Raw genomic sequence first — 60850 nt, forward strand, 5'->3', positions numbered from 1 at the left:
TATTGCTCAACCTCGCATGTCATAGCCATTGTGACATCATCAGTGACATCACAATTGCTTGAGTGACCATCACTGATGATATCAAATGTGGGACAGAAATCGCAGAGAAACAGACAAACAGACAGAACCCACTTACTCACTGATGACATCACAATTGTGACCATCACTGATCACATCATCATCAGTGACAATTGCTGATGACATCATCCAATGTGGGACAAAAATGTAAACAGAGAAACAGACAGAACCCACTTAATCGGGTTTTACAGAATGTAGGGGGGAAAATGGATGGGAAAATCCAGCAGGAGGCGGTAATGCAACAAAAAGGATGCCACCTGCCATAAAACACGACAGAAGAAGAAGAACCCACTTCCTCCCATTATGATGATGATGATACACACACACACACACACACACACACGCACGCACGCACGCACGCACGCACGCACACACACACACACACACACACACACACACACACACACACACACACACACACGCACATTTGGTGTCCTGGCATGATGGGTGTGGACTGCTCAGAAGTGGTTTACACAGGAAGTGAGTGAAGTTGTTTGTGCTGTTGATGAATAAAGCACTTCACTAATGATGAAGACTGAGATTTTGTTTTGCCGATAACAAAACCAACAACAATTTTGGATGCGTAAAAGGTTTTATCTTCATATATGTAGAAGAAAATCACTCCATGAGTGGAAATAGCAGCACTCCAGAAATTAAAACGCAAGCCTTTGCTCAGATCATTTTTTTATTCCAGGCTAACGCGTTTCGGCCATGTGCCTTCATCATGTGCCTTCATCATGTGTCTTCATCACAGCATCATGATGCTCTAACGTGTTTCATCATGCGCCTTCATCACAGCATCATCAAAGTCTTGTATTTGAATTTTTGGAGTGCTGCTATTTCCACTCATCTTCTACAAGTATCTTCTGTAGCTGAGCAGTCACAGCCAAGGAGGCAATTGAGGAAGTGCACCTGCTCTGCATCTCAGTTTATTTTCATATACTGTATAATGCTACAGCCTATATGCTAAAGTGTTAGCATGCGCAATGGAACAAGCAATCCACCAGATACACAGAGATTATTTTGTTACCAGGCCTCTCTCATCAGATATTGATGAATGTACTAGTGAACTCGCAAAAAGTAGTCCTAAAATGTTGAGATGCATAACGGTTTTGTGTGAAGTCATTTGGTCTGGCAATATGCATGTCATTGTCAATAACTGCCAAAGTATTGCATCCAGGTTTTAACAGCATAATCATAATGTCTGAACTCCACAGCTAAGCCCAGTCCCTGTGCACTACCCAGAGATGGGAAAATAACACACTTTCTTTACTTACGTAGAAGTACAGTTAATTGCGTAAAAAAAGACTGGTAAAAGTAGAAGTACGGATTAAACTTAATTACTCAAGTAAAAGTAAAAAAGTACAGGTTCTGAAATGTTCTCAACTATCAAAGTAAAAAGGTATTTTCTGTGCAAGGCGAATAGAAAGTCACGTCATATTAATATAATTAAAATACTGTACTATTCAACTTAAAAGAGCCCTTCCAAACATCTTTTAAGATGCATAAAGACTATACTTTGATGAATAATTTGTGTATGAAAAACTGATCAGCTCTGAGAAACAACCTGTCTTAACCATTCTGACCCAGTAGCTCAGCGAGTTGGACTGCTCTTTAGCAGTTTGGAGCTCGTGGGTTTGAGCCTCAGTCAGTTTTGAACGGCAACAGCCAGAGGAAAGAGTGAAAAGCCCTGAGAGAAAACCCAGCTTAAGAAGTCTGACCTGGTGGCACAGAGAGTTGACTTGCTGCCCCGCAGTACCTGCACAGTGCCCTCCCTCCCTGTGCCTTGTACCTGCACAGTGCCCTCCCTCCGTGTGCCCTGTACCTGCATGTCCCTCCCTGTGCCTTGTACCTGCATGTCCCTCCCTGTGCCTTGTACCTGCATGTCCCTCCCTGTGCCTTGTACCTGCATGGTGCCCTCCCTCCCTGTGCCTTGTACCTGCATGGTGCCCTCCCTCCCTGTGCCTTGTACCTGCATGGTGCCCTCCCTCCCTGTGCCTTGTACCTGCATGGTGCCCTCCCTCCCTGTGCCTTGTACCTGCATGGTGCCCTCCCTCCCTGTGCCCTGTACCTGCATGTCCCTCCCTGTGCCTTGTACCTGCACTTTGCCCTCCCTCCCTGTGCCTTGTACCTGCATGGTGCCCTCCCTCCCTGTGCCTTGTACCTGCATGGTGCCCTCCCTCCCTGTGCCTTGTACCTGCACTTTGCCCTCCCTCCCTGTGCCTTGTACCTGCATGGTGCCCTCCCTCCCTGTGCCTTGTACCTGCATGGTGCCCTCCCTCCCTGTGCCCTGTACCTGCATGTCCCTCCCTGTGCCTTGTACCTGCACTTTGCCCTCCCTCCCTGTGCCTTGTACCTGCACGGTGCCCTCCCTCCCTGTGCCTTGTACCTGCATGGTGCCCTCCCTCCTGTGCCTTGTACCTGCACGGTGCCCTCCCTCCCTGTGCCTTGTACCTGCATGGTGCCCTCCCTCCCTGTGCCTTGTACCTGCACGGTGCCCTCCCTCCCTGTGCCTTGTACCTGCATGGTGCCCTCCCTCCCTGTGCCTTGTACCTGCATGGTGCCCTCCCTCCCTGTGCCGGTCCTGTACCTGCATGGTGCCCTCCCTCCCTGTGCCTTGTACCTGCATGGTGCCCTCCCTCCATGTGCCCTGTACCTGCATGTCCCTCCCTGTGCCTTGTACCTGCATGGTGCCCTCCCTCCCTGTGCCTTGTACCTGCACTTTGCCCTCCCTCCCTGTGCCTTGTACCTGCACGGTGCCCTCCCTCCCTGTGCCTTGTACCTGCATGGTGCCCTCCCTCCCTGTGCCTTGTACCTGCACTTTGCCCTCCCTCCCTGTGACTTGTACCTGCATGGTGCCCTCCCTCCCTGTGCCTTGTACCTGCATGGTGCCCTCCCTCCTGTGCCTTGTACCTGCATGGTGCCCTCCCTCCCTGTGCCTTGTACCTGCATGGTGCCCTCCCTCCCTGTGCCTTGTACCTGCACTTTGCCCTCCCTCCCTGTGCCTTGTACCTGCACGTTGCCCTCCATCCCTGTGCCTTGTACCTGCATGGTGCCCTCCCTCCCTGTGCCTTGTACCTGCACGGTGCCCTCCCTCCCTGTGCCTTGTACCTGCATGGTGCCCTCCCTCCCTGTGCCTTGTACCTGCATGGTGCCCTCCCTCCCTGTGCCTTGTACCTGCACGGTGCCCTCCCTCCCTGTGCCTTGTACCTGCACGGTGCCCTCCCTCCCTGTGCCTTGTACCTGCATGGTGCCCTCCCTCCCTGTGCCTTGTACCTGCATGGTGCCCTCCCTCCCTGTGCCTTGTACCTGCATGGTGCCCTCCCTCCCTGTGCCTTGTACCTGCACGGTGCCCTCCCTCCCTGTGACCCGTACCTGCACGGTGCCCTCCCTGTCATCCTTGTGGTAGGACAGAGTGCTTCCTCTCAGGACAAAGTAGCGCTGCTGCCAGTTCTTGACGATGGACCTCTGCTGCTTCTTCAGCCAGCCAGCCTTCAGAGGCTTCTCCATGGACCCGCTGGAGCCCGGCGAGCCCGAGCCTGGGCTTCCCTCAGCGGGCATCACACTCTTGGAGCGCGCTGCCAGACACAGCAAGTGTTAGTGCAGGGTCACGTCAGCAAGGTGCTCTGCAATAGACTGAACAGAACGTTAGAGCAAAACATCAGCACCGCGCCACTTCCTCTGAAAGGAAGCTGCTAGCCCCCGTCTGACCCGACCTGCTTCCTGTATAGTAACTTAGTAAGGTGCGTGCTCTAAGATTACAGCTTTGATTGGTCCACACAAACACAGTGACCTACAAATAGACATGGTCGTTAAATAATAAGCTGTATGGGAAAAGCTCGCTGTGATAAAGTGCAGTCTCAACTTAACTCCGCTTGACTGGTAGAACAATGAGAAAGGCTACTAGCTGGTTCAAAATGGACACACACACACACACACACACACACACACACACACACACACACACACACACACACACACACACACACACACACACACACACACACACACACACACACACACACACACACACACACACACACACACACACACACCTGCCAACATTAGGCTGTGAAAAAGAGGACCCATTTGAAAATGTTTTTCCCCCCCCAAAATTTTGCCTAAATTCGGAGTGTTATTTAGCTACCTTCCTGACAAACTAGCATGATATGGTTGGTACAAATCGATTTCTTAGGTCTTCTAGTTTCATATGATACCAGAAACTTCACTCTGCCTTTAAAACTGAGGCTGCTGCAGTCTCTGAAATAAAATGTTCAAAATTGTGATCTTTCCCAAATATCGCGATATTTCCGAAAATCGTCTCAATCCAGCGACTCCTCAGGGTTAATGTGTATAATGTAAAAACTGTTGTCTGCAACAACAAAAAAAAAAAAATCTATTCTCTGGCGGACCGCCAGGCGGAGCCCCGCGGACCACTCAGTTTGGGAACCGATGATATATAGAGAATGTCGGCAGCATCCATTGATAACGTGTAAACACTTTTTTTTCTGATTTTTTCTGATTTTTTTCCTTCCCAAATTACTTGGCTAATTCATAGCTTTCAAGGGGCGTTACGTGCTGCCGGGAACGCCCACCTGGCGGCAAAAAAACAACTTGCCAGCCGTGTCGACTAGTTTCTCACGCTGTGTAGTGTTTGTTCAGCCAAAGTGCCGATAGCCTCCCTGTTGTGCTATCGGTTGCACTAAACCGACGAGGAGACACGCCTGGCTTGTGCTTTCACAGAATCCTGTCGGAGAAAGAAAGGAGGAGGTTGTGGATTTGTGCGAGTGGTTCAGTCGCTGGGCAGGGGAAATGCAAATTGCTTTTTTTTCTACCATCAAAGAACACACGTCTTTGCTCTTTGCGGCCAACATTTCATCAAAGGTAAGCTCAAGTAACGTTAACGGGGTATTAATCATTATTGTAACGTTACTTGAGCTTACCTTTGATGAAATGTTGGCCGCAAAGAGCAAAGACGTGTGTACTTTGATGGTAGAAAAAAAAGCCAAACAGCGTGAGTCGACTGACTCACAGGCAACGGAATGAACAAGTTGTTTTTTTGACCGCCAGGTGGGCGTTCCCGGCAGCACGTAACGCCCCTTGAAAGCTATGAATAGGATGTCCCGGTCGTTGCTCCCCCCTCTGCCGATCTGAGGAGAGTTGTAGATGAGCACGTCTCCTCCGATACATGTGCAGTGTTGCCAACCGCTTCTTTTCACCTGACAGCGATAGGTTTCACTGACAGGACAGAGCGCGTGGGAGGATCACGCTATTCCCCCAGGTTCCCCTCCCCCCCCGAACAGGCGCCCGGAACGATCGGAGGAGGCACGAGTGCAGCGACCAGGACACATACCCTTAATCCGGCTTCCCATCCGCAGACATGCACGGCCAATCGTGCCTGTATGAACACCCAACCAAGCCTGACAACGTCACACGGGGGCTCGAACCCGCGACCCTCGTGTTGGTAGGCAGGGAATCTAGACGCTGCACTACCCGGAACGCCCATGGGTAAAGTTTGATTTCATGTCGTTCATAGTGTGACTGGGAGTGGATGGGGATGGTTTATCGAGAGGCAAAGTCAACGTCACTTCCTGCTTCAGCACTGTACCAGAGATTTTCTTCTGCTATTTATTTTCCCATAGACATTTTGTAAAATGCCTATAAAAATTGTTTTACTTGGTCAAACCAAACGGTTCAGCTATATTTAGAATCGGGAGAGACCATAGAACATTTCACTCGGACCAAAACATTAAAAAACGTTTTTTTTTTTCTTTAAACCCGCATTTTTTTATGTTTTGGTCAGAGTGAAATGTTATGCGGTCTCTCCTGTTTCTAAATATATCTGACCCGTTTGGTTTGAACAAGTACAACTATTTTTATAAGCATTTTACGAAATGTCTATGGGAAAATAAATGGCGGATGAAAATCTCTGGTACAACAGTGCTGAAGCAGGAAGTGACGTTTCACTTTGGCTCTCTATGGAGCGATGAAAGAGCAGAGCCAGAGGCGTACGTGTAGCCAGTGTCGGGGCGAGGCGGTCGGGGGGTCGTGCACGGCGGTGGGGTGGGCCTGGAGAGATGGTGGGATTGCGACTGAGCGCAGTCGCTCAGTTGTTGTTAAGTTCACCGTGGCCTGTTAGGCCAGATGAGAAGACGAAGGGGGCCAGGCTGCGTAAACAGGAAGCTGCCACATCGTCGCCGGGCAGGGCCACACTTTGAACTTAAGGTCTCCACCTATAGGAGAGCTGGAAAGGCCGTTTGCTCTCCTTTTAATAGCGTCACCCTCCCCTGATTAGTGGAGAGATACAGTGAAGCGTGGCTGAAGAACTTTGGGCCCACACACAGAGGTGTGACACCACATCACACACCCACGCCTTTCAACTGGCCTCAGTCTCCAGCAGCTCACACACGACTCGCACGTCCCCCAGGAAATGGAATCTACGTCAGGTTGAACACGTTGACGTCAAGTTGGAGAATGTCGCAACAAGGGCAGATTGACGTGAATCCCCCCCGGCCCCCAAATGTTCACTTTGTTCACTTTGATGTTGATGGCTGCCTTGTATTATGTTTGATGAACATGTTTGATTACATCTAAATCTGTCTTTTCAATCATGACTGAAAACCATTCGTCTCTAGCCTATATAATGTCATAGTTTTAAATTTGAATGGATTATTAATACTTAGCTAAGGAAAGAGAAAATAAAATAAACACAGGCCTATCTTATGATTATGGACAGGTAATTTCTATCTTATGATTATTATGGATAGGTGATTATGGTCTCGTATCACAACAACCTGTTTTGGGATTTGATAATGCTGTAATAATGCGTTAACTTGAAATCCAATCCTGGATTAAATAATGTTAGAAGGTTTTATTAACAAGTTAGTTGAACCTGCATGGAGAAGCAGATGACTGAATCAAGTTGTCATCAAAAGAAAAGCACACTAAATTGACTTCCACACGGTCACATTGACTTGTCTATGACACGTTTAACTTCTTACTGTCATTTTTGTCTCGCGTGGCAAGCTCCGCCCACGCCGACACAATTAGTGCACAATTAGTGCCACCAGTATTTGACTCAGGTGTGTGTGGACTATATTTATATTATTATTATTATTTATATATACTATTTATAGATACTATATTTCAAATGTACACAGAAAGGATCGACACAGACTGGGCACAATGCAAAATGTCACCATGGACCCATGACATCTAAAAATGGAAGTAGTCAAGGCTACTGTCTGGAAAGATGCTGTCTGCAAGTCTCTCTCTCTCTCTGTCACACACACGCACATGCGCATGTACATACATACACACACACACACCCACACACACACACACACAGAACACACACACATTACACACTCAGAGCTATACCACATCCTTAGCATTTCATCAGTTTCCTGCTAAAACCCTGCGTCACGCCAGTTCCAGGGTATAATGTTGCCTTATCGGTGCACAAAGCTCGTCTCTGAAGGACAGGACCTGTTGAAGAACCAGAAGCCGTTCGCACAAGCTTTCAGGAAGAGAGCAGAGAGGCAGCACATGGTGTGAATGCACTGTAGCTGCTTCCTGACTCAATGCTGAGCAAACACGCACTGATCGCAAAGACGAGTGTAAAAATGATCCCTGTCATAACTAGTAGACTCTCTCTCTATCGACTATGTGCTGAACACATACAGTGTGCAACCCTCGTTATGTGCTGAACACATCCAGTGTGCAACCCTCGTTATGTGCTGAACACACCCAGTGTGCAACCCTTGTTATGTACTGAACACATCCAGTGTGCAACCCTCGTTATGTGCTGAACACACCCAGTGTGCAACCCTCGTTATGTGCTGAACACAACCAGTGTGCAACCCTCGTTATGTGCTGAACACACCCAGTGTGCAACCCTCGTTATGTGCTGAACACAACCAGTGTGCAACCCTCGTTATGTGCTGAACACACCCAGTGTGCAACCCTCGTTATGTGCTGAACACACCCAGTGTGCAACCCTCGTTATGTGCTGAACACATCCAGTGTGCAACCCTCGTTATGTGCTGAACACACCCAGTGTGCAACCCTCGTTATGTGCTGAACACATCCAGTGTGCAACCCTCGCTATGTGCTGAACACACCCAGTGTGCAACCCTCGTTATGTGCTGAACACAACCAGTGTGCAACCCTCGTTATGTGCTGAACACAACCAGTGTGCAACCCTCGTTATGTGCTGAACACACCCAGTGTGTAACCCTCGTTATGTGCTGAACACAACCAGTGTGCAACCCTCGTTATGTGCTGAACACACCCAGTGTGTAACCCTCGTTATGTGCTGAACACAACCAGTGTGCAACCCTCGTTATGTGCTGAACACATCCAGTGTGCAACCCTCGTTATGTGCTGAACACACCCAGTGTGCAACCCTCGTTATGTGCTGAACACACCCAGTGTGCAACCCTCGTTATGTGCTGAACACACCCAGTGTGCAACCCTCGTTATGTGCTGAACACACCCAGTGTGCAACCCTCGTTATGTGCTGAACACATCCAGTGTGCACTGTGCAACCCTCGTTATGTGCTGAACACATCCAGTGTGCAACCCTCGTTATGTGCTGAACACATCCAGTGTGCAACCCTCGTTGAGCACAATGTTGCAACGGCTGTGAAGAGACACTTATTCAACCCTGTGCAAATACAAACACAGCTGAGCACGGTGTTAACAGTCCAAACCACTGGATTCTGAAATAGACACGATTGCACATATGTAGTCGTGCACTCACTCACATACATGCATATGCGCGTGCACGCACACTCACGCGCGCGCGCACACACACACACAAACTACATATCCCACCCACTTTTGAGTGACTTGAGAAATAAAGGACAAAACACTTGAAATTTGAAAGACTGACTCTACTTTGGATGTGGTGCTGAACACAACCCGCTGGCTTAACTGGTGCTGAACACAACCCGCTGGCTTAACTGCTCTGGTTGATCATCGCCCGACTGTGAGAAACCGTCTAGATATGAACACAAAACCCACTTGAACACACCATGAAGTCCTAACCACAAGATCAATATGAGCTTGAAAAGAATAAGAGAATAAGGGTACATTAATTAAGGGTTAGTTCATGCTTAATAAGCATGAACTAACCCTTAATTAACAGTTCACTAATGTGTCTAGTAATCATTTTCTAACGGTGTTCATGTTAACTCTGTATTGATGTATGCATTATTTGATAGTTTATGGTTAGTTAGGCTAATGGTTAGGGTTAGTTGATGGTTAGGGTTATAGTGAATGAACATTAACTAACGGTTACTTAATGCTTAGTTATTAACTATTAGTTAATAACTAATGCTTATTAATACTAATTAATGCTTAACTAACCATCAATTTAGTCACCCTTATTGTAAAGTGTTACCGCAGAAATGATCTAGTCATTGAAACTGAACGGCAGCTCAGCCAAACAGCCCAAAGCACAAATCAAAGTGAGAAAGGTGCTGAGAGTGAGTGAGTCTTACCCATCCTGGATGTCTCGGCCTTGAAGGTGCTGAAGTCCCAGTTGCGAGGTAGCTTGAGAGACATTGTCCTTGCTTCTTCATAGGACAGGTCAGTGTTTCATTTCATACATAGATATACACACACACAAACACACACACCCACAGGTACATGTATACATACACACACGTCGCACCTGCACACACTAGACTAGAGATCTGTGTCTGGAAGCCGTCTATCACACTTCCTACTTCCTGTGTGTTAATCTTTCTTCTTCTTTTGTTCAGCCCATCACAACAGGTCCCCTCATGTTGTGTCTATCCATGTGCGTACTTGTTCAGCCCTTCTGATGCGGCATTGCATTTAAAAAAAAAAAGAAAAGGAAAGAAAAGGCTCCCGGGGGCTGATTGTGAAGGTGTCGCCTCCACGGCTTTATGTAGTGAGGAGTTCTCACATGTCAAAAAGGTACAACTGGTACTTGAAACGGTCTCTCTCACCAGGAAGTGGTTTTCATCAGTTGGATCAGTGAATAAGCAGAAGCGCGTGTTGCTTCAGAGCACAGATAAGAGATAAGGCTGCAGAGTTCATCATACATGTGTATTCTCTCTGTAGTCAAAGTATTATGATCTAATGACCTTGGACTACATTGGTAATAATAATAATAATAATACTACTCAGAACCAAATTCAGAACCAAATTTGTTGCTGGTTCAATTCGATACTGATAGTGTTCAATACTGTCAAAGTGAAGCAATGGCACCTATAATAAGCCTCATATAAGCAGTATTAAAAACAGTACAACGTAAGAGACAGGTGCAGTGGATGCATTTGTCCTATAAATATGAACCATATAAGGTCAGCCAGAAAATTAACTACAATGTGCATTTCAGATGACCAAATGGGGAAGAAGAATGAGGGGAAGAGACCAGTCACTCACGCACGCGCACACACACACACACACACACACAGCAAAAGAACATCATCGTTTTTCCCCTTTTCGTTTATTTTCCATAGAACCAAGGCAAAGCACATTTTCAGCATCAAAGAGCACAATTTTCCTCTTCTAAGACAAATGTAGCTACAACTGAACACAAAACCAAAGCAAAAGAACAACAAAATCATGCGCGACTGTATCGGCTGTATAAGAAGAATCTGTAACCACAAAACAAAACGTCCACAAAAAAAAGGGGGGGGGGGGGTGGCTGCAGCCTAAATACAGTATATGCACGGGACGGTCCCGTTGCTCAACTCCCCTTATACATTCCATAGAAAGGCCTGGCTGAGCGGGGTTCACAGTAGCAACCAAAAAAAAAGTGGCATTGTATTGGCTTACTAATGGCACAGAGGTGTCTTTCTGGGTTGCCAGGTGAGTAAAAGATCAGCTTTACAGTTCACTGATGATGGCAATGAGTTTGTCTCACTGCCTCACACTCTGAGTGGATCTTGCCAACCTCAGGGGCGGGGAGGGGGGGGGGGGGGGGTGGAATGTATCAAACAGCAGTGGCATAAACGACCAAAGCCCAAGTGCAGCAGACCACAGGAGCTTCAGCGCTCTCTAGTGGCCATCTATTAACACAGACCAGGGTTCCCACACATTTTCATGGATACCATTTCAAAACTTTTCTGTGAATTTTCAAGGATCCGTGATAGAATTTCCATGTAATGTGAGGCGGTGCGCCGGTGACTCAGAATCAAAACTAGCTAATTATTATACTACAGGAGACACATAGGACACATCTCTTTATATTGGATTTTAGTGCTTATATTACGTTTCACAAAGTATCACTGCTTCATTACATGGAAGCTGAAATAAAACACACATTTTCCATAAATAAAAATATTACTATAATATACAAGAAACACTCAAATCCAATATAAAGAGGTGTGTCCTATTTGTCCAGTGTGTTTTCTTGTTTGTTTGTGTCAGTGGGTCACATTACATAGAAGCTATTGGGGGGGGAAAATCATACATTTTTCATCAAAAAATATTGATAAAAAAATAGAAAAAGCTATGTCAAATAAATTTGCCGTTATGTTACATCATGTGAAAGGTTATCCACAGAAGATTACTGTAACAATTACTGTAATTTCATCACACACCACAAAAATTCCATGACTTTCCCCAAAACTTTCAAGGATTAAGCTAATTCAATGACTTTTCCAGGCCTGGAAAACGAGATGTTGAAAGTCCGTGACTTTTCCCAGGTTTTCCATGACCGTGGGAACCCTGACAGACTGAGAAGTGGCAGTACTGTAGCTGCAGGGGGGGAATGACAAACACCGGGGAGAGATCAGAGTCCTCGTTGGGACTTTTTTAGTTTTAGTTAGTTTATTGTCCCGACGGTGGGAAATCTTTTGACGCAAAGGAGTGAGGGAGGACATTGGCTGGACTCGCACTGGGACAGAGAGCACACAGGTTGACCCAGAGAACAGCTTCTATTAGAGAATAAGAGTATCGACGATAGACATATACTAATATCACAGCAAGAAGGGAGAGGATTAGCCAGATTAACGCTTTTTCTGCCATCTCAACACTCTTTCCTATATGGCATGGAGGATACTACTTTAAATATTCTTGTAAATGAGTCTAACCAAAAATATTAAAGAACACTCAACATATTTCTGAACATCTTATTCAATGTACATTATAATAACTCTTGAAAATATTGGATTCATGTACAGTAAATAAAGTGTAAAGTAATCATTTAAGAAGAGCCACGATGCGGCACATTACAAAGTCAAACCAAAGACTCGGTGAATGGCAGAATAACTTGTGTTGTTGTGGGAATATTACAGACACATGTAGATGTTCAAATGAGTCAAATGAATCAGATTTTGTTCCAAAATGAGGTTTTCACTCTTACAGAATGATTGCCGTCATGACAAAAATGCAAGATATGAGTCACCTTCGCTCACAAATTAAGCCTTAGGATAGACTGACGTTTTTAAAATACTGATGAACGCATCACATATGTTTTAGGAATTTGATTGCCCGCTAACTAGGAAAACTTCTGACCACATCTTGTACATCTGTAAATCTCATAAGATGATCATATGGCGATCAACGTCAGACTGTTAAGTATCGACTCCCATATCTCTGCTACTACATTAACTAGTCTGTTTATATTGCTGATTAACCGTTAGATTCACTGAGCACAGAACATTTGTCTGATTTACACCCCTCTCACTATCTCACCTCCACCTAGGGTTTCACTGACAAGGAGAAGGACCATTCTACATTAGCAGAACGATAACCAATTCCCTTTCTCTGACTGGACACTGCCAGATGGTTTGTTTTCAACCAAAGGGCAGGTACTTAAAAAAAAAAAAAAAAAGCTGGCAGATGATTGGATGAACCAGCTGCCTATCGCAGGCTTGCTCTCGCTGGTGTCTCTGCATCTAAAGCCCGCCCATATAGTTCTCTCAGGACATTTGATTGGTGCAAACCACTGGTGGTTTAGATTCAAACCAATAGATTGGAGCATGGCAAGATGGGTTTGTCATGTGATCATGATCTCGTGATCTCGCGTGAACCCAGCTGCCTCGCAGGGTTAGGCTAAATGAGGGATGTTTGGCAGGGAGATGTGATTTCAGACTAATGTGATTGGTTAATGAGTAGAGTGGAGTGATCCGACTCTGATCTAGCCAGTATTGTACAGTATATTGTATTGTCTAGGCCCATAATGCCTCTATAGACAACTAGTAGTGGAGAATTAATTTGGCCGTATATACTGTACATTTGAGTAATCCAAGTATTTTGTCTACAAACATAAGCCTTTTACAAACCTGTTCACGGCCTCAAAATATCCTATCTAGCTATCACAAACGGTCAGCCCAGTATCAACAAATTAGTCAATTCGAGAAGTGAAATTAAAAAACATTATTCATTCCGATAAATCAAACGTAAACCAAGCAGGTAGTGCTCCAGCAGAGGGCTGCGACATAATTATAAATGAGATTGTAAGTGAAATCCATCCGAAATGAACACAACCGTGGAGAACTTTCAACATGTATCTTTTACCACCAAGCTTAACATCAAGCTTAATTTCACAAAGGCAACACAATATGAATTTACCAACGGCACATTTCACAAAGTCCCATTTGTCAGAAAAGCTGAGCTAGAGTTGTACTAGTGAGGTTCAACTCTAGCTTCAGATGCATGTGACCAGAACTCCTTATAACAAAAAGTCACATCAGGTTGAGTCTTGAGTTTCTGCTGCCAGGCTGTGATTATGGTGAGGGTTAACCAGATGTTGTGATTATGGTGAGGGTTAACCAGATGTTGTGATTATGGTGAGGGTTAACCAGATTGTGTGATTTTGTGATTTGGGGGCGAGGGTTAACCAGATTTTGGCATTATAGAAAGCATCATGAAAACGACTGTAACACGTACTGTTACAGATGGCCCCGCCCCATACTGTACCATCACATATAGGACATTCCGGTAACACAACGATCCCATCACCTTGACATTACCCGACACATCAGTACAACCCATCAACCCATATAAGGTAACACAACCCATATAAGGTAACAGACTACAAGGTAACAGACTGAGCCATTTAAAAGAAAAAACAAGTACAATTAGATTGTGTTCTATGCTGCTGCTTCTAAGCAGATCTCTGGAGCTGCCCAGAGCTGCCAACCTGACTCTGCCAGGCGGGGGGGGGGGGTAAACAATAGCGCCCCCATCTGGCTGTGTCAGGTTACAAAGCTGCCTCACTGAGTGTACACGATAACAGAAACTCCAGGTGTTTTCCAGTAAAGACCATGATCCCTTACTGGTGTCATGATCATCTGTTGAGGCGTGACGAGGAGATCATGAGACATGGATTGGATTGTGCAAAAGCTGTCGAGTCCTTTGGGCTAGCCTTGCTCAATGGAAAGAAAACGACTGATTCACGATAGAACAAAAAAAAAGAAATGTGTGGAGCATTCCAAACCAACCCTGCTCCTTACAGCACAGAACCATTAACTGGACTTTTCAGCAACTGGTTGGCCCCTGGACCTCGATTTTAGAGACGAGAGCAGCCTTGGAGTTTTAATTAAATACTTTCTTTCTTTTTTGCATTTTTTGTGTTTGTTTGAAGTTCCCTGCTAACATTGAGAGGTTGTGTGTGTTTACCTGATGAAGCTTGCGATGTAGACATTAACAAAGGTGGCCATGAGGTGGGGGGGGGGGGGGGGGGGGGGGTAAACAATAGCGCCCCCATCTGGCTGTGTCAGGTTACAAAGCTGCCTCACTGAGTGTACACGATAACAGAAACTCCAGGTGTTTTCCAGTAAAGACCATGATCCCTTACTGGTGTCATGATCATCTGTTGAGGCGTGACGAGGAGATCATGAGACATGGATTGGATTGTGCAAAAGCTGTCGAGTCCTTTGGGCTAGCCTTGCTCAATGGAAAGAAAACGACTGATTCACGATAGAACAAAAAAAAAGAAATGTGTGGAGCATTCCAAACCAACCCTGCTCCTTACAGCACAGAACCATTAACTGGACTTTTCAGCAACTGGTTGGCCCCTGGACCTCGATTCTGCAAGTCTCTCCGGGACAGATCCGTTATCCTTCAATGGCCCGGCAGCGTGTTCATAACACACGGGTGATTTGGGCTGGGTACGAAAGGCTTTGAAACGACGAGGAGCAGCAACAACACAACACAACACGTACGCAGGGTGCACATCAATGGCAATTGTGAATTTCTCCTGGATCAAATTCACAGACAAACACAACATTAGGACACAATAGAAGTCACCAAGTTACCGCCTATATGTATAAATAGAAACAATCACAACAAAGAACATTAAAACTGAAAATGGGGCTTTAAAAACAAACATTAAAAAATAGAATATGTAACGTTACCATGAAATATTCACACACATTAATAAGTATATAGAGGATCTCCTGCATACAGGTAGAAATGTACAGCGGACCGACATTATGTTCAAACAGTGTGAATAGATAGAAGCTGACTATTGTTTGAAATGTGTAACAATACAGTAATTCCCTAACCTGACACTGCCAGATGGGGGCGGTATTGTTTTCACAAGTCTTGTGGACACAATACCGCCCCCGTCTGGCAGAGTCAGGCTAGTAATTCCCTAACTCAACCTGAAAACACTGACGTAAGAAACGTAACTCCCGTACGTACGGAAAAAGCGTGCGCAACTCTCACGCGCGCACACACAAACGAAAATGGAATGAGCCAAGGCTTTTAGTTGTTTTCTCCCCCCCCCCGCTCTTGGGGGCGTTCTCGCTCACATGCACATTGCAAGGGGGGGCGGTCGGAGCCCTCGGGTGCTGCCCTCCTCTCTGTGTCCCCGGTGGGGCAAACGGGGCATCGTCTCTAGGCGGCGGCCTCCTCCAGCGCCGGCAGCAGGCCCCTCTCTGTCAGGTGAGCCTTCAGGGAGTTGAAGATGTGGAGCTGATGGTCCGGGCGAAGGGCCAGGAGCTGCGCGATCACCTTGCTGGGGTTCGGGCCCCTGGGAGACAAACGCGGACGTTAAAACACACACATTCGGTGGACGGAATTAACTGCCTGGCTCACCTGTCAACGGCGAGTCAACTTTAAAAAAAAAAATATTCACCTGCCAAAAACGATTGTTTACCAGCCAAAACAATTATACAATCTTTTAGAGACGAGAGCAGCCTTGGAGTTTTAATTAAATACTTTCTTTCTTTTTTGCATTTTTTGTGTTTGTTTGAAGTTCCCTGCTAACATTGAGAGGTTGTGTGTGTTTACCTGATGAAGCTTGCGATGTAGACATTAACAAAGGTGGCCATGAGGTACTGGCAGTCGAATCGATCCATAATGCCACCATGACCCGGGATGGTGTCGGCAAAGTCCTGAAAAGGCAAAGGACATTCACAGTGCACGTGCTCGGAATGTGCCTCAGTGAGTTGGTGCATCATATCCGATAATGTATAGAATCCAACACAAGACACATAATGTATATATATCATAATGTATAGAATCCAACACAAGACACGACATCTGTGCTATATACGTTGTGTTCTTCACCCTACCTTGATCTTGAAGGCCCTCTTGAAGCCACTGGCAAAGAAGCCTCCAAACGGTCCCATGATGGAGGCGAAGGCAGACAGAGCGATGCTGTGGATCTGGAACGGATAGAGGCGCACTGTGGTCTGGAGAGAGAGAGAGACGAGGAAGGGTTCAAACAAAATGTTCACACTCACCCTCCACACAGACGTCACAACACTCCACCAGCCCATCAACATGGTAGTCAACAGTTTGTATGATCCCTGATCCAAAGAGATAAAGCCAAACATCAGAGAGAGAGAGAAAGACACAGAGCAACAGGAGCTCCAGGCGAGCCTTACCCATCCCGTGAGTGTCTCCAGGGCGCTGGGCAGGGCGTAGTCCTGCAGCTGGAACAGCTCCGGGGGCTCGCAGTCCACCTGGAAACTGTTGGAGTCGTTGTTGAACTCCACCGGACACACAAAGTAGCGGCAGCCTGCCATCACATAGGACAGCTGGGAAGAAACAAGAGTTAAGAGTTAGTCTCTGCATTCACACCACTAACGGTAAGAACCTCACCGTGCTACTGGAGAAGCTCATTTAGGGGAGCCAATACCTTCCCAGGTCCCAAGACGGGAGGACACTAGCAAGGACAGAGTCCTGTCATAATGAAGGGGTAAACCAAAAGCCTAGGGGACAACATGACATCCCTGTGCTATTAGATGAACAGTATTGTCGCAATACTGTTACTCCCCCAAAGCCCAAGATGACATCATCACGTCTTCTTTTGTCCTGACCAACAGTCCACAACCCAAAGACAATCAGTTTCCGGTCATAGAAGACTAAAGAAGCCACACAATATTCACATTCACATGTTTTCTGTGTGTTAAAAATCAGTCTTAAACATTACATTATTAAATTACATTATGTCATTTAGCAGACGCTTTTATCCAAAGCAACTTACAATATCACATTTAGTCAGCAGTACAGAAAACAACTATGCAACACAATCAATGACGGCTAATACATTTTTGATGGACTAGAGTAGCACTTTGTAGAAAGTAGTTTGAGAAGGAATAAGTAACATTCGTTTTTTTTTTTTTACACATTTATGATGATAAAAATAGTTGACGATTAAGTTTATGCCGATCGAATAATCGATTCATCGATTAATCGTGGCAGCTCTACTTGATACCAGACATCTTGTCCTTGGTTTCAGAATCCTCTCTCGGACAGGTGTGCAGTGAAATTCACTTCATCTCTTACCATGATCCCAAACACAACGGTGGCGAAGAAGCCCCCGATGAAGCCCTCCCATGTCTTCTTAGGTGACAACTGCAGAGGACAGAGTGTGTGGATGCAAGGTTAAGATATCACCATGTATCATACCACATCTTCTCAGTGTCCAGAACTTCAGAAAAGGACACACTCAAAGCTCTTCAATGGGAGGTTCAGGATTTTAAGAACGTTTTTACATCAGAATTACAGCTATACACGGTTTTTTTTTAACGCAGGATGTGGTAATTGCCATTGACACTTTCACAATGCCTCCCAACCCCTTCAGCTGCTCTTCTCTCTCCCTCCTCCCTGAGCAGTTTGCTCACACGGCTGTGCTGCTCTTCTCTCTCCCTCCTCCCTGAGCAGTTTGCTCACACGGCTGTACTGCTCTTCTCTCTCCCTCCTCCCTGAGCAGTTTGCTCACACATCTGCCCAGCGCCAGGTTAGCCAGAATGAAACTGAAACTTCCGGTTAAAACTTTCAAAATAATGTCAGCAACGAAGCAGCAAACCTTGTATCAAAATACTTGTGATTACATACAGATTGCATTATGGAGTGAAACTGTGGCTGTAAAGCATTACTCAAAATTTATATTAATGTTAATGTTAGGGTTTTATTTTGAAAGCCCTACGGCGGATGACCTACTTTTACTTTCTGGCTGACTTGACGCCCATGCAGTTAATGTTGTTGCCTGTCTGAAACACACTCGTGTCATCCTAGGAGTGCTGTAATGCACGTTTTTCCCCCCCTTCTTATTTTCTTCTGTTGGCATATTCCGTCAGTCGCGTACCATTTTGACCAATCAGGGGGCGTTACTGACCAATAACCACAATTCCTCTTAGGACATTAAAACTTTGGATTGAAAACTGTGTAATGGAACATTGTTTACTACTCCAGCAAGTAGCCCAACACTTAGTAACATGCCAGCAACAACAGACAAGAACTAGTTCCTGTAGCCTGCCAACTTGAGCTAATGCTTTCTAAAGATTGTGATTTCCCAAGGCCAAATAGATACCACATATATAAACACAAACCTGCTTTGCTAGCTCAGTCTTGTTCTAACAAGTAAAGTAATGTTTTCATGGACAGATTTAGTCAGGGGTGTTGTCTACGTGCTACGCAGGTATACGCAGTATACACACTGCGAAATGACTCAGATTTGCGTATGCGCACTGGGAAATGCGCTATGATACGTATCTTTTTCAATTTCCATTCATAAAATTCACCCTGTGCGCTCTGTGTGTTACCCTACGTTCACACACAGCACCCAAGCCTTGCCTTTACCCACGCTTTTAAATAGGCGTCCTTTTTAGTCAATGAGGCTGTGTACACAGGGCGCCTCAACGTGAACCTTCCGTGTACCCACGCCTCGCCTGAGCTGCGCCGATTATGACGTGAGTTCTATTTTCAAGCCGAGTAGGCGCGTGAAGGCAGACTTTTTTCTGTCAAGCCATGAAAGAAAAACGCAACAATATCCGTGGGAAATGGCAAAATCTCCGCCCACTTCCGGCCAAAACCACGCCCCCCATTGTGTGCATTTTTAAGCTAGTAGTAGTAGCGCCGTATGTCGCCGACTCACCGCACAGCTGATGAGGATGGCTGAGCTTCTCGTAACATCAACGCTGAATTGTGGAGTCATATTTTACCTTGAGTGACGAGACATTGTTCATTTGAGCACTGCTATGAGTCATAGGAGTGCTGTGATTCTGATTTGAGCACGTTCTAAATGTCTAGTTGACCAATCCGATTTGCTTGGTCGGAACTACCTGACTTGTATAACAGTGATTCGTAGGATAGACTAATCCTTCCCTTTTTAGTTCCTGAGAGTGACAACAACACAACCAACCTTGATGAGTGGGGTGCGGCCAAAGAAGAAGCCAAACATGTAGGCCATGATGTCGTTGCAGATCACACAGGAAATTGGCACAATGAACCTATTGAGAAAAATCAGGCTTTCTATCAGAGGCATACCCTGACTCTGCCAGATGGGGGCGGTAACTTGCAGTCAGGTTATACGGGACCCGTTCGAACAAGAATCTATTCAATACCATAATGTGCATATCATCAGTCTCACATGCCTCGTGAGCCACATGGAAAATGTAATTTCATTAGCTAATGGTCTGTTACATGCTGTGTTTTTCTTCTGTAGACCTGAGTGAAGACTACCACACATAAACTTGGGAATGATAATCAGCATCAACCAAATTCAATTATATTTTTTAGAGAAGACATTAGCAGAGAGAAGATGCCCTATATGCAGTATAAAAGCGTATGAGGGACAGTCACAGGTTCCTTACCAGATCATCCCCTCAAACAGGTTGTGGATGATGAGATGAGACTGGGTCACCACGATCAGCAGGGTCACATGAGTCCAGCCAAACTGGGGAGAAAACACACAAAGATCTATGAGACCAAGATCGTATATAGTAGATAGATTCATATGCTGATGATAGCAGAGATGCAATCATGTTTGAGGCAAACGATTTCCTGGCGGTGAATTCGGAAGAAAATCCACTTTGTTGAATTGGTGGCAATCTGGGAAGAACCCAACGGTAAAAAGGGGCAGCGTTAAACGCTAAATTACCGCTTTTGCGAAGACAGGGCCCAATGTCTCTGTAGCGTTTCCTAAAGCCAGAGCTCAGGTTGACTCGGCAGCACGAGGTGAATTATAACCCGTTTACCCTTCAGTGTAAACCTTACAATGCATTACTGTGGGCCAGATCACTACATGCCACGTGTTGTTTATAATGCTGTTCCAGACACTAACCTTTCTGTTTAACCAAACCAAGTCAGGAGACTTTGAATCAGTGCGTTTGGCTCTGTAGCATTACTCCCCCTTATGGTATTGAGCTGAACAGTCACGTGACATGTGTTGCCCCGCAAGTGAGTTTCCCATTCATTTTCTCCATAGACATTTTCTTTTGGCGGGGGGAGTGAACCCTTAGATAATCGGGGGGGGGGGGGGGGGGGGGGGGGAGATGAATTTAAAAAATGTTCACCCTATCTTTTTTTTTATATATATACATTTCTTTAACCCATACAGTCTGTGGTGATGGAGTTGAATACTCTACTGATATTGTAATGTTTTAAACCATAGCGAGCCCTACTTGGAGGCCTGCATGTTAGTAAGTCTCATCAGTAAGCCAGCAGCCTCGAGGCAGGAGGAGAGCGGGTCGGGTCGGGTCGGGTCGGGAGCCACTCACCATGTAGAACTGAAGGCGGTAGTGCTTCTTCACCAAGCTCAGCACAAACATGCAGAAACCTGCAACACACAAGACACATACAAACAAAGAGATGTAGGCCAAGACATCCCAACTGTAACAAGAAGGAGATGAATCCAGTCATAATCCAGGTCATCTTTGGTCAAACTCGGGCTAAATTTAGAAAGACCCATATCAAAAATAGCCCAACATGCGAGTCTGACACGTGAGGCTGAGGTGAGGTGGTCTGACAAAGCAGGGAGTCTCTCAGCCAGCAGGACTTTGATCAGATCAATTCAATCATCAAGACAGTTGGAGCTCTACATCGCCTTGGTTTCTGCCACTTGAACGGATGAAAGCTGAGACCATTATAGCTTAAAGTCGAACTGAACCTGTTCGTCACGTGCATAATGAGTCCGTTTCAGACTGAAAACATAGTTTGTCTAAGATGACAGGTTGAGAGGCGGGTCATAGTATCATGTCGATGATTTTATTTGACAATTCTGGGGACTGGATTGGGCTTTGGCCAATCCTGGCGTGTTCCGCCTCCAAATCGAGTGCGATTCAGTGTGTTGTGGCGCTGCCCTCGGGAAGAGCCTTTTGACGGGAGGAGTGGAGCTCAGCGAGCCGCAGGCAGCCAGCTGCCTTCGTGTTGCCGAGCGGAGAGTGCAGCACGTCGGCCTGGAATCTCCTAAGTGCGACCCCTGACAACCAAGCTCTCGGATGCGCGCGCCATTATCGCTGCTATAACGATACGATATCCCTGGAATGCGCGTTTTAACGAGCCAGTTACATTTCTTTGCATTCTTAGAGATTATAGTTTTTGTTTTTTATCCATGTTTCTAACAATTGGCCAAGTTAGTAGTTAGTTTATGGGATAGGAATTCTGCCAGATGACAGGCACTAGGCGCCATTTTCGACTTCATTTGGAAGAGAAAATTATCCAGAAATGAAGATTTGATTGACAGCTGCATGTCGTGATATGATTGGTTGAAATGGGGTAGAAATTTGATAGTACTGGGTAGGGGTGTCACAATATATCGTCCCACGAAATTTCGCGATAGTAAAACGTCACGATATGTATCGTTGAGATGAAATCTCATATCGCAATTTTTTTTTTTTTTTTTTTTTTTAATAGACAAAGAAACGTCTTTGTTTGTTGAAGTTCAATGTGTGGAAAGTAGTTCAGTTGAACAAGTCTCTGAAGAGACACATGAGAAGTTATACAGGAGAGAAACCATTCAATTGAGTTTCTGGCAAAACTGTTTACTTGACAGGAAAAACTGAAGATGCATACAAAATAGACTAAGAAAAGTCTTGTTGTTTGAGTTTGAAGAAAAACTGAAGATGCATAATGAGAATTTATACTGCTGAGAAACCTTTTAGTTCAAAGTAAATCTAAGTGACGGTGTAACTCATTCTATTTCAAGATAAGCCTTATCTCCAATCTCATGTTTTTTCTAGTTGTTATTGTAATAACAATTTCCCACAACAGCATGTTTTGTATTTGTGCATTTCAAATAAAATACTACTTTTCCAGTCATATATTGTCATTATTCAAGTTTAAAAAAATATTGTTAAAATCGTATCGTATCGTTATCGTGAACCCAGTATCGTGATACGTATCGTATCGTGAACTGAGTGTATCGTGACACCCCTAGTACTGGGTGACGTCAGCAAACTGTAAATTACTGTTATCAATGAAATCTTGAAAAACAAACTTTTGATGTGAAAAAGTGTGAAAAACTAAAGAAAGTAGATTGTTGTGATTTTGTTTGCATACATTATTAAATAGGTGCACTGCATACCCGGGTATTTGAACTAAAAGAAAAGAAAAGTCATTCTTGGGTTCAGCTGGACTTTAAATAGCTTCCACTTGACAGAATGTGGCTCCTCCTGTCTGAGTTGAGGTGGCATCATGTGTGAGATAGACGGGCCGCTCAGTTTCACCTTGAAGCTCGGAGGCAAAGAGGCTTCCTTCCTCACCACGTCCTGTTTGGCATCAACTATCATGCTGCACCAGTGAATAACGAGCAATGTGCACTCGGCACAGATAACGGGGCTTCAAAAGTACGATGAGCGAAATAACTAACTTTGAAATAACTAACCTAATCCTAGAGCCATGTGATTTCTGCTATCGCGGAATCGCGGGCGGAATTGCGGAATTGATCAATAAAAAGGAAAAGAGATTGAATACTATCAAATGTGTCTGTCTGAAAACATCATCCTGCGATGAAATATGTTTGAAAGGTCTTTAGGTGACTGATCTAATTATCTATTAGAATTGAAAACATCCATTTTAGTCAACATAAACACACCTGACGTTATCTTTACAACGCGGACTGCAGAGCCGTAGCGACGTTTATTCATTCGCACTTATTAGCACTATTTCTGATGGTAAAATGAGCGTAAAAAGCAAAACACAGAATTCAGACGAATTTAAACGGGAAAAAAATGGGAAGAAATAAAATAGAATTTGGGGGGGGATCATATGGCTCTACTTAATCCCCTATACAAATCAGAAGCTAATCTTGCTCATTTTGACACTTCAACAACATACATGGCGGTTGATGGACACAACAATGTAGCGCTGTGGGAATTAATTGAAGAAAGTAGGCAGTTTTAAGGTAACAGCATGGTACCGTTGTAGCATAGAGATGGTAGTGTGGTAGTGGTACACCACATGTGTTGCTTGGCTGTCAAACTGCCTGTGTGCAGCTAAATGTGCTGATGTAGCGGAGCTTCAGAATGCTTCCAGTTTAACCAACAGAAGATAAATGAACGTTGAATGAAGTGAATGAATAAATGTGTCTTGCATGGACCATTTACACATGATGTTGTGACACATCTGCAAAATAATAACTGTGGGAACTCTAGGCACACATCACGGTAAATTACTCTATTCTAGAGGGCTCTTTCTTTGGCATCATTTATAGAACGTTTTGGGGCTTATTTGTCAAACTGGATCTCGGTGCTGCTCGTACCTGTGACGTAGAGAGCTCATACCTCATACCTAAAAACACGATTTCAGACGGAAGCCCGTCTTTATTGTCACACGAACACACTACAACACATGCATGCGGCCACAACACACACTCATGCTGACGGTGGCCGGTGAAATATGTCCTCTGCATTTGACCCATCCAGGCTTGTCCTTTCCTCCGGGGGGCAGGCCAGGAGCAGTGGTCGCTATTTCTTTCCAGCGCCCGGGGACCATCATTGGACCGTCATTGGACCAACTTCAGATGTTGTCGTCACTGGTCGGATGACGATCTTCTGCATGTTTTTAGTGGGGGGTTATGTACGGAGGAACCCCCTGGGGGGTACGGGGAGAACATGCAAACTCCACACAGAAAGGCCCTTTCGACGAGATAGCCCACCTGGGCAGTAGGCACTGCAGATATGGGGGGGGGTCACAACTCCAGCGCCCACAGCGTCCCAGGCGAGAATCGAACTCAGGACCTTCTACCTGCTCGTACCTGTGAGGTAGAGAGCTCGTACCTCATACCTGCTCGTACCTGTGAGGTAGAGAGTTCATACCTCATACCTGTTCGCACCTGTGAGGTAGAGAGCTCGCACCTCATACCTGCTCGTACCTGTGAGGTAGAGAGCTCACACCTCATACCTGCTCGCACCTGTGAGGTAGAGAGCTCACACCTCATACCTGCTCGCACCTGTGAGGTAGAGAGCTCACACCTCATACCTGCTCGTACCTGTGAGGTAGAGAGCTCACACCTCATACCTGCTCGTACCTGTGAGGTAGAGAGCTCACACCTCATACCTGCTCGCACCTGTGAGGTAGAGAGCTCGCACCTCATACCTGCTCGTACCTGTGAGGTAGAGAGCTCACACCTCATACCTGCTTGTACCTGTGAGGTAGAGAGCTCACACCTCATACCTGCTCGCACCTGTGAGGTAGAGAGCTCACACCTCATACCTGCTCGTACCTGTGAGGTAGAGAGCTCACACCTCATACCTGCTCGCACCTGTGAGGTAGAGAGCTCACACCTCATACCTGCTCGCACCTGTGAGGTAGAGAGCTCACACCTCATACCTGCTCGCACCTGTGAGGTAGAGAGCTCACACCTCATACCTGCTCGCACCTGTGAGGTAGAGAGCTCACACCTCATACCTGCTCGCACCTGTGAGGTAGAGAGCTCACACCTCATACCTGCTCGCACCTGTGAGGTAGAGAGCTCACACCTCATACCTGCTCGCACCTGTGAGGTAGAGAGCTCACACCTCATACCTGCTCGTACCTGTGAGGTAGAGAGCTCACACCTCATACCTGCTCGTACCTGTGAGGTAGAGAGCTCGTACCTGCTCGTACCTGTGAGGTAGAGAGCGAAGGAGATGAAGCGGTGGTATTTGCTGAGGATGCGAAGCGGCTCCTCCCTTTGCACCAAAGAGAAGAAGTAATCCGTCACCGTCTCCCCGTAGAAGAAGTAGTTCACACACAGCAGGAAGTACCTGTTGGAGGAGGAACATACATACGTACATATATCACAGTTCCAGGAGTAACGACTAAGTTAGGCCTAGTTTACGCGACAGTGCTCCCCTCCATGAAACGGCAAACTTTTGTTGCGTTTGGGGGCCCTCCGTTGAAATAACAACGACATTATCAGGGCCTGAGGGGACATTCACACCAAAAGCGTTTTTTTCAGTCAGAACGCTATGAAAATCATGTTGAGAGCGCTTCCATTGTGCACAAAACACAGCGCACGGAGCGTTTTTTTTGTGCTCCGTTTGTTTTCCCCTGTAGACGCGTGCAGTACGGATCAGAACACAACGACCACACGGACGGTAACCAGCTAGTTTTGTCTGTTTGATGTTGTTCACTGTCAACATGAAAGCCAGATTATTGCCAATTCTGGCAGCAGCGGAGGTTGAAAATCCCTCGGGAGGAGAAAAGGTAGGTGGAGTGATAAAGACGAGCAGGGCGCTTTTCCTCTGATGTTCAACTTTTTTCAGCTTTAAAACGCCCACAGCGCTCCTCCAAAAACAACAGCGCTGAAAGCGCTGAAACGCCAGGTGCGTTCATTAAAAGAGGAGCACGTCTAGCGCGTCCTTACATAGAGAATGAATTGCAGAAAGACGCTGGCAGCTCCACAAACGCTTTTGGTCTGAATGTCGCATTGTCGCCTGAAAAGACATAAAAAGTGAAAGCAGGTTCCAGAGTGGAATTCTTTGACGACGACGCCCTTAAGTTACCGCCCCGTGTAAAGTGGCAAAACACAATGCTTGTGAAAAGTGTGACGACACGGCCCCACCTCACGCATGGAAGACAATATGAAAGACAAATAGAACATTCAACGAGCCTAGTATCAATATACTGTGGCCTTAATGGCACAAGTCAATTGCACTGGTAAAAAAAGACATAATGGGTGGCGCTATTTAATTAATTAAACTACCCTCAAACTCGTGGCCAGATGCATTGATTTCCTTTGCCAAGTGCTGCAAAGAAAACTGGTATTTTTTTCCGAGTTTTTATTCTTTAATGCAACCAATCAGCAGCAGTGGATCATCATTACTGTACATTTGCGGCTCCGGTCCGCACGCGAATCGTTATCACAGCGCCGTCGTATAACCGCAGAACCAAAGGGCAGAACACCACGACGACGACAGACGACAGTTTGCTGTTTTATGCAGGGAGCGTTGTCGTGTAAAGCGTGACATTCAATATGCCTGCAGAAAAAGCAGGAGAGGTTAAGTTAAGTTAAGTTAAGTTAAGTTAAGTGTTGTGCCTGGTGACAGGACTCGGCCATGTTTAAATGTTAGGACGTTTTGCCATTACAAAATGACTAAGTGAACGTTGTTTTTCAGACTGACAGCATAGTGAATGTCAAGAGACTACTGAACTATCACACTAGACATCTGTACACACCACTAGTGGTCAAATCAAACTGATGATTCACATTCACAATAGGACTGCTATTATTATCTGATTGGCTTAATAACCTAGATCTAGAGGGGGAAAGTGAATTCAGGTCACCGAACAAACCTCGGGAAGTCTGCAATAAAATAAAACATAAGACAACACAATAAGAAACAAGTAAAGAAGGATATTCAAGTCCCTGGAAACCAAAAATCAATATGCTTTTTGAGTTCATCACACCACAGGAACATAGTTAATAAGCCACCAGCCAAATTTGAACGATGATGATCGTCACAAAGTTTATAAATTTAGGTTTGAAAGTCATGGAGAAACAAGCAGAATGTGTGTGTGTGTGTTGTGTGTTGTGTGTTGTGTGTTGTGTGTTGTGTGTTGTGTGTTGTGTGTGTGTGTGTGTGTGTGTGTGTGTGTGTGTGTGTGTGTGTGTGTGTGTGCGTGTGTGTGCATGTCCTCACCAGCTCAGCGTTCTGAACCAGGGCAGGTGGTAAGAGTGGTAGACGCTGTAGCCGATGGTGATGATCTCTTGGAAGCACTTGATCTGGACACAGAGTACCTGTAGAGGCAAACACACAGCAGAGAGGAGTTGATGCAGTCTGTGTGGTGAGTTTGAGTATGTGACGGAGTTGGCAATTCAGTGTGCCGACATGCCAGCAAAATGTTCAAATTCACTGATGGGTATCGAATAAAGTAAAAAAAGATCTAATGAGGTACTCTAGTATCGGTATCACATGAAGTACTGCTATTGTGCTGCTATCTGAAGTTTTTTTTAACGATACCCACAATCTCACAATACTCACGATCATCATGAGCACCATGGGGCCCAGGTAGATGATGAAGAAGAAGAAGGAGATCATAGCCAGGGTGAGGATCCCTCTTACCCACCAGTTCTTCCATCTGAGCACACACACACACACACACACACACACACACACACACACACACACACAAGACAGTTCTCATTTACAAAGTGACCAATATTATTGATTCATGTTCAAATATAGAAGTTTCTCAAGGTTATGAAGCTGCTCAAGGTTTTATGGAGCTATTACTTCTATAACAGTATTGCCACTGATCAAGTTGCACTGCACACACACACCTGTTCAATGTCTGTTGGAAGGTGAAAACAACACAGAAGTCAATAAACATTATTAACTGTTTGGATCACTAAATTGACATGTTCAAAACACCCTCGGAAAAGAAGAATCAATACGAAAGCTAAAAAGTGGAGCCGTGTTGTCCTGTGTGAGAGGATGGGCTGTTACAGAGACTCAAAGGTCCCAGGCTCCACCTCCATCACCCTGAGGCTCCACCCCCATCACCCTGAGGCTCCACCTCCATCACCCTGAGTGGATCAATAGACGATCACACACAAAAAACAGTAAATCTGCTTTCATGATTGATTATCTGCAGACTGACTGAAGCCCACACAGGCACAACATGTCAGGAGGAGACTGGAGTGCAATACACCTCATGTGCTTCATATAGACTGCTGCTGTACGACTACGAACTAGGGCTGTCACAGAATATTCTATATTCAAATATATATTCGGAAAAGAAAAAAATATTTGAATATGAAAATTTATATATATTTTTTTTTACATTTAACCAGGGGGGGGAAATGGCCAAGAGGGCAACATAAAAACATACATTGTTTGCCTGGTTATTTAAAAACATTACAAAAGTGTAGGCTACTACTGTATTAGTATTGACTGAATAAATATGAAAAAAAAACAATCTTTGTGTTGAAAAAAAAAAAGTTATAATAAATATACCAAGTAGTTCTATAAGCTCTCTGGTTGTATTGGTTTGCCTTGCCACGCACGCACGCACAAAAAAAGCATTTGAATATATTCGAACGAATATGTTTTGTTTTTTATAGGGAATATTCGAATATGATTTTGGGACCAATTTTGACAGCCCTAGTACAAACACAATGCAGCCCCTGTGCTTCATGTAGACAGCTGCTGTACAGAAACTATGCGTGCAAAGGAATTCTTTCTGTATGAATCATGTCTCACTGTGCAGCCTGAGGTGTACATGCAGGAAAAACAAGGGTTCCTCTGTCAGCTTAATGGTTCTAGAGGAAAACATAATAAGTCAGGAACCTTTGAACCTTACTTCTATCGACCCGAAATCGGGATATAATGTGAAACACAACTAGAGCTGCAACGATTAATCGACGAGTCGATCGACAGAAAATTAATCGACAACTATTTTGATAATCGATCGATTAATTGTTTTGAATACAATTTTAAGAGAAAAGGTCTAAATTCTCTAATTCCAGCTTCTTAAATGTGAATATTTTTCTGGTTTCTTGACTCCTGTATGACAGTAAACTGATATTATCTTTGAGTTGTGGACAAAACAAGACATTTGAGAGCATCATCTTGGGCTTTGGGAAACACTGATCATCATTTGCTACCATTTTATAGACCAAACAACTAATTGATTAATTGAGAAAATAATCGACAGATTAATGGATTATGAAAATAATCGTTAGTTGCAGCCCTAAACACAACGGGTGTTTTCAATGTTCTGTGTGTCTCTGGGGCGCGGCTTCAGGAACTGCTCTGCTTCCTCGAGGAAGTAGAGCAGATCTTGAAGCTGCGCCGGCTTGCATGACTGTTATTTGAGCTACAGATTGTATTTACTCATGTTTCTATGCACAGAGGGCTGGGCAATATATCTATATTATAACCATGGTGTAATATATATATATATATATATATATATATATATATATATATATATATATATATATATATATATATATATATATATATATATATATTTACTCATGTTTCTATGCACAGAGGGCTGGGCAATATATCCATATTATAACCATGGTGTAATATATATATATATATATATATATATACGGTATATATATATATATATATATATATATATATATATATATATATATATATATATATATATATTTACTCATGTTTCTATGCACAGAGGGCTGGGCAATATATCCATATTATAACCATGGTGTAATATATATATATATATATATATATATATATATATATATATATATATATATATATATATATATATATATATATATATATATATATATTTACTCGTGTTTCTATGCACAGAGGGCTGGGTAATATATCCATATTATAACCATGGTGTAATATATATATATATATATATATTTACTCATGTTTCTATGCACAGAGGGCTGGGCAATATATCCATATTATAACCATGGTGTAATATATATTAATATATATATATATATTTACTCATGTTTCTATGCACAGAGGGCTGGGCAATATATCCATATTATAACCATGGTGTAATATGAGACTAGATATCGTCTTCAGATATGGATATTGTAATATTGTGATATGGCTAGGGATGCACCGATCGATCGGCACGTGACCGGAAATGGCCGATTTCCACGTGATCGGCTTCGATCGGTGATCTGCGCCGGTCACTCTAAAATGCCGATTCGGTGAGCCGATTTTCAAGTAACGTCTGCGCACCCAAAAGCAGCGAGACCGAGACGGATGAGTTGCTGCCAAAACGAAAGCTGCCACTACACACTGCATGCCACAGCATGTCTTCGTCAGTGTGGAGCCGCGGACTGGAGGGGCCGGGTAGGTTGGAGTCCACTGCAGTCTGAGCGGCTCGCTTCACCTCACCCCTCTTCCGCGACCAGCTGCACTCCACATCACCGCTGCCTGCTGCTGCTGCTGCTATCTGCCAGTCACGTTGTAACGTGGATACAGGAGAGGACTTTTGTTTCGTATTGTGAATAGAACGACGAACATAATAATAAAACGCATCGGACCAGTGTGCAAGGTTTACTGTGCGAGATGATTTTTTTTCGAATGGCGGATTAAAAAAAACGGACTGTGTGTAAACTACGATATTCAAACTGAATCAACTCAAACTCATTTCCTCATCTAGGCTACTCAATAACAGCCAAATCCACAACTGTAGAGTGGGCATGGCTTCGAAGGTCTCTGGGCTCCACATAGGCTATAAACTCCTTGTCCATGGATAACATTTTGACGTTTATTTATTTTATTTTATTAGTTTATTTGGCAGGGACATATACAAAAAAAACATTAAACCCCATAGGGGAAGATATGCTTTGTAACAGATTTAGCCATAGGCTACTTTTCATCTGAAGCCCCTGTTCTGTTGCACGTTTTTTCTTTTGGAAAAGTAAATGCATGATAGCTGTGGGATATACTGGAATTAATTGTTTTATATTCATTGTATTTACACAAAAAAGAACAGCTCTGTCCAGTAACCTGGAACACTTTTATTTTGAGATGTTTTTGAGTGAGATCGTCCTACCTCATGCAAATGATAAGAAATGTGACATGAATGTTAATTTTCTATTAACACGTTCACTGCCATTGACGTATTAATACGTCAAAAATAATCCAACGGTTGACTGCCAATGACGTATTAATACGTCAAAAAAATGAATTTTTTTTTTTTGACCGTGGGATGTGCATCTAACCCTTTTACATCTCTTATATAATTATTGGAGCCACCGAACGTTTACAACCCATTCCACCGAGCCACTAAGTGGCGACAGTGCCCTCCTGACTAGAGGAAGGCAAGCAAAAAGCAGCCATTCTCATGAAAATGGATGGGGGAAAACGCTTTCGTTTTCGCGCTGATTGCTGGCGATGCGGGATTGCAAATTTGCATAATAGATTACAGGTGGAACACACTTTGAAACACGCAGCATAAATATGACCAGAATCGCAAAAGCTTCTCTCAACCAAAACTCCAAGAAGCGAGCGAGTCCATCCAGACTTCCTCAAACAGCGGCCGCGCAGACAGGCACAGGACAGCAGCAAAGCAGTGAGACTGGTGACAAGCTTGTGACGGCCGCTGCAGCCAAGAAGAACGCCCACGGAGGGAGGAGTTGGAAGCAACTCTCCCTCTCTCTCTCTCTCTCTCTCTCTCTCTCTCTCTCTCTCTCTCTCTCTCTCTCTCTCTCTCTCTCTCTCTCTCTCTCTGATTAAACCTAGTGCGTCTCCGGGAGAGAGAGAGAGAGGGAGGGAGAGAGAGAGAGAGGGAGGGAGAGCGAGAGGGAGGGAGGGAGAGAGAGAGAGAGAGAGAGCAAGAGGGGGAGGGAGAGAGAGAGAGAGAGAGCCAAAAATGAATGGTTAAAGTGACTGTTCTATCGAATTTCACAAAAAGCCGTTTATCTCTGAATAATTTTTCTGACGCTGAAACCATGCTGTATTCAACTGCTAATGCTTACATAACTACTAACTCTACAAACTAACTCTTTTAGACAGAGAAAGCACACATTCTATTAGTTCTTTTGAGATATTGTGTGTTCACAAAATCTTAGCAGAAAAGAATCCTCGGGTCTTGAAAGATGAGCCAGAATCCTCAAAAAACCCCTCTGGCAGAAGCTAACTACAGTAAAAAAAAAAACGTCTGGCAGTGAATGTGTTAAAGCAAAGTAAAAAAAAAAAAAAAAACGTCAAAAAATAACCCGTCAATTATTGTTCTTAGAAAGAAAATCGGAATCGGCAAAAATCGGTATCGGCAAGTCAGACTATTCAAAAATCGGAAATCGGAATCGGCCAACAAAATCGCAATCGGTGCATCCCTAGATATGGCATTTGGTGTTGTCTTTTCCTGGTTTTAAGCGCTGCATTACAGTAAAGTGATGTCATTTTCTGAACTTTCCAGACTGTCCTACTGTAGCTGTTCTGTTACAATTACAAGTATTTGCCTTTACCCACCCTTAGTTATTATAAAATCTCATTGTGTGAATATTTTGTCATGAGCCTTAATGAGCCATAACAGCTAGCAGATATATATACAGTATATATATATCTATATCTATATATATATATCTATATCTATATCTATATATACATATATACATATACATATACTGTACATATACATATATACATATATATATATATATATATATATATATATATATATATATATATATATATATATATATATATTTATTCACGTTACAGAATGATGCTTTCCCCTGAAAGTGTGTGGAGCGTACCGTGAGGACAGTCCTGACAGGGCCTTGTTCAGCACCTCGGGGGTGTCATCAGTGGAGGCGGGCACCTCGGGGACCCCTGACTCCGCCTTGCTCTCACTGTCTGACGCCCCGTCCTTCAGGTCGCTCTCTGAACCCTGACAGAACCACAGACACAGACAGACAGAACCACAGACAGACAGACAGACAGGAAGTAAGACACTGGCATTTAGTACAGACATCGATTCCTAGGCTCCAGGGCAATATATGCAGCATTATGCAATATATGCGTGGCCTCACCCGCACTATTTGCACGCGTGCACGCGGGAGTGTGGGAGAGTGTGTGTGTGTGTTGCTGCAATTCACATTTGCAAATGCAAATGCAGTGCAGCGTGAACTGGTCTGGCACTGCCAGGCTAAGCCTCTAAAACTAAAGATTATGAATAAACAATCCAACATCAGCAAAGCCATATATCATCAGTCTATCTTGAGTCACTCTGCATGTGGATTTCCTCTCCCACAGGATTTCCACTGCAGCTTGTGTGTGGGAGGGGCCAGGCAGCGCAGCGCCAAATCATCTCCATCAATGTTGTTGCTTTCCCGGTTCCATCTGTTCCCTGAAGGAGGCGTGTCTAAATCTCTGCCTCAGTGCCTCTGCATGGTCACAGTCACAGACGGTGGTCACAGTCACAGACAGTGGTCACAGTCACAGACGGTTTGCCTCAGTGCCTCTGCATGGTCACACTCACAGACTGTGGTAAGAGCACATTACAGCCCAGCTGATGGTGACAGCCAGCCCGCTGCTGCGTGTCTCTCCACCCCACCCCCCTCCTGACCTGACCTCTCTGCTGGCCCCGCCCCCCTCCTGACCTGACTTCTCTGCTGGCCCCACCCCCCTCCTGACCTGACTTCTCTGCTGGCCCCACCCCCCTCCTGACCTGACTTCTCTGCTGGCCCCACCCCCCTCCTGACCTGACTTCTCTGCTGGCCCCACCCCCCTCCTGACCTGACCTCTCCAGGGTTTCCCACAGGATTTTGAGAATTTGTGGTGGGGGACCGCAGACCCCTAGGGGGGTGCGGGGGCCTGCCCCCCCGTGAGATTTTTTTAAACATTTTAAAGTAAAATGCATGAATTTGGTGTACTTTGAGAAAGCTTAAGAGCAAAATTAAAAGGCTAGATCTATGAAGAACATGTCATCATTACTGTGCTGTGGGTTTACAATGACAAACTAAATTTCTCCCTATTCACCTTATGTAGCCACGCCCATTTGACCTGGTTGTGTGGCCGTCCCAAAACTTCCGGCTAAAAATAATAATAAAATAAAATAAAAAATGGCTGCGCTGCTCCAATATCATCTAACTCTGAATTAACTAATAATTTAGCCAATTGTATGTAACATACCAAATAAAAGCAAATGGCAATGTCTAAGAATGCAACGCCATGTAACTGGCTCGTTAAGTCTCGCATTCCAGGGAATTACGTTAACGTCTGCGCGTCTTTATTGACGTTAATGGCTCGCGCTGCTATCGCGCTGCCTCGGAGGAGAGACAACTATCTGAAGCTTTCTTTGTTGGAGTCCAGGTATGTTTTACAAGAAACTGCTCGTCATTGTCGACGATAACGTTATCTGACCTGGCTAACAGTGGATACTCGCTTGCTTGCTGTGTACCCGCTCAAAGTAGTAGGCTACGTTATTTATTTTACCCCTTCACTGCCCGCTCCAAAAACAACTCTCTTATTTTGCGCCGTGACCGCCGGAAGTGTTAGACGGACCCGGAAGAATTTGGTCCACTGTAAGGTCTGAACATAAGGTGAATAGGTCAGGGATACTCAACTTGCTTTGCCACTTTCGTGAAATGATAGAAGGCGAGGGGCCAGTTAATAAACAAACAATATACATTTTTCTGTAGCGGATTGTAGGTTTTTGGGGTGTCAGCCGGAGTTTAGGCTGACAGTGTTGTGCACACCGGATAGTTAGTTAGGTTAAGTTAGTTGGGTTAAGTACATACATAAGTGCCTGGGTAGCGAGCAGATGGCGGTATTTGACAATTTAGCAGCTAAATCATAGATTATTGAAAGATATTCCATATTCCAGACTATAAATACTAAACAGAAGTATTGGCCAGAATGACATGAACATTTATTGGACACTTATTCAGCGGATATCTTGCATGTTGCGTTCAGGTGCACTGTAAAAAAAAAAAAAAAAAAAAAAAAATTTTTTTTTTTTTGGGTCAACATCTTATTGTGGCGGTCAAAATATTATTGTGGCGGCCCGCCACAAATTCCTTTATGTATGGGAAACACTGCTCTCTGCTGGCTCTGCCCCCCTCCTGACCTGACCTCTCTGCTGGCCCCACCCCCCTCCTGACCTGACTTCTCTGCTGGCCCCGCCCCCCTCCTGACCTGACTTCTCTGCTGGCCCCGCCCCCCTCCTGACCTGACTTCTCTGCTGGCCCCGCCCCCCTCCTGACCTGACCTCTCTGCTGGCCCCGCCCCCCTCCTGACCTGACCTCTCTGCTGGCCCCGCCCCCCTCCTGACCTGACCTCTCTGCTGGCCCCGCCCCCCTCCTGACCTGATTTCTCTGCTGGCCCCGCCCCCCTCCTGACCTGACCTCTCTGCTGGCCCTGCCCCCCTCCTGACCTGACCTCTCTGCTGGGCCCCGCCCCCCTCCTGACCTGACCTCTCTGCTGGCCCCGCCCCCCTCCTGACCTGACCTCTCTGCTGGCCCCGCCCCCCTCCTGACCTGACCTCTCTGCTGGCCCCACCCCCCTCCTGACCTGACTATTCTGCTGGCCCCGCCCCCCTCCTGACCTGACTTCTCTGCTGGCCCCGCCCCCCTCCTGACCTGACTTCTCTGCTGGCCCCGCCCCCCTCCTGACCTGACCTCTCTGCTGGCCCCGCCCCCCTCCTGACCTGACCTCTCTGCTGGCCCCGCCCCCCTCCTGACCTGACCTCTCTGCTGGCCCCGCCCCCCTCCTGACCTGATTTCTCTGCTGGCCCCGCCCCCCTCCTGACCTGATTTATCTGCTGGCCCCGCCCCCCTCCTGACCTGACCTCTCTGCTGGCCCCGCCCCCCTCCTTACCTGACCTCTCTGCTGGGCCCTGCCCCCCTCCTGACCTGACCTCTCTGCTGGGCCCCGCCCCCCTCCTGACCTGACCTCTCTGCTGGCCCTGCCCCCCTCCTGACCTGACTTCTCTGCTGGCCCTGCCCCCCTCCTGACCTGACTTCTCTGCTGGCCCTGCCCCCCTCCTGACCTGACCTCTCTGCTGGCCCTGCCCCCCTCCTGACCTGACTTCTCTGCTGGCCCCGCCCCCCTCCTGACCTGACTTCTCTGCTGGCCCCGCCCCCCTCCTGACCTGACTTCTCTGCTGGCCCCGCCCCCCTCCTGACCTGACCTCTCTGCTGGGCCTCGCCCCCCTCCTGACCTGACTTCTCTGCTGGCCCCGCCCCCCTCCTGACCTGACTTATGTTGGCCCCGCCCCCTCCTGACCTCTCTGCTGGGGTTGACCAAATCAGGCTGGGTGCTCTCACGTCACTTGCACACAGCAGACGTTTGGCTCGGTGTCTCATGAAGGCTACACACAATTATGGGCCGGCATTACTGCAGCTGGATAGTTTCATTTAATGATTTTTTTTTTAATCCGATTTTTGTTTGTTTGTTTTTTCCTCTACAGCTTGTCTGCTGTTTTTTTTTGTCTTATTACTGTCTTTACTATGCTTTTCAATGTTGTTTTGCTACTAAACTATGCAACTTACTTACCATTATGTATCTTTACAATGGTGACAGGTGACATGCGACACGTTGGAATTTAATGTAATTTTTTTAAGCAGGTTAACTTTAAAAGTGTGTAAAGTGGGCGTGGCTACTGCTCACCCAGCTGAGAGTTTTAAAGGTGTGTAAAGTGGGCGTGGCTACTGCTCACCCAGCTGAGAGTTTTAAAAGTGTGTAAAGTGGGCGTGGCTACTGCTCATCCAGCTGAGAGCCTTTGCTCAGGTGCTGGAGATAAACTCCCAAATACGTTTACTACTTATTTTGGATCAAGCCCAGCCCACCTATCAAGGTTTGAGCATGGTTGACGAGTGTCAGGATGGAAGCACATTAGCACAATATGCAATATCGTTAAATACTCTTCTAATCATCTCTCTACTAATTCCAGGAATCCCTGTAACATTTAATATCAGACATCAAATATGAAGCCACCAACAGAGCGCACACGCGCAGACACGCGTGTGCGCACACACACACACACACACACACACACACACACACACACACACACACACACAACTGTTCTCCCAAAGGCAGCAGCGAGCGAGCGACCATCACTCACACTGATGAAACCTCTAGGCCTGTTGGTTTCCGTGGCGACCATATATGTCGTCATTCGGGATGCTGGAGTTAAAAATAGGCGCTGCTTTCAGATAAACACTCCCCCACTCGCTTCCTGTCAGACCGTCCGGGAGGCGGAGCTACACTGACACTGAGAGTGTCTTGTTTTGTTTACTCTCTCTCTCTAAATGAATTCAGAAAAACTAGACCAGCAGCCGCCCATGAAAGCAGCTTGATCACAATGATGTCCTTATGCCATCTTTCACAGGATGTTCCAGCTTTAAGACCAAAACATCTGAACCAATGAGCTGTGTTGATGCGGAGTCTGAACTCACTAGTTCACAGCCAAGAGACAGGCAGATGCAGGTGAAGGGGTTTCCTGCATAGAGTGCCCCCCTAAAGAGGTTTCAGCTCCCCCAAATGCCCCAAAGGCCTGATGTATTTGAGTTCAGGTCAGGACAACCTTGACAGCATAACTAGGGGTGTCAAAATTAATCGTTTAATCGATGCATCGCGATGCGGACGTGTGAATCGAAACGAATCGTTGACAGATGAATCGTTGGATTGTTTACGTTAAAATTTATTTATGTTGACATTCAGATTTTAAAGCACTTTCTAAGTAAAAAAGGGAGTTGATATTGATCTGACTGCTTGTATTAATTGATGAAAAAGTAGCCATGTGCAGTAATAATACAGGGAATTGAGGATGTGATACATGGAGCTACGATACTTTGAGCTGTATAGAGATGCATCGTGATGCATCGTGGAATTGAATCGAATCGAATCGTTGACAGATGAATCGTAAATGAATCAACTCATTGTGAAGCCAGTGAAGATTCACAGCCCTAATACTACTAACTCAAAATCAAGCATCTCTTCACTGTATCATTTTAGAGAATTTCAAAGTTTATGTCCCACAATTGTGATCTTCAAATGGGTTCCTTTCTAAACCTTGGAGTGATGTAACGCATTGCTCCATAAGCTCGGACTGACAATGACTGATATATTTGAGATCAGCACAACTCTGACTGCACACACAACTCAAAATCAAGCTTTTTTTTTTTTTTTTTGTTTACTGTATCAATTTAGAGAATTTCAACGTAAAGTCTCACAGTTGTACGTTGAAATGACTAGAGTGTAAAACTTGGGGTGCTGTGAAAACACATAAGACTGATATGTGTGTGTTCAGGATGACCCTGACCACCAACACACTGACCAAGAAGTCACATGTCCCCACGACAGTAACCATGATCACTCTGTCACCCCCAAAAAAGGCCCGTTCTGAGACAGGAAAACCCCATCATGCACAAACTTACTTGTTGACTTAAAGTTGATGCAACCCAATAGGGATGGGCATTTCTAGCAAAAACACTATTCGAAATTCGCTGGCCAAAGTCGACTTTTAATCGAAATTCGAAAATAAAAATAAAAATGTAAAAAAAATTAAAAATGTATTTTTTTTTTTTTTTTTGTGAAATGTTGCATTGTCTCCCCTGATTCTAAGGCTTTATTAATTAATAGAAAAAGCTTCTGCTGTGGATTTTTTTTAGCTCAAACAAGCATTGCACCACTGAAGTAAAGAACATGTTACATGACATTGACATTTTCGAAAATAAAAAACAGTTTTGACAATCATGAGTGGTTCATTAAATATTTAGTAGGCTCAGGTCTGAGTGCCAAAGGGGTGCCAAAGTCACCCCCTCTCCCTCTTCATGGGATTTCATCCGCCATTCATTTTTCCATGAACCTTGCTTAAAATGCTTATAAAAATTGTTTTACTTGCTCAAACCAAGCGATTCGACTATACTTAGAATCAGGGGAGACAATGCAACATTTCACTCACAATTTCCCCCCCCCCCCCCCTTTTTTCCCCCTTTTTTCGAATTTCGACTTTCAATAATAAAAGTCGACCTTGATAATAACAACGATTATTCGAAAATTCGAAATTCGATGCCCATCCCTACAACCCAAGTATTTTGCATTTAAAAACAACGCTCGGGGGTTTGGGTCCGTATTAAATGTGAAATTGAAGTGTTGGTGTTCAAGGTCTGTTCAGTTCTCAGCTGTGTTTTCCAGTGATTTCCTCAACCACAAACATTTAGTGCAACTGTTTTGAAAGGTCGTCACGACCACATCATCAGATTGTCATTTGGAACGCAACTGCTGCACATTCTGCCTGAAAATACAACACCATCAGCATCGGCTGTCTTCAACTAGGGAAGCAGCACACGGCCACTTAAAGACTGTATCAGTTTATAAGATGTTGAGTAGTTTATAAGATGTTGAGATTTGAAATGGTACTCGTTTGAAAACTTCAGGCGGCCTTAGTTTGGCTCTCGGCCTGAGAGTCATAATAGTGAGTTAAAAGTAAACTCAACTTACAGCCAGACAACAGAGCTGGTGTGAGTGGGGCCAGCAGAGCAAGGCAGCTGCAGGCAGCTTTGTCTCCAGAAGAGGTGCTGAGGCTATGTTCTTATCGTAGATATGGAGGTAGTCTGTACATAAAGTCCTCACGCAACCCTGACACAGAAGTCAAGGAATCAGCTTTAAACTGATGTGTGGGCCTGGGGGTAACATCAGACCGGAAGTAACTCCAGAGTGTCCCTATGTATGGAAAATAACTGAATCAATCAATCAAATCAAGTGCGTTTACATGCAAACAATAAACGGATAACTGAGAATAATCAGTTTATGGCAATAATCTGATTTCTGCGTTTACATGCACTTTAATTATCCGACAATAGGAAAAACCCGGGTTTACATGATTCAGTCAATTAGTCGGATTTCTCTCCAGAAGGCAGCGGTAATTCCGCAATAAAACAACAAAAGAAGTTGCAAAATGCAAAATCACATTTTCATTACTTCTTTGTCCGGCTCGGAGGATGGTTTAGGTGAAAATTAGTTTGTATCTCGTTGTCTAACTAGGGAGGCGTCGCTTTGGAAGTGTGAATCTGTCATATATTTCCAACTTTACCAAGCATAGAGCCCAGAGACAGGCAGGCGACTGAAGCACGTCAAATAACATGAACGATACAGATCTTGACCCAACTGAATTTAAATAGCTGTCCGAAAACGGAGAGAATTAAGGTATTTAGTGGCGGATAACTTGTGTTTTGAACAGCTGAGTAGGCTACGTTTTGTTCGTATAAATCTTTTTAATCCGTCATCTGAAAAGAATCGTCACACACAGATCATGGCTTGCACACTGAGTCCAATGCGTTTTATTAATGCGTCGTTCTATTTGCAATTCGAGACAAATATTCGTCATCTCCTGTATCCACATTACAACATAGCAGTGCAGCAACGGGGAGGCAGCAGGTCGGGAAACGCCTGTTGCAGGAGCTCCGCGCTGCTCACCTTCATCTCATCAAGCCGGCTGTGGTGCGCCATGGCCGGGGAGAAGAAGCAGAAAGGGGCCAGTGAGTGAGTGAGTGAGCAGCGTGCGTCTCCAGCTGCCTCTTTCTCCCGCAACGTGTACATGCGCAGATGTATAAACAAGAAAGCTGGTTATGCTGTATACATGCAGAGAGAAGACCAATTATTGGCCAGAAACCTAGTTGTGTTTATAGGTTTTCTCTTAACCCGTTTATGACTATAAACGGATAAAGCTTATCGGTGTATGCTGTTTACATGACCACTTGAATAATCAGGTAACTCCAGAAATCCGCTAATAAACAGTTTATTGTGTGCATGTAAACGCACTCAATGAACGAATTAATGAACGAACACTTCAGTGTCCTCAGTGTTACTCCTGCCAAGTGGACGACCTTCTGATCATGAGTTACACAAAGTCATTTCTGTCATAGATTGTGTTGCAAAGTTGATTTATCTACTGTTGACAAAATGTGATATTGTAAGTCACTTTGGATAAAAGCGTCCGCCAAATGACATAATGTAATTTCAACAATAAACAGCTCTTTCAAAGTTTATGAAGTATGACGTTAATGATAGTCTCTATATTCAGTAATTAACTGATTGCATGAGTCTTCTCAGCACTCAGAAATGCATCACCCCCGAAAGGGACGCATTTAAGAAAGCGCATAGTTGATTACATTTTCCCTGGCATGGGCTGGTTTTGGCTTGTTATGTTGTAGGTAGGTGGACAGCAGCCAGTTCCTTGACTTCTCCCCTATCGACTTTTTTCTATTCTGTAATGATGTCCTCTAGTCCTGATCCCCACATCAACCATACTGTACAGTCACCACTCACCACGCCCCTTTCTGGGCTCTGACTATTCACTGGGATGGAACGTTGACTTTAATGTTGACAAACAGACAATCTAAGGTTCTAATTGGCAATTCCATACGATGGGAATTAAACACGAGTGAGCAGCATCATCATCTCGCGAGACAGCAGTAACGTTATGCTCGTGTTGTTGATCATCTTGGCATTGTTGTTGTTGTTGTTACAGAGTAACAGACAGACGAACTACTAGACAGGCTATGCACGTTACATCTACTTCGTTCTCTCGTGTGTGGACATAACGCCATGCCAAAACTGCATTCAAAACTGCGAAGCGGCAAATTAACATAGCCTACGAGCTAGCTAGACCTTTTACAAGCCATTCGAAAACACAGCTCGGATAGCAGCAGCATTCAATCAAATTGGAACTTTTAGAATTGCCTCGCGTGTTATTCCTCCAGCAAAATACAGTGAGAATGACTTTTCCAGCGGCTTCCAAAGGTCTCGTCGTGTTCTACGAGGTGTGACCATCAACATAACCATACTGTATCAGTGGGTGTGACAAGCAAGGCTGTCACATTTGTGAATGGAGTTCGGCTTGATGTTTTATCTTCACAAGCGAGAACGGAACCTGTCAGAGCTAACATAATAGCTTTAGCTAGCTAACTGGTAGCTCCATGGTATGTTGTTAGCTGGCTAGCTAGCGTTAGCTTTCCTACCAAATTCAAGGAATGAATCCGGGCTGTTGTTAACGTACCTTGTCATCTGACTGCTGGAGCTGTATTTCGCTGTCTGTGGCTCCACGGTGCCTCAGCTCTGTCATCTTTAGCAACTCTTAGCCCAGCGACAACAGCGAAGCTCCTGTGGTTTCCGACACAGCGTTAGCTTTTGATTTGGATACTCGCAGATCTCCCTCTCTTATCTTCTTAGCTACACGCTCCACACAGCAGCAACAATTTTCACTCAACACAGGAGCCCGACCACTGTCATGCTAACCGGAATAAAACGTAAGACGTCCGGTCACAACTTTCAGAATAAAGCACTTATTTACGAATGTGTTGCAACGGTTGCAACCATACTGCATGACATGTTGTAGTAGTCAGTGTTGGGCAAGTTACTTTCAAAATGTAATATACTACATATTACTAGTTACTTTCATTTGAAAGTAATAAGCTACTTTACAATATTACTGTCTGTGTAGAGTAACGTGTTGCCTATTATTACATTAACTTTTGCATTACTTTCGCCAAAATAACAGCAGCAGAATGACATCGCTGCCCCGGAACCATCCAAAAAATAATTTCAACCGCCTTGAAGTCAGTGTAAACAATCCAAAATTCTAAATGTTATCATTTTCCTTAGTTATTGTCATCTATAGTGGTTATTTGCATAAAAGCACACACTTTGATTAGGAAATGATTGCATCTTTATTCAAATATGTGCTTTGATTCTTTTTTTAAGTAACTAAATGTGTAACTTGTGTTAGGCTACTTGACAAACTAACTGGTATAATATTACTGAAATCCTATAAGTAATCAGTTATATTACTGAGTTACTGCTAAAATATATTACATGTAATATGTTACTTTTGTAATGAGTTACTCCCAACACTGGTGGTAGTATACTTAGGTATTATTATAAAGTGAATATAAAGACTAAGGAGAAGTCTGTAGTTGAATAAACAATTCCCACAATTAACTTCTATTTTCTACAGCCCCCGCAACTTAGTGAAAGTAAAGACCCAGTGAAATTAAGTTAGTTGACTGTCTTGGCATGTCTCTGCACTTTCTGCACTTTGACCAAACTGATCTGCTTATTGGTTTTGGTCCAAGCCAAATTCAGCAGTCTCTGTAGCCATAGTGCTCGTCATGTTTTCTCCAAAGGAACGTTGACCAAATTAGATTGGATCCATCCTGCCCAAATGTGATGCTGCCTCAGTCAGCAGTGACACAATGAGAATCATGCATGATTACTGCAATTTGCCCTGCTTTAGTCATAAGAAGCTACAAGGTTCGACTTCGACAGCACATTGTGCATAATGCTGTAGCAATGCAGAATTTAGATAAACTTATAGGCTATGAATCCCAGTTTGGTATTCAATTGGTTGGCTGTTGGGTTTAGAAATTATTTGAATCTTCAATTTAATCAAGGCCTTGCTTCAAGCTACATCTCTGACCTTTATGAGCCCCAGTACATCCTTTGCAGTTCCCTGCCTGATTAGCTTAGCTACAACCATTAGGCCTATAATACAAGGCCTATTCATCATACATGTTTCAGCCTTCATTTTCTTCTCTCTCACACAGTTGCTGTCTTTTCTGTTGGATTTCTTTGTATTTTTTTATGAAGTTTATTACTAGTCATCATAGCAGTATATGAGTTTGTCAAACGTGCCACAATGTATGTTTTTATTTTTAAGGCAACATCAACAAACTTCCAGCATTATGCTGGATAACTATAGACCAAATCACCGTGACGTCACCATGTAAACAAATTTACTTCCGGGTACCACTTGGGGAAGGCGGCAGGTTTAAATGTGCGTGTTGTCAAATAAATGCTGTCAAACCCTCTCGTTGTTTTCGGCCGACTACTTTCAATTTAAATGGTTAAACGGTTGGTAAACATGCTTGTCCGACGTATCTAGCCTTTCTTCTGTGTTTGTTTTATGTAGTGTTAGCTAGCTAATAATGTTTGTTTGTCTGTCAAACTCGCTGTTTTTTTGCAGACTCGTAACCTCGCGTCACCAGGCTCTTCTCGGCGAGAGCAGACTCGGTAACGTTACAGACAGAGCTACCGACGCCACGTTAATTTAATTTAGCGTCAAGTCTACTCTGGTCTGGTCCAACAGGTAAATAAGCTAGTCTGGTCTCCACTAACGTTAGTGAAAGTGTTGTTATGAATGATATTAAACAATAACACAACACGGACGAACCATTTTTGTCTTCTTTGTCTGTTTTTGTCTTCAACACGTCAGTTTGTGCCGTTCACCGCCATTATAATGTGTGGACCCAGGGGTACCCGGAAGTAAATGTAAACATCCTGCTGATTTGGTCTATAGCGAACTTGACACAGCAGGCAGGATTCTCTGACGTCACAGTGGTGGTAGCCCCCCTAGAGAGCTGTGGGATGCGTTCAAGATCATGTATGTGTTAGTGATGTGTTAAAAAAAATTCTAGATCATCATAGTGTCTTCATAGAACAATGCATCTTTAACAGTTTAGGCTATTAAACATATTTCTGTTCTGGACTGGCGGGGAGTTAATAATTACACTTGCTAGTTAATAGCCTACAGTGGTTCACCAAAGTGGGGTCCATGGCCCCCAATGAAAGAGTCAAGACATCCTGAGCAAAATGATGGATTTTGAAAGTTTCATTTCACTATACACCAATGTCTCAAATGTAAGGGATAACATATTTAGCAATAATGACCGGCTGCCTGTACATTATCCCGCTTGTCACACAGCTATTTACTAAAGACATTCATCATTTGACACAAAATATTGATTTTCAAACTAAAGCATTGGACAATCCTGCATCACACTGAATAAGCCCTGTACGGCCTGAGTGTGAATGCCACTGGAAACTGTGATGCCACTGAAATGCTCTAGATGTCTCTAAAAAGAAAGAGTGTTACTGGTAAGGACCATATGGACCTAACCTATTGGAGAATGTGCTCACGTTCATGAAAAGACATAACGTGGTTAAAGCAACACACCCTCAATGTGTAAAGTTGTTGGAGTAGATTCAGTTGGAAAGTTCGGTCATGAGTTTTAAGAATCATTATCGATGTTATTGTCTTGTACTTGCAAGTTGGATGTGTGTGTGTCATCTTTTCCAAACCACACCTGGCACATAATATAAACCTGTCTGTAATCAATTCCAAAATGGCCTTGAATATTTTTGCTCCGCTGCATTCGGAGGAATATCTGTCTGTGCGCCAAGGTGTTTATTTTTCATTTTTTATAAGGTGTTTTGTATAAGGGTGCCAACGTTTATTACAGATGTGTATATCTTTGATATTCTAATGTTTATCCTATTTTGCAAATAGAGTACATTTATGAAAATCTGAAACCTAGTCATGTTTGTGTATCTTTGTACCCCCTCCCCCCATCCTTCATGGCTAAAAGTATGTTAGATACTTTCTAGCTTTGTAAGAACGTTGTATGCATATGCTATTCAGTTTAAATAAATGGTCAGTTCAAACCTGTGCTCTTGATTTCTTTGCCCACATTTATCATTCTACTGCAGTCTGCTGAATTAATTGAAACTAAATGTATTTTAATGCTGATGAACCCTCTGTTTAGATCGCGGCCCATGAAGAATCAGAAAAAGAAAGAAAAAACTTAACTGAAAACAAGCAAGTTTTCCAGTGGTGTGACCCCCCTTCTGGGACAACCAAGCCTTTTTGAACTTTGTGAAGTGAAAATGTTGAATGTTTGTATGTTCTAAACGCAAAACAACATGGATTGTTTTATATGTTAATACTGCCACAATAAAGCCCCTTAATGAATATATATTGAAACATGATGAGTAGTTTGGATTCATTTTTACATGATACGGTAGGGCACAATGCTTTTTATGTGATTTTATTTATATTTTCTTTAAGTTAAAGCCAGAATGTTTAGATTTTGGAAGAACGTTTTGATCTCTGGGACATCAAAAAATATGATTATTCTATTTCAGTGTCAATATGCCCTTTTTTTTTTTTTTTTTTTTACCTCTCAGAGATCTCAAGGCAAACATGTATAGCTTTCTCAATGCTTTGTCTCCCTCCTTTGGCGTGAAAGTAAAATTCAGTTTGCATTGCGTCTCTATGGTGATGTTTGTGTGAGCAACATGGTGACAAGCACTTCATATGTGGAGCTTTAAAGCCTTTATTATGAGGAGTGAACTAAAGTAGAAAGGGAAATTTGTAGTCTATTCTCTACTGGATGAGATGAATCATGTCTAGTTTTTTTTTGTTGGATATTTATTTATCCAAAGATGTCAAATAGACTCTTCAGAGCAGTCAGAGTGACTAGTGACTGAGGCTAGGGGTGATGGACGGCCCGCCCGGCTGGTTTCCCATGGACCCCATGCAAAGGATCCCATGCACAATAACTTGTACAAGCACATAAGCACCTTATGTGGCTGGTATCATCACGTTACAATGCTAAATGTCAAAGATATATGTATTTCTCTCTCTCTTCTTTTCCTGTGTCTGAGGCTGTTTGTTTGTCTTGTTTGTATATTCTTCTATTTAAAAAAAATGAAAATAAAATATTGGGGGAGGGGGGATGAATAGAATATAGGCTATAGGCCTAAATTAATTTAAAATTGTAATTCTGCTAGTAATACTTTTTTTTTACCAACTGGTAACTGTAATCTTGATTACATATTTTTTCTAGTTACTTTTTTGTATCCTGATTACAGTAGCCTAACTGCATTACGTGGAATCGGTTAGTTCTCAAGCAAAAAGGTATTTATTCACATAGGCTATATTTTTAATTGATGTTTAAAACTGCCTACTGCAGCGAATTGGGCACAGAGGTTAAATGCTAATATTTAAAAATCCCCATCTAATCAGTGGTGTATAAAGTACTCGAAAGCCATAGTAAAAGTACAGATATCTTCCCAGAAAAATACTTTGGTAAAAGTCAAAGTCACTCATTAGAATATTAGGCTACTTGAGTAAAAAAAGTCTTAAAGTAGCTGATATTTTCTGTACTTAAGTATCAAAAGAAATGTTCTGATATGAAATGTAGCCTACTTATTGAAAGTAAAAGTACAAGTACCTGATTGCTTGCAGACTACCAAATTCATTCTACTTTGTAACTAAGATGCTTGGGGGAAATGTAGTGGAGTAAAAGTATCCATTTTATTTAGGAAAAGTAGTGGAGTAAAAGTGAAAGTTTTCAGAAATAATAAATACTCAAGTAAAGTAGAGATACTCTGAAAAAAATACTTAAGTATTTGTACTTACGTATGAATACGTCGTTACATTCAGTGTTGGGCAAGTTACTTTCACAATGTAATATACTACATATTACTAGTTACTTTCATTTGAAAGTAATAAGTTACTTTACAATATTACTGTCTGTGTAGAGTAACTCGTTACGTATTACACTACTTTTGCATTACTTTCACCAAAACAACGTCAACGTCAACGTCAGAATGACATCGCTGCCCCGGAACCATCCCGAAAGATAATGTCAACCGCCTTGAAGTCAGTGTAAACAATCCAACATTTTAAATTGTATTATTTTCCTTTGTTATTGTCATCTATAGGCCTAGTGGTTATTTGCATAAAAACAGACAGTTTGATTAGGAAATCATTGTATCTTTATTTAAATATGTGCTTTGATTTAATTTTGTGAGTTACTTGACAAAGTAACTGGTATAATTTTACTGAAATCATATAAGTAATATTACTGAGTTACTGCTAAAAGTAATATATTACATGTAATATGTTACTTTTGTAATGAGTTACCCCCCAACACTGGTTACATTCAGAGATGGGCAGTATTTTAAATACATGTATTTCAAATACGTATTTCAAATACATTTGTGTATTTTGTAATTTGTATTTGGCTGGACCGAGAAAAATAAGATGTAATTTGTATCAAGATACTTTCAGACCTTGTATTTTGTGTATTTTAAATACATAAAATACTTTTTTCTTTAATTTTATGTCATTTTATTCTCAAATTGACACATTCTTACCATTGACACAGGTTTGAACTGTGGAGAAAAATGTTTTGACATGTCACTTCTACTCTACCTCTGATTGGCTTACCCTCAGAACAAACTCAACCACAAATCAGAGGCAGAGTACGGTGGGTCTTGAGTCAGACTTCACATCACTTCTACGTCTAGTATGAAGCCTTGTATTGGTGGAAATTCCCCCAGAGATAAATTACTAATATAAATTGATGATTAGATATTGCATGCACTGGCCTATTTGCAAATGAAACGGTTTACTGCATATTCAAACCAGTGTATCATATTAGAAAGACACAACTAATTATCTTCTTAATTAAAATTGGAAAAGTGGGTGGCAGTGTGTGTGGCGGCAGTGTGGGTCATGATTGTGATGTCATCAGTGATGTCACTCGACCAATTGTGATCTCATCAGTGATGTCACTCGAGCAACTGTTTGCCCAACTGTGATGTCACTCAGGCAGTTGTGATGTCATCAGTGATGTCACTCGAGCAACTCTGATGTAGTATGAGTCGATGGCGCACATTTGCACGATGGCACCAAGGTGGGTGGGCGGTGTCTGTCTGTCTGTCAGTCATGATTTTGGGAGCCCGTGAAGCCGGCCATAACTGCAGCCATGGCACATCATCTCCAGGGATACTGTTATGATGTCAGATATCTAGGGAATTGATGAATTGACTAATTGTTGCAGCTCTTTATCGGTTTTTATAAAATGTATTTTTATGTATTTTCAAAATACAAAATCCGTATTTGTATCTCAAATACTTTTTCAGACCAGTATTTTGTATTTGTATTGTGATACATTTTTTGAGCAAGTATTTGTAATTTGTATCAAAATACTTTATGATGTATTTTCGCCCATCTCTGGTTACATTACACCACTGCTTCTTAAATCACAACGTGGGGGGAAAAGATATCAGCGGATATCATGCAGCAACAATTCTTTGGATGCCAACCGCCATTAAACACCACAGAAGAAGAAGCAGCGCTCATTTGATGTCCGATGTGTTTTGAATATGTGAGCAGTTGCAGTCAGTCATTGCGCAGGTGCAGTCGCAACGGTCGTAGCTAGTGTTACTTTAATTATTGTTGATTTAACCACTACTGCTTTGCTTGTCTGGGAACACGGAATTTCACCATGATGAACAAAGAAGAGGTAAGACAGATTTATTTATGCCCAGATACTGATATTTATGGCGAATGATTTTGGGTTGAGTGTTTGTGCGGTTGTGTGTTTCGCCCGGCTGACGGCGGCCTTCTCTCTGTAAATTAACGTTAGCTAACGTTAGCTAGCTTAGTTATTTTTCATTATAAAAGTTGTCGGTGTTGTAGCAGTAATTTACCGTCATCCGTGTCTCAAACTACGTCGTGTTATGTCGTTAAATTTGGGGGAATTGAGCAGGCTTGGAGTTATTACCGTGACTTTTGGATGTAAGCTGGCAGCCTGGGGGCAGGACGGAGCGGCCGTGCTGGGTGTGTATGACACCTGTCCAGGGGCTCTAGCCTGTTAGGTTAAAAAATAAAAGGCCGTGGGGAGAGGAGGGGGGTGAACACAGGTCGTGCTGCACACAAACTAACGCTAGTGACAATGTGACAGTGTTAAGATATCATTAATGTCCTTTCACGGGTTTTAATAGTTCCAACGGGCCGCAGCAACGAACGTTTCAGCCAAAGAAGGCCTTCTTCCTTACAGCGTTCAGCTGCGCAGCCTGGCTGAAACGTTCGTTGCTGCTGCCCTGTTTGAGGAACTGTTAAAAGCTGTGAAAGGACATTTGGAGTGCTGGCTTTTCTCTATTTACTGAACTCTTTGCTTGCCCTGCACCCAGTGAGTTTTTAATCCATTTTGAGTGTGCTCGCTACCGGCGAGTTTCTAGTGTTAAGATGTGACATAGTCAAACATGCGTTCTCAGTTGTTCCCGTTTGCTTGGCCCCATTAAATTGTAGACGCAGGCCAGGCGTTGTAGGCATACGGGACGTAAACACACATTTTGATTCGGTAGATTGATAGTGTTCTATTACTACATCACCACACGGCCACCTTGGAAGAGTCGATTGTACTCAGCCATTGTACTCGATTAACAGGTGATTACAATCATGATACAAACAGCTAATGAGCTGTGTGTAGGCTATTGGTATGGAAAATGCTTGTGACATCGTGTAATAGTAGCCTACAGGCTGTTTATTTTTACATTGCTCCTTGAAATGTCACAAAACATATTTCACTAATGGCTGGACTGTGTTAATGAGAGATGCCTACACTCTGTGTGTGTGTGTGTGTGTGTGTGTGTGTGTGTGTGTGTGTGTGTGTGTGTGTGTGTGTGTGTGTGTGTGTGTGTGTGTGTGTGTGTGTGTGTACCCTTCTTGAAAACTCCCAGTTGGTGAATCAAATGTTGTCCTGTTAGCTCAGAGCAAGGCGTGTGTGTGTGTGTGTGAGAGAGATTCCTATAATAATTGTGTAATGATGACTCCATATCTTCTCCCTAAACCCACCTCTCCCCATTTCAGAGAATGTACAACTGGTGGGACCTCGCCTACGAGGGGGGTCCGCTCGAGAAACAACGAGAATTGGGTAAGCCAATGGTTTCTAAAGTTCTCCCTTGTGTTTTTGGAGACTAGGTGGGACAGTAGTGATCAGATTTGAGGCAGCGGGCTGGTCAAAAGGTGAATGGGGCGGGGCTTGTTGTGACAGACTGGCGAAACCGGAGCAGGAAAAGGCGAAAAAGTAACTGCTATCTTTGGTGAAGTGGGAATATTTGTTGGAATGTCTTCATGAGTGATGCTCTATTTTTATGGTTTTTAACTTTTGAATAAAAATGACCCCCCCCCCCTTCCTATTGACATTCACTTGAACTAAAGAGTTCCTTTTTGGGTAGAATTCTTTTTTAAAAAAAGTAGAAATTAGCCTTAAAACACTGATTTCAGGTTTTGTTTGCTTTTTTTTCAACTCCTGAATGATGTTTTTGAATGTAAAGCAGGATTGTGCTAAAAACAAATAACATCCACAGTGATGAACTGTTAAAAAAGATGGCTTCTCAAACTGCCATAAATATTGGTGACATTTTTAATTAAGGCATGGATAGCTAGACTGGGATGATGTGTTTAATGCATAATGCTGTGCGTGCGTGTGTGTGTGTGTGTGTGTGTGTTTTATGAATTTAGTCAGATATTTTTAATTTTGACATCTCTCTGTTTCTGTCATTAACCAGAAGCCCAGCAGAAGATGCTGGAGGAAGAAATTGCTGATCTCAAATCGAAGCTGGAGGACGAGGACCGAAAAATTGCGCTCCTCAAATCGAAGCGGGATTTAGAGAGGAGAAGCCAGCAGGTGAGACGACACACTCGACAACTCAAATGATACGCCAAAATAAAAGCATGTATCAGGTTACATTTACAGAAGACTTGGAAATAATAGCGGGACTATGAATTGGTTCTCTCTTGGGTCTGTCTCTGTGTTTCTCACGGCTCTCTCTCTCTCATCTCATCTCTCTCTTTGTCGCCTCCTGTCTCTTCTCTCACAGCCGAGCCTCATCAGACGGCTGACAGACACAGTGAAGAGCATGGTTCCTTCCTGGCTGCAGGAGCACTTCAAGAATGAAGATGCTGCTGAAGGGGGAGGGGCTGTGCAGGGGACAGAGCAGAACGTCCAGCCCACTCCCAACGACAGCGAGGAGGGACCTCCTCCCCTTGACGGACGGGACTGCCCAGATCCCAGCACCAGTAACGCTCCACCAGTAACCCCACCGGGTTTCAACATCTCCCCTGATAGCGGATTCTCCTCTGACAAAGGTACAGCGAGAACGCAGCATTTGTACAAATGGTTTTGTCTCTTCATGTGTAGGCTTGTGTGTCTTTAAAGGCGACTGCGGTGTGTCAGAATATACAGTTTTTTTTTAAGAGATCAGGCCACCACTTTTTGAACGATCCACATCTCAAACGGTCTCAACGTGACACAAATGGCAAGTTTATAAATGATGAGAACATGTTATCAACTGGCTGTTAGGCTAATTGTACGGTAGCGTAGGTGACTATATTTCTGTTAAGTGAGAGCGGGTGGGGAAGGGGGTTGGTTCTGGGACGCCAGAACTTGGTGTTGAGCGTGTTATTGAGAGTGTTGTTTCACTAAAGTACATGTTTCTCTGCAGATGTCCCCACCTCCAAAACAGCATCGATGCCCCGGCTGTGGTCTGGAGAGACATACAGGAGCACTTCTGGGCCCCAGCTATGGTCTGGAGAGACGGACAGAAGCCCTTCTGCGCCCAGGCTATGGTCTGGAGAGATGGACAGGAGCCCTTCTGCGCCCCAGCTATGGTCTGGAGAGACAGACAGGAGCCCTTCCGGGCCCCAGCCTGCCCACTCCGGTCTGAAAAGGCCTGCTTTCAACCGGCCTGTCATGGGACCCTCCATCAATGTGAGTGTTTAATTTCCCTGCCAGCCGAATAGTGAGTTTCCTCAGCGATGAAAGATTGTTTACAGACAACACATTTGAGCCACAAACACAGTTTTGCATTTATATTGAGATACATTTTTAATTGATGACTACAGCGGCTTAGATTTTCCCGTTATATTTTGGATCCAAAAGTAGCACATCTTTCAATTCATTTGCCATTTTTTGTGGGCTGATCCGATACATGACACGCACACGCACACACACACACACACACACATGCACGCACGCACACACACACGCACACACACACACACACACACTGTATTATACTTGCATATTGGGGGGGAACGACACACGTGGTCCTGGGCCGGATTTGTCCTTATTCTTCTACCAGCCGTTGGGGGAGAGCAAAGAAGTGAATGTGAGACAGTGCTGCTGTAGGATCAAAGTCAATGAGACGTATGCATATTGATTTGGTTATTTGAGAGTGATTCCATGACTTGTCTGATTGATCTGTAGGCCCCAGTGAGGAGGCAGATGGAGGTCAAACCTGCTGATTCCCAGCCCTGTGGCATGAGCACCAGAGCCAGACGCATCCTGCAGTCCCTGGAGCGCACGTCAAGCCCTGGAGAGCGGACCAATAGTGCACGCAAGGCAACTAATAACACAAAGGTAAAGTTACAACATGGCAAAAGCAGAATTAGTTTGTGTTTGAGAACCATTCAAGATGTATTACTCTGAAGTCATTTTGACGTGGTGCACAACAGTTTCCCTGTTTACTGCTCTCTCCTCCAGTTGACATTGACCAGCAGAGTGGTGAACTACGGCCAGCCGGGGGATTCTCCCTTCTACCCTGGGAAGACCACGTATGGAGGAGCAGCTTCAGTCAGAAGCTCTCACAGTCGCCTACAGGAGCTCTTGGCCCAGCAGAAGGCAGAGGAGGAGGAGGAGGAGCAGCAAGTCCGCAGAGCGAAGGAGCTCGAGAGAGAGAGACAAGCTGCTGCTGAAAGGTTGGTCCTTGACTTTTTAACGCAGAATCGATATAATATCGTATCGTGATGACACTTGAGATTTACACGACTATCGCCGATGTGACGCAAGTGGCATTGAGGTCTTGAAATATATTGAAAATGTCTTAAAAGGTCTTGAATTTAACTTCAGGATTCCTGCATATACCCTGCATAAATAACTAGCATTGTTATCTTTTGAGCATGATGACAGTTCATTCAATTTAAATTTAAATTGGTGAAGCTGGCAGTTAAGTGTGGACTGATAGGAATTGTATTTTGGTTCTTTTTGTTTTGCTGACTTGAATCCTGTTCTTCAGGGAGCAAGCAGAAAGAGTAAGGGCTCTCCTTCTGCAGTGGGAACTGGAGACAGCTGCAAGGGAGAAAGAGAGGAGAGACTTGGAGGAGAAAAGACAGGCGCTTGAGGAAACCAGAAAACAGGTAAGCATCTGAAATTGGTGACCAATATGTCTTCGACATTCATGCACAAATGTATTACTGGGCCTTGCCCAGCAGGGGGCAGTGTTACTCTTGGCCACAGAGCAGCTTCATTGGAGCAACTGATGCCAAATAGATGAGAAAGAGCCTTCAGACGAAAGTGCATAAAAATCCAATAGCATTTATCAATCACAGATAGTGTTAATGATTCAATAGCATTTATCAATCACAGATAGTGTTAATGATTCATAGCTCATTGGCTCCTCCAGGTAACAACTGCTTGAATGAAAAGAACTCCTCCAAATAGTAAATGTGAAGACATTCTTCTCCTGTTCAACTAGGAGGAGCAGCAGAGATTGGCTGCAGAAGAGCGGGCTGCTGACGCCAGAAAAGCCGCCAAACAAAGAGAGGTGGCTTCTCCATCCACAGGAGTGCTTACGAGTGATTACGGAATGGACCTAAACAGCGATGACTCGACCGATGACGAGTCCGCTCCAAGGAAACCGATACCGTCATGGGCACAAGGTATGCATGAACTATTGTACTGATGATACATGTCGGTTCAGTCCTCACAATGTATCTGAGCTGCTGTCATCTTATAGATTATGAATCCATTTTACTGTGACACTTTCTTTGGATTCACAATTTAATTATCCACATATTCATGATCTTTGAAAGTTGCTTTGCTTGTGGTATCTTGTTATTTTTAAAGGGCCTTTTTAGGGTTAAATATCTAAAAGAAAGTACATAGGTTTTGCCAGATTTGCTCGGTATATCTCAGAGCTGCCTCAATAGCCTATAATCTTATCATTGTCAAACTCTGTAGATGTTCTGTACATAATGCTTAATTTAAGGTGTTTTTCCTCCTCCAAGGTGACCAGCTGGAGCAGGCCAATAACAGGCAGTACTATGATCCTCCTGATCTCCACTCGTTCTTCGGAGTCATAGAACCTGTCAAGCTGGAGGTAATCTTCGCTAAGAACAAGCCAAGATATTTCAGGCGGACCAGCTCTGGCATTTGGGACTCGCCACCCTACCACCAAGCGGGCGTGGCAGATAACACTAAGGTAAGGTTATGATTCAAGCAACATGCGTTGTGTTGAACTAGCCAACAGTATGTCTGACTCTGAGTGACATTCCCTCTGGAATGTGGTCAGTGTGCCCAATTGACCATCTGTAAAGCCACAGGCAACAGAACCTTCAATACAGCTCGCACTGAGCATTGCTTTTTAGGTGTAGACAAAATGTTGGGACATTGAGCACCAACTTAAAATATCAGTTAAATGCAGCTAGACAAATCTGTTCTGCAAAAACATGCAAAACCATAATTAGTTTGTGTTTGAGAATCATTGAAGATTTTACTCTTAAATGAAGTCATTTTGATGTGCTCTACATTTATTTATTTGTTTGTTTGTGTGTTTATTTTTAAGCCAAAGGAGGGAGAGAAGCGCCAACAGGATCTCTTGGCCAAGCAGAAGGCAGAGGAGGAGCAGCGAGTCCGCAGAGGGAAGGAAAAACAGCTGATCCTGCGTGTTCCCAAAACGTATAAGTGGAAACCCATGCGCGTTCCAATTGAGAAGCCCAACCTGCAACCCATGTGTGTTCCCAAAAATTATAAGTGGAAACCCATGCGCGTTCCAATTGAGAAGCCCAACCTGCAACCCATGTGTGTTCCCAAAAATTATAAGTGGAAACCCATGCGTGTTCCGAAGAAGCCTGTGCTTTAAAGACATGTCCAATGTGACTTGATCACAAGTTTTGGTTTGTTTGTTTTTCCATTTTTGTTTTGATCGCAGTTTATTTTTATTTATTATTATTTATTTATTTTAAGAGGTCACTTTTTTATTTGCTGTGTATTTGTTATTTTTGACTGGAATTCGTTTGCGAAGAAGAAAAAGAAAACACGCCATTAATTGCTCTCTGCTCCTCTTTATTTGACTGTTGGGCTGCTTATGTCAGAGCTTTAATGTTTTGGTGGCCAGGTATTTCTGGTCATTTAATTCTCGGGGCCCCCCTGTGGCTAAAAATGGAGGCCAGCTCTATTGCAAACTCCTCCCTGTCAGCTATGCTGTTTTCTAAACTGGGGAAAGCCTGGGGCTTTGAGGAATTAGAGTTTTGTTGTGAAAAACTCGATCAGAATTCTGAATCAGGTCAGGAAAGTTTTGAATATACCGGACATTTCAGTCCACACACCGATTTTCTTTAATCATTCTTTTCTGGCCCCATGGTCAGACAGAAGCTACCATGCCTGGAGTGAGAAGGGGCTTGTTTCCGTCAGAGACTTATACATAGATGGTAACTGTGCATCCTTTGAACTTCTGAGGGGGAAATTTGAGTTGCCTAACACACACTGGCTCAGATACCTTCAAGTTAGACATTATGTTTGATCCAATATTTGTGATTTTGAAGTTCTCCCAAATGAACATGCTTTTTTTTATGTTCTGTTGAGCCCCCCCCCTCCCCACTTCAGACATATTATTTCTAGATTTGTGTACATGTTTGATGGCTGTCGGGGCCTCCACTGAGAGGATCAGAGAGGCATGGCAGGAGGAACTTGTGTGTTGTATTGTCCTAATTTTATATATATATATATATATATATATATATATATATATATATATATATATATATAATATATATATCAATGATTAGATATCGGTCATCTGAGCAGTACAATGACCGGCAGGAAAGTCACATTTGAACACCAAAGCACATAAAACCATCATTCTGTGCTTTTGGCTTAATGTTGATTGTGTCCAGCTTGATTTGACAAGACTGTAGGCCTATAGGCTACAGCACATGTGGTTGACCCATTGCTAATTCTGCAGGGGTCTTCTCGGTACAGCTGATCACAAAACAAAAATGATGTCTCAATAAAGGGAATATTTATCGGTAGCTACTTACTGTATAAAAATGTATTTTACAGCTGCCAAGAGAGTACTTTTAACTTAAGTGCACAATGCTTTTTATGTGATTTTATTTATATTTTCTTTAAGTTAAAGCCAGAATGTTTATATTTTTGAAGAACGTTTTGATCTCTGGGACATTAAAAAAAATATGATTATTCTATTCCAGTGTCAGTATGCCTTCTTTTTTTACCTCAGAGATCTCAAGGCAAACATTTAGAGCTTTCTCAATGCTTTGTCTCCCTCCTTTGGCGTGAAAGTAAAATCCATCAATCATATCTCCAAGTTTTTCGTTTTTTGTCTCTCTCTCCACAGGACAGTGTTGTCGAAGTAAGACAATAGTGTACAGCTTTAAGGCAACTCTTTTATGAACTTCTCAGAACATGTGAATTGAAAAAGACTCAGTGGAGTTGTGAGGAGAAATAAAACATGCACATTAAATATAATATTGTGGGGGGCGGCAATGCATAAAACGCACAGCTGTTTGTGAGACTGAAGATGTATTAGTTCATATATTTGAGGATCAGTGAAGTCTAACTGTTGTTTGTAAATGAAACATGAACAAGCCAGACAGTATGGACATAGCCTATGTACAATCAACGAGCCAGAAAAAGCTGAGCCACAGATGACTTTTGAACCAGCCGATCCAAGCAGAGAACCAGGAAGTACTGCGTGCAAATGCCTGGAGGACCCTGGGAATTGTAGGCAGATCCAAGCAGAGAAGCAGGAAGTACTGCGTGCAAATGCCTGGAGGACCCTGGGAATTGTAGGCAGGACATCAACCAGGACCTGGACCCTCATCTCGCTTATGACAGCTCTCTTCTTCACCGAGCAGCAGAAGCTGAGGCATGCGTTGGACTGGGCTCGCAGTTTCCTTGATAGCGAGTCTTTACCAAAGTTATTTAGCGTAATAAATGCGGCTTACCTTTACTTTGACAAGGAACATCTTTTTTTGCACCCCCCTCCATAAAGCCAGGAGAGATCCCCCAGGTCTCGAGGTCATCTGTACCCGGATTTTAAGCACCAAAGTCGGCTTCCATGAGCCAGAAGAGAGCCCCAAGTATGGGGAAGTCACCTCCACGCGGATCTAATGCATCAAAGTCGGTCTCCATGAGCCAGGACAGACCGCCTGGCTTGGAGATCACGTCTACCAGACAATTATATCATTTTTAAACAGTTACGTTTCCGTATAAATCATGAATATGCTCCCGGAAGGTGGGGATGCAATTCTCGGCGGGGGTGCAAAACTGACACCGGTGTCATGCAGGAGCATATTGTAATGGTTTAAGGCCAGATTCACAACAAACCCAACGAATAACCAAGGTAAGCTGTCTATCACACTGTTGAGGAAACTATTAAACTATTTTGCCAAACTGCTAGATGTGACTACTTCCCATTGAAATAGTAGCATCCGTGACCCATGAGCTGTGGCACTGTGTGTGTCTGATATTTATCCGGACAAAAATGTAATTATAAATCGATGCACCAGTGAAAAAGCTTCTGTTATTTGAATGAAGTTAAACTACCCCCTAGGTCCTAGGCTAAATACTGCAAAATGTAGTTAAACTACTAACATGGTGCACATAGGTCTGCGAAGGGGCTTCAATTGATATATTTTGTGTAAGCAAAGAAATTAGTGTGTTTCGATGGGTGTTATTTTTTACACTTTATTTGCCACGATATGCAAGATTACATACAAACAAGAAAGTTGTCTTGGTGTTCCTTATGCAGCACAGCGGTCAAGGCAATATTGACATTCTGAGAGCAGTTCTAAATAGACATTTGATACACTCTTCAAGGTGCACAGCGTAGTTAGTAGGAACATTTCCATGTTACAAGTTCTTATAGCTGTTCTGGTAGATTTCATAATTACTCTATTTGTTTGATGCATAAATTGGCTAACTTTTTGTGTTTGGGCCTTCTTCTACATATAAATGGCACACACACACACACACACACACACACACACACACACACACACACACACACACACACACACACACACACTGGTAAGTAACACAGTTCATACACATTTTGACCATTGGATTTACATGACTTTGCCATGACATTAAACCAAATTTCCAAGACAAATATTTTATAAAGTTGCGGTGTAGGTCAGTGAGTAACTGAAAAGGGTCCTTTAAAGTCCTTGAAAGGTCCTTGAATTTGATGTTGAGGAAGGTGCGGGAACCCTGACACACACACACACACACACACACACACACACACACACACACACACACATATCCTAACAAGCCCCCCACCGATCTGGTCCACCCTCCCTCCCCCTCTGACACACATCCACAGGCCAGCAAACAAAGGCCCATGGCCCCCCGCTGACTTAAGTCTCCCTCTCATCCTCACCCCCCCCCCCTCCCACACACACACACACACACACACACACACACACACACACACAATCTTCCAAGTAGCAGTGGTTCTTGTAATGTTTCTCAGCATGTCATGTCACCCTGGAGAAACCTGTCTTTCAATCAAACTTTTTTATTACGAGAGTTTAATCAATATACCAGTTAAGACAATAACACGTATGAAATGATTTCAAATGATAATCAGAGATTTAACAATTTTCTTGTTGTCTTTCTTTTTCTCTTTCTGTAAGGCTGTTGTCACTACTCCAACTTACACGCGTACGAGAACTCTTACTGGTCCTTTGGAGAAGATTGCCACCTGTCTTGTAGCCAATCACACCAACAGATTGACAAAGTTGTTAATGGATGTTCCTGGTTTAGACAACATTATCATCAAGCAGGTTTTGAAGCGTGTAGAGAAGGAATGCCACGGACTGACTAGCAAGAAACTGAACTCCATACTGAAACAAACAACTCCATCAGACCTGAAAGGGTTTTTCCTGGGACAAGGTTCTGGATCAGTGGGAGACGTACGCACCAACATTCCTACAGTTTCTCTACAGAGTGCATGTACTGCTTCCACACAGGTGTCTGGTGAAAAAGTAAAAAAAAAACCTGCTCGGGCAAAGACTATATGACTATGGCAGGTGCAACTCTTCTTCGGGCACGTTCCAAATGAATGAGTGCACCAATGTACAGAAATGCACTTGTTATGCAGCACGGTGGATCGACGAAGAGATGTTTCATATGCCAGCAAAGTACCGGGATGCATCTGTGCTCTTGTAAGCTTTCAAACTTTCACCGGTGTATGGAGAAGGATTATGGACCAGGTACGCTAGATTATCATGAAATGAAAAGTCAGGCAGTAGCCTATATCCGACGATATCAGCGGCCCGGAAAAGTTCAGGGGAGATTCCGTAAGGATCACGTCCAATTACTGATGTTTTCTCTGCATACATTTGCTGTCCTTTGCTGTCGAGGTGAGAAATAAGATACATTCGTGTGACTTAGAGCTAGCATTAGCATAACTGCAAGGCATCTATAGCCTAGAGCTATCCTGGGGAACGGTGGGACATGCCCTCACCATCCTGGGAAAACATACACACTTATGATGTCATAACTGATGTCATCATCAGTGATGTCACTTGAGCAATTGTGCATTGTGACATCACTGATGATGCCATCAGTGTTGTGACATCACTGATGACATAACTGAGCGCTCAGCCTTCCTCTCCATAACATCAGCTCTCCCAGTACCTCATCCACTCCACAACAGCAAGGAGGCAAGTACCTTGTGTGTCTGAGACTCTGTTTGTCTGTCTGTCTGTACACCTTTCTGGAGACGACGAAATAATTGTAGCCCTAGTATGAGTGTTAACATATGATAGTGTTTTATTGTGTTTTAGGAAGCAAGGGTTCAGCTCCACCCTAGGACAGAGAAGACACAAGCTCCCCAAGTGTCTACTACCGTAAATTCCGGACTATAAGCCGCACCTTTTTTCCCGTTTTTTGGCCTTTTTTGGCCCCTGCGGCTTATATAACGGTGCGGCTTATCTATGGATTTTTTCAAAAAAAAAAAAAAAAATCTCTTTTTTAGCACTCTTTCTAACT

General features: G+C 43.8%; 2 protein-coding genes across 4 annotated transcripts in view; both read right to left on the minus strand.

Annotated features, from left to right (window-relative positions):
• The window catches only part of arhgap25 (Rho GTPase activating protein 25), a 24280-nt gene extending 14458 nt beyond the window's left edge, over positions 1 to 9822 (minus strand). For 2 of the 3 annotated variants that reach the window (XM_083645220.1, XM_083645219.1), the window contains exons 1-2: positions 9585 to 9822; positions 3454 to 3656 (exon numbers count right to left, since the gene is read on the minus strand). In XM_083645220.1, the coding sequence (XP_083501346.1) occupies positions 3454 to 3656; positions 9585 to 9648 (267 nt within the window). In that variant the 5' untranslated portion in view covers positions 9649 to 9822. Of the gene's footprint in view, positions 1 to 3453; positions 3715 to 9584 lie in introns of all 3 variants that reach the window. The other variant, XM_083645221.1, reaches the window with a different exon arrangement.
• A 5823-nt stretch (positions 9823 to 15645) lies between these two features.
• On the minus strand, positions 15646 to 42358 carry cds2 (CDP-diacylglycerol synthase (phosphatidate cytidylyltransferase) 2). Its single transcript, XM_083645224.1, has 13 exons — positions 42193 to 42358; positions 32942 to 33075; positions 27708 to 27804; positions 27366 to 27463; positions 25348 to 25487; positions 21021 to 21079; positions 20115 to 20197; positions 19664 to 19751; positions 17806 to 17874; positions 16902 to 17054; positions 16587 to 16706; positions 16303 to 16406; positions 15646 to 16042 (listed from the first exon to the last, which is right to left on the minus strand). Exons 1-13 carry the CDS (start codon positions 42256 to 42258, stop codon positions 15907 to 15909), a joined length of 1347 nt encoding a protein of 448 aa, XP_083501350.1. The 5' UTR covers positions 42259 to 42358; the 3' UTR covers positions 15646 to 15906.
• Positions 42359 to 60850: the final 18492 nt, after the last annotated feature.

The sequence above is a fragment of the Poromitra crassiceps genome, assembly GCF_964638095.1.
Source record: "Poromitra crassiceps genome assembly, chromosome: 10".
NCBI lineage: Eukaryota > Metazoa > Chordata > Actinopteri > Beryciformes > Melamphaidae > Poromitra > Poromitra crassiceps.

What these genes read in the sequence shown, in the direction of transcription:
- cds2 (XM_083645224.1), bottom strand. Translation starts at nt 42,258, where the DNA reads ATGACAGAGCTGAGGCACCGTGGAGCCACAGACAGCGAAATACAGCTC. An exon ending in TCCAGCAGTCAGATGACAAG is followed by an intron (nt 33,076 to 42,192) that starts GTACGTTAACAA and finishes TGGTTCTGTCAG; the next exon opens with GGTTCAGAGAGCGACCTGAA. An exon ending in GCCGCACCCCACTCATCAAG is followed by an intron (nt 17,875 to 19,663) that starts GTTGGTTGTGTT and finishes TGTCCTCTGCAG; the next exon opens with TTGTCACCTAAGAAGACATG.